The sequence below is a fragment of the Macrobrachium nipponense genome, chromosome 28 (genome assembly GCF_015104395.2).
Source record: "Macrobrachium nipponense isolate FS-2020 chromosome 28, ASM1510439v2, whole genome shotgun sequence".
In the NCBI taxonomy this organism is placed as follows: domain Eukaryota; kingdom Metazoa; phylum Arthropoda; class Malacostraca; order Decapoda; family Palaemonidae; genus Macrobrachium; species Macrobrachium nipponense.
The window spans coordinates 17,223,187-17,288,186 of record NC_087217.1 but is presented as its reverse complement, the minus strand read 5'-3'; the positions used below and the strand labels follow the sequence as shown (position 1 = coordinate 17,288,186).

General features: G+C 36.7%; 7 protein-coding genes across 9 annotated transcripts; all 7 read left to right on the top strand.

Moving 5' to 3' along the window:
* Positions 1-14,392: 14,392 nt before the first annotated feature.
* LOC135201509 (actin-like) lies at positions 14,393-17,419 on the top strand. Its single transcript, XM_064230496.1, has 2 exons — positions 14,393-14,527; positions 16,152-17,419. The coding sequence occupies exon 2, from the start codon at positions 16,183-16,185 to the stop codon at positions 17,314-17,316; it is 1,134 nt and encodes a 377-aa protein (XP_064086566.1). The 5' UTR covers positions 14,393-14,527; positions 16,152-16,182; the 3' UTR covers positions 17,317-17,419.
* Positions 17,420-19,266: 1,847 nt separating this feature from the next.
* LOC135201508 (actin-like) lies at positions 19,267-22,326 on the top strand. The gene is made up of 2 exons (XM_064230495.1): positions 19,267-19,378; positions 21,064-22,326. Exon 2 carries the CDS (start codon positions 21,096-21,098, stop codon positions 22,227-22,229), a length of 1,134 nt encoding a protein of 377 aa, XP_064086565.1. The 5' UTR covers positions 19,267-19,378; positions 21,064-21,095; the 3' UTR covers positions 22,230-22,326.
* A 6,109-nt stretch (positions 22,327-28,435) lies between these two features.
* LOC135201507 (actin-like) lies at positions 28,436-34,805 on the top strand. 3 transcript variants are annotated; one of them, XM_064230494.1, is made up of 2 exons: positions 28,436-28,458; positions 33,548-34,805. In XM_064230494.1, the coding sequence occupies exon 2, from the start codon at positions 33,581-33,583 to the stop codon at positions 34,712-34,714; it is 1,134 nt and encodes a 377-aa protein (XP_064086564.1). In that variant the 5' UTR covers positions 28,436-28,458; positions 33,548-33,580; the 3' UTR covers positions 34,715-34,805. The 3 variants fall into 3 exon arrangements, with proteins under 3 accessions (XP_064086564.1, XP_064086562.1, XP_064086563.1); XM_064230492.1 differs by lacking the exon at positions 28,436-28,458 and adding an exon at positions 32,094-32,233; XM_064230493.1 differs by lacking the exon at positions 28,436-28,458 and adding an exon at positions 32,455-32,477.
* A 4,354-nt stretch (positions 34,806-39,159) lies between these two features.
* On the top strand, positions 39,160-42,210 carry LOC135201506 (actin-like). The gene is made up of 2 exons (XM_064230491.1): positions 39,160-39,303; positions 40,928-42,210. Exon 2 carries the CDS (start codon positions 40,959-40,961, stop codon positions 42,090-42,092), a length of 1,134 nt encoding a protein of 377 aa, XP_064086561.1. The 5' UTR covers positions 39,160-39,303; positions 40,928-40,958; the 3' UTR covers positions 42,093-42,210.
* A 7,188-nt stretch (positions 42,211-49,398) lies between these two features.
* Positions 49,399-50,695, top strand: LOC135201505 (actin). The gene has a single exon (XM_064230490.1). It carries the CDS (start codon positions 49,455-49,457, stop codon positions 50,586-50,588), a length of 1,134 nt encoding a protein of 377 aa, XP_064086560.1. The 5' UTR covers positions 49,399-49,454; the 3' UTR covers positions 50,589-50,695.
* Positions 50,696-55,238: 4,543 nt separating this feature from the next.
* On the top strand, positions 55,239-58,179 carry LOC135201504 (actin-like). Its single transcript, XM_064230489.1, has 2 exons — positions 55,239-55,327; positions 56,806-58,179. The coding sequence occupies exon 2, from the start codon at positions 56,836-56,838 to the stop codon at positions 57,967-57,969; it is 1,134 nt and encodes a 377-aa protein (XP_064086559.1). The 5' UTR covers positions 55,239-55,327; positions 56,806-56,835; the 3' UTR covers positions 57,970-58,179.
* Positions 58,180-61,640: 3,461 nt separating this feature from the next.
* Positions 61,641-64,533, top strand: LOC135201503 (actin-like). Its single transcript, XM_064230487.1, has 2 exons — positions 61,641-61,767; positions 63,273-64,533. Exon 2 carries the CDS (start codon positions 63,304-63,306, stop codon positions 64,435-64,437), a length of 1,134 nt encoding a protein of 377 aa, XP_064086557.1. The 5' UTR covers positions 61,641-61,767; positions 63,273-63,303; the 3' UTR covers positions 64,438-64,533.
* The last annotated feature ends 467 nt before the right edge of the window (positions 64,534-65,000 follow it).

Here is a 65,000-nt window from a genome sequence, read left to right as displayed (position 1 = left end):
ATAAATTTTGCACCCCTCTACCGCCCCGGATTTGGCCGCCATCTTAGAAAAATGGCGGCGAAAAACAGTATTTTGCAAATATCTCGCTTGGGACTCACTTTACCAGAAAATATGTCTATACATAAGATAATCTACGCAAAATGTCCTATAATTACTCTTATATGCATATTTTTTATATGTCGCACCGTTTTCGTGCCAAGCCTACGAAAAAGTTTGCGACTTATTTTGCCTACCCCCATCTCCAAAATTTGTCTCAAGGGTGTCCTTCCTCTTTTTGTTTCATGCTTAGGACAGACAGTGAATGCTCACTGGCAGATTTACCAACCTTGCACCCAACCATCCACCCTAATTATGAAGTTATCAACTTCAACAATGCTTTACCAGTTTTTGCTGCACAATTAGAAGTATTGATTTCCAGGATAGCATTGGTTTTCTCGTTATGGGTAGTATAGCGAACTGCATTGCTCTTCATAGGAAAGTAATGACAAGCAGTTTGGTTCTTTTGTAGAATGGTTGTAAGATAAGATAACAGCTTGGCATGTATCTATCTACCTATCTATCTCTTGCCTGACACCTTCATCCCTTGCGGGGTGGCCATGAACCAACCTCCCCAGGGAGGTTTGTTCACTTTCTTTTTAACTGTATTTGCTTTTCATTAGGAGTGGGTTGCTGGCCCCCCTATTATATATTCTGATTATTCTATTCCATGAGTTTCTTCACCCTCTGACATCAAATAGTTTTCTAATGTGGCATCAAGGGGATCGTCACAGTCCTTTTCATCATCAATTACGTCAGAGTTTGAACATAACAACCCCTTGCAAGAAACATTGTCAAACACAAACTGTGTAAATGAGTCAGTCTGAGGTTCCCCGGCTGGATGATGTAAAGCTGATACTTGAAAGAGCGATGCCTCAGCATAGGAAGCACATAATCCCAAGGTAGAGAGTACATTCAGTAGGTGCTTAGAACCATACTTTTGACTGAGATGAACATAAAGCCTATTTGCTGAGGGGATAGGAAAGAATGTGGTGTAGCTGCGGTCAGAATAGCATGAAATTGCTGTGCACTTCTTATCCCATTTATTTTTATCACCTTTCTTGTTCTTCAGTACAACAGTTTTAACGAGACAGCTGAGGGTATCTGGTATAAGAGAATCCATGTCAGTTAAGAAATTTTCTGGACATGGATACAGATCAGTTTCATATATCTGGGACCTTACATCTTCAGCAATTATTTTGGCGGGTGCATTTACTACTCGAAGTCGCTCTTCTTTCTCGTCCTTACTTCTTTGTTTTTCTTACCAAGCATCAGTCAGAATTTTGTTCCCTGTGTCGCGGAAACACACCACAGGCTTTCTGTTTTTGTTCACTGAAACAATAATGTCTTCTCCATATCTTTCTTTCGGTTCAGACATTATTGATTTTTCAGTTGGTAGCTCACCCTCATATGCCTCAAAAATCTTACTGAAAGTAAATTGACATTCTTCTCTATTTTCTTCCAGGAAGTTAAAAGCATGTGTCATTGCCTCTATAACTGTATCACTTTTGGGACGACCACGTTTCATCCCAGGATATGCTTGGTAGAATTTTTTCATGCAGGTTCAATGGTACCTTGCCTCAGCAGCAACTAAATCAACTACATTAGATATGCGAGTACATATGTAAGTGTTTACATAATAAAAATATGGAATGTTAGTCCATATATATAAAAGATTGCTTGCAGGAATGTGATCAGACTAGAGACGCTAAAGATGACGTATACAATAAAAGTAGGCTAAGATAACATGCCGTCACCTGTAGTCATTCGATTGTTTATAAACATTAGTCAAAGCTCCCTGCTTGAGACAACTACCGCCTACGTGATCTGTAGCGTGTCTCATTTGATTGTGTGTTCGTATGAAACTATGTCATTTGGATTGTATGTTCATATGTTCGAACTACTGTCTGTTCCTTCATAACTTGTAACAGAGATGGTAGACAAGCAGAACAGAGTTAGCTATCGTCATTAGAAGACCTGTACCTCTTTACCTAAGCTTTATCATGTAGAGGAATAGGATTAGCCATCATCATTGGCAGAAGCGATCAAGCTATCGTTATTAGAAGACTTGTACAATCATATCTGATCTTCACCATGTAAAACTTCAGAAGAATATATAATACTTAGTGTTTTCTACAAGAACCTCACCGAACCATGAGTTTAAACACATCGTCGTAAAGATAATACCGACTTCGTAAGTGATCTACAAAACCCCAGACACTCCATTGAAGATGGAAGTGCAATACCAACCGACTTAGCGTATAGATTATCGCTAGTCTAACATTACCTCATAGGCCGCCTTATCATACAAGGCACAAGCCCTAATATTGGTGGCCAGCGTACCAGAAGAACTCTACAACGTCCTACGAAGAAAAAACCAGAATAATAAATCATGTATCATAAGAAGTCAACGACGACGGAAGCAGCAGATTCTTCAAGCAACCTAGTATCATCGTTAGTGAGCGACTTCAGAAAACAATAAGAACTCTTCAACGACGACGAAAGCAACAGATTCTTCAACCAACTTAGTATCATTGTTTAGTGAATAACTTCAAGAAACAAAAACCGACGTGTCTTTTTCCTACGACAACGCAAGCTTCGTCCTCTCATTAGAATCATTCAAGAAAACATCGTTAGTGAGCGTTTCCGGCACTCCAAGAAACAAAACCGAACGCGTCTGCAGCATCGGATCTTTCAAGGGCTCGAATCATCGAAACAACGCGCACGGGGGAAACTGAAGCCAAACCAGGTCATCCGCTAAATAGAGAAGGAGGACCAAGGCCGTGTGTCGTTATCGGAACACCGTGACTTCCCACAAAAGCAAGCTAAGTACAATTTTTTATTCATTTGGAGTAACTTTGAGTGTTTCCTTTGCAGGTCGAATTTCGTTATTCCTGTGGCTGAAGTTACGAGACATTCTTAATCTTACTTTTTTACAGAAATTATCAACATCATTGAGATTTCGCTACTGCGAGTTTTTATCTTTGAGTGTCTGTTTCCAGAAGTTCTACTGAAATATCATAATCATATACTATGTTAATTTTATCATTTGGGTGATTATTAATCCCTTACGTAACAAATCATATTAAACAGTGAATATGCGTTTACGCAGTGGACGTCTGTATTTATACAGATGCATGGATAGGGTCGTTAAGCACCGTAGTGATTAGAAAACACACAAAAAACAAGTGGAACACCCGTACAAAATCTATATAAATTAGAGGTAACACTATTTCGGGTCATGACAATAAATGCTCATTTGCAAGTCCCGATCGCAGTTTTAGCCTTGAGTTTTTTGAGTTATATAAAATATCGAACCTCAATGACTCAACTCAACTTTAAAATATGGCTGGATTGCAAGGAATAACATGTCTGTAAAAAACTTTCATCAGGCTAAATGCGCTGACCAGGATCCCTCACTATTTCAAATTTTAGCAAAGAATGAAGTACAAACAGTTAAAATTGTATGCAGTAGTGATAACTTGTCTTATTAGTAATCGCTCAGTTCCTAATAGTTCATCATTCATTGCTTATACGTAACCAGCAAACATAATGCTAAAAACACACAATACGTTGCCGATGGTAATAAAGAGAAGGATCCTAATTATTACAAAAAGAAATAGAAACAGTAGCCCGTTCAGAATCAAACAAGCAAACTCGGTGACTGTGTCACCTAGTCAAGCGGTCAAGGTTAGTTAAATCTGCCGAGTTTTCAAAGCGAAGCAAATTCCACACAATAAGCGACTCTAGCAGAGTGGGGAAAAGCGATGTTGGTTCATACATACCGATATCTTTTGAACTAAAAGGATTTTTTCCTATGCATCACACGACAGTATCAAGTAATCAGAGCAGGTTCTAGTAATTTTAATACATTAAGTTATAATAAATACGGTGGGGATTAAGCCCACTGTACGCGCCGTAAAAATTAGAATATCTTGTTTTATTTCATTAGTACACGTATTAATCCTGTATTTTACGGACTCACCGTCTGTTGTTCGAACTTCCCTAATGAGAAGTCCGGATAAGCGAGCGTTTACAGATACCTCTATAGTTATAAAAAACGTTGATCTGTATGTAGTGTAATTGTAAGATCCATCTAGGGGTATACAAAATATTATCTTACATCCTGCAAAATAAGGCGTGTTTATCAAAGGAAAATCCTATAAACCTTCAAACATATTAAAATCCGTTTGAACAAAAATGAGACAGTTAATCAAATAATAACTTATATAAAGGAACTATACATTTGTCTCATAAATCGTAACATTGTTCAAATGACCCAACAGAATTCTCCCACAACCACAGTCGCACTTTGCACGCAAAATCTCGAGAAGCATGCACCCTCGAATGTCTTAGTGCGTGTAAAAAGACTTTGCTGGGAAATGAAATTTTAATCCTTCCCGACACTCTGAAATATAACGATTTCCGCGAACAAAGCCCTAAAAGTATACATATCGTGGATACGGAAGTTATAAATATCGCATTTTTTATTGTTGCTAATTTTTTAATCACGCCCAACCAGTCGTGGATGAATCTCTCTGATAATCTATATAAAGTAATATCCGTAAAGTCATTCAAGCAGAGGTGATTCAGCAGAAATTTTTTTTATCTTTTATCTGAATACCAGGAAGTTTCTCCACTAGCGAGTGATTTCTCGGAGGAAAAAAACGGATGTAATTTAACACAAAATACGGTCTAAGGACAAACATTAAGCTATATACGTACCTTCGTGTAGACTTTCAATGAAATTTCAAAATAGAGATAAATGACGTAGTTGAAAAATGTTAGTAATAGGAGTCATTAGGAAATCAAATAAGCCCATATAATTTTTCCCTCAAACGTCATGCCATAAAAGATCGGACTTGGCGTATCTGCGTAGATTTCTGTCGCTTAAACAAGGAAACGACTCCCGATAGTTCCAGTGCCATGTAGCGACGACATCTTATCTCTGTTAGGTTAGAATAAATTTTTCACCAGCTTGGACTTACTTAAAAGCTTTACCAGATACCATTACCTAAGTGATTGTACCTCATACACCGTTTTCAGCACACTCAGGGGACATTATCAATTTGTACGTATGCCTCCGGCTTACGTTGCACCCCAATTACAATATAGTGTTTGGAGACTTTTAGGGGATAACCTACATGCCTATATGGATGATCTTGTAATCTTTTCTAATACCTTAGAAGTACATTCACATAAAGTAGAGCTAGTGCTACAGAGACAAAGACAAATAATCTCAGAGTAAAATATCTAAATGTGAGTTTTTAAAAACCGAACATGTTTATCTAGGTTTTATGTGTCTAGTCAAGGTCTTAAAGTGGTCCATGGTAAGGTGTCGGCTATTCATAACTTTCCGGTACCTATTAACGTAAAAGGGGGATACAGCACTTTGGCGCTGTAGTGGGTATTACAATCGTATGTAAATATGTAACTCTTCAATCATGACAGCTCCTTTAACAGATCTTACGAAGAAGAGCGTAGATTTATTATGGTCTAAAAAGCAACAACAGGCGTTCGATATCTTAAAAGCGGAATAATGCAGCTCACCTAACTTAAAAAATCCCTGATTTAAATAAGGAATTTTTTTTATTGCAACAGACGCCTCAGACCAAGGGGTAAGAGGGTATTACTTCAGTAATATGATAAACAGTTCTTCCCTATAGCTTTTTATTCACGTAAACTAAAGCCCTCTGAAAGTAAATATGCAGTAATAGGCAAGGAAGGGCTAGGTATCATTAACTCACTAGTACATCTTAAGTTCATAATCTATGGCTATCCTGATAAAGTCCTTACTGAACATGAGTCCTTTACCGAGTTTTTTCAAAGGCTTTAATCACAGTCCAAAAGGAACTCGGTGACAAATGATCATTCAGGTCTTTGGAGCCAAGATAAGATATCTACCTGGGAAAGCAATTATCATAGCTGACGCATTATCCCGCAATCCCGCACCATACAGCAAAGAACCATTAATTGGACTAAAAGATATAGAAACATCCGTGCCTATTGTTTAAAACCGTATCTAAACAAGAAAATTCCTTAACCCAAGAGATCGCGAGCATTGAATATCTGGGTCGGAGCGCAGAACTGTTACAAACTGAACAAAGCAAGTGTCAACAGCGATAAGCAAAACAATAAACACCAAACAATAAACACTTCGAAACGGAAACAGGGTCAGTGGCTAGGCAAAAAACAATAAACACTTCGAGCAGAAACCCTAAAGCAAAAGTATATTTAAAGTATGTGTATCAGAATAATGTAATCAAATGTAATATTATATGTAGGTCTGTGACGAGGAAAACCCGAAGAACACAGCAGATGACTAACGACCAGGTAGTAGTAATAATCTCTTTCATACCAATCGTCATAAAACTGGTTGCATTCCGTCATCCAGGTTCTCTACTATGTCACAGAAAGCCAAATCACTATTTTACTGGCCTACAATGCTTACAGATATAAAAAGCACATAACTAATTGTAACACGTGTCATGAAAACAAGGGATACACTAAGACACCTGTCAGTTTAGGAGCCTATCCTGTGCCAAATCAATCCTTGAAAGAATATACGTAGAATTATTAACAGAATTGCGAGTCTGACAGAGGGAATAAACACTTCTTAGTGTTAATAGTTCCTTGACACGTTATATAGAATTAATAGCACTAAAAACAAACACCGCAATTGAGTGCGTTACGAATATTTATGAGTGCTAAATCCATAAATATGGAATTCAACACATAATAATCTGTGACTCGGGTGGTGTAAATCAATAATAATCTCCTTAACACGTTGTGTGAATTCCTTTCCATTAAGAAAACCAATAATATATTTGATCACCAGAGTCAATCGGTTGGTAGAATAACGGATAATTAAATAGGAAGTGTCAATGTCTTACGAGTTACAACTCGTGATGTTGGATCCGAACTGGATTATAGCGGTTCTCGCGGTTTTAAATACGTTTATCATTTATATCTTGTATCTATAGAATTGATGCCGCAAGTAGCCTTATACGGTACGCCGCTAGAACACTTTTCCACATATTCAAGCCAACCATTAATTTATCAAATATATATATATATAAATAAATATAAAAAAATAAAATAAATATGGATACAAGTGGAGTCAATATAATACACTCCGTAAGAAGTCGGAAGGGTTACAAATTATAATAAAAAAGGAATCACGATAATATCAATAAGCAAAACGTAACCATTAAATATCCAAATATATATGCGTAAAGATTTGAACTCTAACTTAACGCTTTAGTAATGACAAATAAGCTAAAAGTTCAAACACATATCCAAAATCTACTGACATATTGTCTGTCCGGTGATTTATATTCGTAGTCAATGAAAAAAAAAAAAAAATAATAATAATAATAAATAAATAAATAAATAAATAAAATAAAATAAAAGAAATTTTAAAGTCAGGAAGTCTAGAAGTGAAAATGTTATCTATGAAATAATCCTTTATGAATCTTATACAGGGCTAATAATATATATAGAATTTGTATGGAAACCGTTTTCATTAGTTTCAATAAGGAATATTTGATTTAACATAATCATGCAGTTTTCCAACATGAAACTAATATATTGTTCAATTTTGGTACTGTTTTTTTTTCAGACATTCTTCTCATGCGGGTGGAGAATTAAAACACTAAAATATCATTTGAAAATACTAAAGTCGTATCTCTTACAGCAAGTAACGTAACTCTTAGCTGGCTGAGTGCAATCTCCTGCCAAGTGACGACGTCATCATTGCCGTATCAGCATTTGTTCCTTTTAACCTCAATAATCTGCTTACACAGGCTTCATCTGTGTGTCGTCTCTGCTTGCAAAAGCAGATTGACTGGAGAAAGGAATGCATAGTTCATGAACTTCACATGTGGTTCATAGGTCACATGACAGGCCACATAACATATTCTTATCCGTGTGTGTAATGCAATTAGTTAAGGACTTGTAATCATTTTAAAATTAATGAACAATATAAGCAAATAGAATTTCTATAACAACAAAATGAATTAATTTTTTTTTCTGAACCTCATAGACATTTAGAAGTATCAAGATATGTATATATGAAATATTTACTTGCAACATTAGCCTATTACAATTCAAGTAAATCACATTCATGGGAAAATGTTACATTTTCTTGAAAAACCCAAAGTTTATATAGAAATTAGTTACATAGTGGGTTTTTCGTTGCATCTCCTACCTATTAATAATGTTTTAAAGTTAACCTCAGAGGATGCGCACGAGAAAATTGAATATGAAACTTTTGTTAGGGCACATAGAATCATGATTAATATTCTCTTTGACTCTTATGCTGCCTGGCAATCTTACAAATAGCTCCATTTTCCACTTCTTTGTCTAGTAACTTACTACCAGTAATATCGAATTTTCTTTGAGATTCGTAATGATATCTATTTATTTTTTATAATTATGGATATTTTTACAAGTCATCATAGACTTGGATAGGTTCACTCATTGTTAATGCCATGGATAAAAAAGTTTGTACAGCGGACTCTTTTGAATTCCAAAATATCAGCGAATTCATGTGGGTTAAGTCTGGTCTAAATGGCTCTCTTCCCTCCCCTGTATTTGGATGTCGTCTGAATTTACTTTGCCCTTGTGACAAGTATAATTTCACTTGCAGGCTGATTAATGGAACCTGGTTACAGTATCCTGCAGTACGAAAGTTTCACATCGCAACTTCAAAAAAATCGTTCGTCGCAGCGGACGACTACAGTCAAGTAACAACCGCCTACAATGTGAAAGGAATTTCATGGACTTCTTCGACCGACACCGTATCTCGTCGTTAATCTCGACCGACACCGTATCTCGTCGTTAATCTCGTTTTAATGCGGAATGCTCCAGCGGCTGTCGGAATTCGACTACAAAAGGGACATACTTCCGACAATTACGACCCGAAGGATATTCAACTCTACTTTGCTGGCGAAGGACTCGTGCTGGGATGATCTATTCATCGCGAACGTAATCGTGTAGTTTAGGATGCAGAGAATAAGTATGAGCGCAAAAATAGAACGTTGGACCCGCCCAGGCAAATTTTCCCCTTGTTTTAACCATTGAAAAAGGCCGTTTCAGTGGCTATAGGTGGTTGTCTGGAACTGTGTAATGGACGAAAAGTGGTTCGAAAGCTAGTTAAATGTGAAGTAGTATAACCTCGGTCATGTATCCTATATATATAAATGATCATAAATAACAGAATCGAAATATATTTTTTGCGTGTACGCACTAGGAATCTATATATAAATGATCATAAATAACAGAATCGAAATATATTTTTTGCGTGTACGCACTAGGAATCTATATATAATTGATCATAAATAACAGAGTCGAAATATATCTTTGCGTGTACGCAATAGGAATCTCTTATATAAATGATCATAAATAACAGAATCTAAATATATCTTTGCGTGTACGCAATAGGAATCTATTTAAAGTGCACATATATTAATCATAATTATATGAATCCAATATACATATGTATAAACAAATCAGGTAGCCTATAATCAATCTGTTACCTTTTTTCTTACCAATATCTGCAGTTATTTATGAGTTAGTATATTGATTAATGAATCAGATATATAACATTTAGCATAAAAATCAACGAATCAATCAGCATAAACATTAATAATGTTATCAATTCATATATGAAAATTTTTATCAGTTAAATATGATTTTTATCATGTTAATCTTCATTCTATGCAATTATCAGAGTACATTAGTATTTTCTGCAGCATATGTATCTTAATGAAATGAAGTGAAAAACTGTATCATTATATATCACGTGATCACTATTACTTACCAATATCATTGTTTTATATTTTATTACTTGAATCAATTCATGTACACCATGAATTTTTATTTACTTATATATATATATATATATTCACATAGTGTCTGTATCACACTCCTATAAGTCAAATGCAAGTCCAGTTTGAGTAATATTCAGTAGTTGGTTTTGGTAGCTGACCGAGCTAATGTAAGTGTTTACATAATAAAAATATGGAATGTTAGTCCATATATATAAAAGATTGCTTGCAGGAATGTGATCAGACTAGAGACGCTAAAGATGACGTATACAATAAAAGTAGGCTAAGATAACATGCCGTCACCTGTAGTCATTCGATTGTTTATAAACATTAGTCAAAGCTCCCTGCTTGAGACAACTACCGCCTACGTGATCTGTAGCGTGTCTCATTTTGATTGTGTGTTCGTATGAAACTATGTCATTTGGATTGTATGTTCATATGTTCGAACTACTGTCTGTTCCTTCATAACTTGTAACAGAGATGGTAGACAAGCAGAACAGAGTTAGCTATCGTCATTAGAAGACCTGTACCTCTTTACCTAAGCTTTATCATGTAGAGGAATAGGATTAGCCATCATCATTGGCAGAAGCGATCAAGCTATCGTTATTAGAAGACTTGTACAATCATATCTGATCTTCACCATGTAAAACTTCAGAAGAATATATAATTTTTTATACTTAGTGTTTTCTACAAGAACCTCACCGAACCATGAGTTTAACACATCGTCGTAAAGATAATACCGACTTCGTAAGTGATCTACAAAACCCCAGACACTCCATTGAAGATGGAAGTGCAATACCAACCGACTTAGCGTATAGATTATCGCTAGTCTAACATTACCTCATAGGGCGCCTTATCATACAAGGCACAAGCCCTAATACATACTGTTTGGCCCCACTCATCATTTCTCATTTCAGCCGCTTTCAAAATAGCATCCCTAACATGAAGAGCCTTTACACGATAAACAGATTCACGCTCACTTGAAAGTTTTTTGCTTTGTTTTTGCAGAAAATCATATGAAGCTTCTTTTCCACAAAAAAACACAATCATTAAGAAAGTCAAAATCTGGGACTAGACTTCTCCGAGACGTTGTAGGCACGTGAGAGGGTTCCTGTCTTGGCCGGAAAGCTTCAGCACTCCTTGCTTTTGTGTACACCTTCCTACATTTTTCATGCACTTTCACACTTTTCAGGCCTTTTAATTGATAAGGTTTTCCATCTCCCCATTTAACGATGTAGTCTATCAATGTCCGCACACCTTTTTCTTCAACTTCTCGAGTCTCACCCTCGGAAAGTTCTCCTTCACAAATGATGCATTTCTTTAATGAAGACATTTTTCCATTAGACAGCAATCACTGATAGGCTATGGGTCTGTTTTCATAGTCCTGAAACAAAAGAAATTCAGTTAGCTTAGAAACCTGAAGCATTATTTAATATTGCATGCAAGAAAAATAGCCACATGCTATTCAGGCTCAAAGGGTAGGAAAAAATTAGGTTCAAATATTATCGTACTTCTGGCAGCAAAACGGTGCAGGAAAAAAAATAATAAATGAGATTTTATAGGGAGTTTTATGACGATTATTTTATGTATCAGTAAATTTTCAGCTAAATTGAGTCCTAAGAGAGATATTTGCAAAAAACTGTTTTTCGCCGCCATTTTTCCAAGATGGCGGGCAAATCCGGGGCGGTAGAGGGTTGCAAAATTAATAAGTTATTAAGTACCCTATTACAAAGATAATGAAGCTTGTTCCAGCTTTCCATGAATTTTTTCTTTATTCGGCCTTTTTTCCTCCTCTATTGACTGGCCTATTTGGGGAGATTTTAAATCTATGCCTTGTAGGAACTTGAGAGTATTAAAAGATGGTCATGCTACTATCAGATTCAGGGTCTCTGTAACACGGGTTTTGGACTTTGCTCCTTGTCAAAGCATCGAATGTAGCTGAAAGTTGACATATGTATATTTTACAACCACACGCTAATTTTGTCAGCATTAGCAATAACCTAAACCCGATAGTTTTAATTTTTATAGAGTAAAAATGATTTAGCCGACGCCATGGCCAATGATTACGAGCCAAGAGTCGAAAAACATTCGTTACGTAAGCAAGGTAAACAAACACCTTTTGACGAAATTTTGCCCCGCCCATCCACCAGTAGAAACTCCATCGGCTCTGAAACCCAAAGACTTTATGAATGGCGGAACGATACATAGATGTGGGTGGCTTATCAGTGCTAGCATAGTAATACTACTGTAGCAGTAGTGCCGCAACAGTATAGCAGTAATATACATGAATTAAACGTTTAGGCCAACTGCTGGGATCCTTGAGGATCATTTAGCACTTCTTACAACTACTCGAAAAATTAGTTTTTATAGTCAGAAGTTAAATTTTCTAATCCAACAATGCCCATGGTAGCCTTCAGTGTTATCCTGAATTATAACGAGGCGAAAGTGGGTGGAGCCTTGTGAAGTCATCATTCTGACGATAATTATTGGTGAAGGTTTAAAGCCAATATACGGTAGCGGCTATTTTTTTTCAGTAAATAGGTAGATAGCCAATAAATAAAAATTGCTTGACATTGGATATAGCAGTTATCAAATCAAGCTTGTCTACTATGTTTTTGATAATTACCAACTATTCCCTACATCTTGTCAATCTGATTGTGACCTATAAAGTAGACTGTAATTTCTTAGGAAACTTATTTTGGGAGTTAGACTAATAATCGAAGTGTTTTTGTATTTATTAACATATTTTGTTGGTTTGTTTATTATGACAATTATCAGTGGAGAGGTTCCAGAGTTCATAAAGGTGTACTGCTTTGCTTGTATTAAAATTTGTATGTCATTGTTGTCAGAGGTTTAGCCTTCGTTACGTATAGCCAATCATCCATCGAGAAAGAGGGAAGAAATGCTGTCATAAGTTACGTAACGAGTGCGTTCGAAACCTTTTCTCTGAGTAAATTGGCCCGTCTTCAAAAAAAGTCACTTTTACATTATAAGTACCCAATTTATTCAACCTACGTAATGCAGAATACAGTCAAAAATTATGTGTAGATATAATATGTATTCTGAATAAGCGTTATATTTATGAAATGCATAGATAAAAAGTTATTTCGAAAAAACCGTGTTACAGAGGCCCTGAATCTCATAGTAGGTGATTTAAATGCAAAGATAGGACAGAATGAGATCTCATCGTAGGTAGATGTGGAGTTCCTGTAACAAACAACAGTGCAGAGATTCGTGTTGAAAAAAGCTTGATTATTGGAAGTGCAAAGTTTTCAGAGAAAACTGTTCACAAAAACTATTCACAAATATAATTGGGAATAAGAAAATGATTAAGGGAGTCTGTTAGATCATTAATTAGTTTAGCTTAGATGGAAGGGCAAGTTGTTGACTATAATAGTGAGCAGCGGAGTTCCTGTATGTATAGGCTCTGATAATTTTTTGGTTACAACGAAAGTTCACATGGAAGTTCAGACTGGAGAGGAAGGAGTAATCAGGATCAGTGAATTTTATAAGATGGAAGTAGTGAAAGTATGTAAAGAGAAAACAGAAAAAAAATTTAAAGATTACCGGTACTGAAGTATATGATGACTGCTTAAAATTATAAGTCAGCATTTATGGTTTTTGTAAAATAACATTTACCGAATAAGATCAAGACTTACTCATTATGCTGCTTTATGTTTATGCTGGTATGTTTTTTTTATAATTTATTGGCATATTGATGTTCTGCATGTTTTTGAAGGTTTTGTGGTATTGAGAATTCTTGTTATAAGTAATTTTTTTCTCTTGTGTTAATATTATGTCCATGTTCATATTTTAAGGTTAGGTGGTGTGTAACGTACATTTCAGTTTTATTTATATATTTTTAATCGTTTAATTAATTTTCCTTATATTGCGCATATTTGCAACTTTAATTAAATTTTTCAAGCCTTTGCCGTTTGGTGTGTTTTGGTTTGTGATCACGTTTATAGTCTTTTTGATTAAACAAAGGAGTCCCTAAACCCTAGGTGTCCCATGGTAATATGCATATGAATGCATGTGCGTGCTTTGCTTGCATACAAAAGAAGATGCATATTTTCACCCAATTGTTATGCTTACATTTATGTCCGTTTTAGGGCTAGGAAATAAGAAAGTAACTAAGAATGTTACCCAGTAGAAGGGAATGAACTCCGGCAAATCAAATGAAGGTGACCGTAAGGTCACGAAGGCGGACTCACAAAGCTACTTCTTGGAGGGGTTTGTGTAAGTATCGGCTCTTTTGTTTGTGCCTGTTTGTTGCCTGAAGGAAATAAAATTCCATCTTAATTGAATATCTTCCTGCAACCCGAGACTTAGAATTCTTCCCTGAATGTTAATTGACAGTAACAGAGGTATGTTAGTCACTTAATTTACAGCTCCTGTATTGTCACACCAAACATAAATAGAGGAATTCCTGGCTTTTTTTTTTATACAAAAACATTATTTTTTGCAATCCCTCTCTACAACACTACTAAAGAAGGTGTCACATTGCTTGATGCTAAATTTGGCCACACATTTTTTGTGACACTCCTGGCAGAATGTCTGAGAAGCAATGAGCACTCAGAAAGGCTTAAGCCGTAGACAGCTCTGTATATAAAGGAATGGTCACCAGCTTATAGCCCTAGTCTCCTCAGGACTCCAACGCAGTAAGTTCATGTTCTATTGGGATTAGTGTCTCCCCGCCAAAGCCGTGTATTGTGAAGAAAATTATAGCAGTAAAGAACAGAATGGGGAAATTGAAATTGAAAGCATGTTTTTCGTTGGGGCAGGATTTATCAGTGTATAAAGTTTTTGACATCGGTGAAATCGTGTGTAAATGCAGATTGGTGCAGTAATTTTGAACTTTTTATTTTGAATCTATTCATGGGCAGTCAGTCATGTTTTAGAAGCGGGCGTTATTCTTGTCGTCATTCCCTGCTTCTCTGTCACCCTCTTACTAGCAAACGGAAATTAATTGTCCACCGTGCGGCTTCTTAATTCAGTAGCTTTTATTTCTTTTAAGTGAGCAAATGTGAGATTGCTTCATGTAATAAAGCTACACTTACCGCACATCAAGGGACAGACCCATATCTTTTCTGTCTTATTAGTCATTATAGCTCAACGGATATCTGATTTAACAATAAGTGCGCATAACTGAAATAGATTCAGTGCACTGACGATATTAGAGAACTTCGCTTTTGTGCACACAATTTTTGTGTGAATTACATTGATTACACATGTCATATAGAACATACAGAATAAATAATAGCGAGAAGCTAAGTGTTTCGAAGAACCGTACTTTAATTTGTGACTTTGTTCTCATGGAAAGGAAATAAATTGATTTTTAATGACATAGTATCATTGTCAATGTGAAGGAGCTCATAAACAAAATTCGAGATATAGGAAAACCCCAGAGAAAGTTTCACTGAAGTCTACGAACACTGATTCCACTGAGCCAAATGGACTATGTTTTCAATTTTACTTTGGATCCTTTTCTTTCTCAGTGGTTATTAGATTATCGTAATGCTTTCTATCATTTTGGGCGCCTTCACATCTACTCTTCCTTTATTGAAGCCTGAACGTCAGGCTTCAGATTTTTCTATCCTTGACATGCAGTGCTCAAAATGCTAGTCTAACTTACTCGGCAGTGTTACTATTATCATTTCTGATCATACTAGGTGATTCCCTAGTAGCTGTTTTTTTTTTTATTATTTCTTTTTATTTACGGTAAACTCCCTTCCGTTAATATTGGTCCAAGTATTCATGATTCAGAATGATGGATATATATCGTAGCACCATATGCATATGTGTGTGTGTGTATGTAAGTATATCTTTATCGCATTAAGAACTCCAGACTGACTTATATGAAGACTTTATCATTAGTAGAGCATAGGCAATTTACATAACTAAGCCTAAGTTGCGAGTTTAATTTGATTTTTTATGATTAGTTATCCGTAGAGTTGCGGTCAATATACTGTATCACCGTATGGGCTGGTGTATATCTGATTGATGAATACATAATTTGATCATCAAATATACAAGACGAGATGCTATGTGTATAAATAAAGGTAATGCCATGGAGGAAAATGAAAAATGAGAACATCCGAAATCTTTCAGTCTTAACGACCCTTATAAAGCGTCGTCAAGAACGAAAGATCTCAGGCAATTCTCGTTTTTCATTTTCCTCCGTGGCATTACCTTTGTCTGATTGATATTTATTCAGATCTGTTAATAGATTTCCCAAACAGCGGTTACTGCAGGTGAAATGAATCACTTTATTGCATCTTTCAGGTTTCCACGAGACCCACTGCCAACCACCACCATGTGTGACGACGAAGAGGCGTCGGCGCTCGTTTTCGACAATGGCTCCGGTCTTGTCAAGGCTGGCTTTGCCGGTGATGACGCTCCTCGATCTGTCTTCCCCTCCATCGTTGGCCGCGCCCGTCACCAGGGTGTGATGGTTGGTATGGGTCAGAAGGACGCCTACGTCGGCGATGAGGCCCAGAGCAAGAGAGGTATCCTTACTCTCAAGTACCCCATAGAGCATGGTATCATCACCAACTGGGATGACATGGAGAAGATTTGGAACCACACCTTCTACAATGAACTCCGTGTTGCCCCTGAGGAATCCCCAACAATGCTCACTGAGGCTCCCCTTAACCCCAAGGCCAACCGTGAGAAGATGACCCAGATCATGTTTGAAACTTTCCAAGTACCAGCCACTTATGTTTGCATCCAGGCTGTCCTGTCCCTCTATGCCTCTGGCCGTACCACTGGTCAGGTTTGTGACTCAGGTGACGGTGTTACACATATGGTGCCCGTCTATGAAGGTTTTGCCCTTCCTCATGCCATCCTCCGTCTGGACTTGGCTGGTCGTGACATCACTAACTATTTAATGAAGATTATGACTGAGCGTGGCTACTCTTTCACTACCACCGCTGAGCGAGAAATCGTCCGTGACGTCAAGGAGAAGCTTTGCTACATTGCCCTGGACTTCGAGAATGAAATGAATACTGCTGCTGCCTCCTCCTCCATCGACAAGTCATATGAACTTCCTGACGGTCAGGTCATCACTATTGGCAACGAGCGTTTCCGTGCTCCCGAATCTCTGTTCCAGCCTTCCTTCCTTGGTATGGAATCTTCTGGTGTTCATGAAGTTGTCCACAATTCCGTTATGAGGTGCGATATTGATATTAGAAAGGATCTCTTAGCCAACATTGTAATGTCTGGTGGTACCACCATGTACGCTGGTATTGCTGACAGGATGCAGAAGGAAATTACCAATCTTTCTCCCTCTTCTATCAAGATCAAAATTATTGCTCCTCCAGAAAGGAAGTACTCTGTCTGGATCGGTGGTTCCATCCTTGGTTCTCTGTCCACCTTCCAGGCCTTGTGGATCACCAAGGAGGAATATGATGAATCTGGTCCAGGAATTGTCCACCGCAAGTGCTTCTAAGTAAAATTAATGAATAATATTTGCCTAGAAAGCTTCAAGAAAGATGCCATTTTTTATTTCTTTAAGACTGTAATTACATTCATTAAAAAATTATCTTATTTCATTTTTCCTTTTATTTTTAACCCACCTTGTATTCTTATAGCACGGCGCTCAATTTTGATTTGTTCTTAATTATGAAATCGTTGATAATTATCCATAATATAGAAATAGCTGAGTGACTGATTTCTGATCCTTCACGCATCTTTCACTGGGTAATTTTTATAGACAACTAAAGTGTATATATATTTTTCCAAATATGAAAGTCCTGGTTGAATTTGTGGATTAACATTGGCCTCAGTTGACCTGCATGATTGGGCTGGGATTCAGTCCCAGGTGTGTGCCTGGGAGATTTTTATTTTCTGTTAAAGAAAACTATTGAAATAGCTGTTTGTCTGTCTGTGCGCACCTTTTCTGTCCACCCTCAGATCTTAAAACCTACTGATACTAGAGGGTTACAAATTAGAATGTTGATCATCCACCCTCTAATCATCAAACATATCAAATTGCAACTCTTAGCCTCCGTAGATTTTATTTAATTTAAGGTTAAAGTTAGCCATGATCGTGCAGCTACGCAGGCCACCACCAGGCCGTGGTGAACGTTTCATGGACAGCGGCTGAGGATTTCATAGGCTGCGGCTTAGTTTCATAGGCCGTGGGTGAGAGTTCCATACAGTAATATATATTGTACAGATTTTTTTTTTTTTTTTTTTTTTAGGATGCTTGCTGGTCACATCTGGGAACTGGTATTAGAGGCACAAAAGATTAAGAAGTTAAGCACAGAGAAAACGTATCTTGATTTTGATTAGATCTGACTCATTAAGGGTGTCAATTAGCTCCATGTAAATACTGTTAAATCTAAAGCTATGGTACAGTGCTGTTAAAATCTAGGGCTATGGTACAGCGTAGGGCGGAGGGGTGGTAGTGTAGTTTGGGTACGGTTATTTCTTGACTTAGTTTTCGACAAATACGGGAATTAATTTGAACTCTGAAGGATGGTGCAACGAAAGAAGCAACCGAAAACGTGGCTTTTAATGTCCATTTTCCCCAAGCCAAACAAAATGGCGACTCACGAATCAAAGTTGACGAAAATCCGCTGGTAATTTATTGCTGAAGCTAGGAAATCACTGGCCTTCGATTGAAGTCTTTGACCATTATATTGCTAATGTCCATTTTTTTTTATTGTTTTTATGTTTGTTCTTACTTACATTTTCATTTCTCATTTTTAAATTAAAGTCGAGCAGATTTCGAAATGTTCCACTATAGTTACTACCCTAGATACTGCTAACGTATTGAATGTATATCTACTTTACAGTATGTCTTTTCTGTCATGAAAATTTGCATTATATGGGTACTATTTGATATTTATCATAAAATAATATAAAATAATATAATACAATGTGGTATATTTCTTCTACTATGTACTCTCATTTTTAGAGTTCCTAAAGATCCACTCAACAAGCCGGTGGTTTTCTTTGCTGAAGCAGTAAGCATGATTTATAAATTCACACCAAAAACTTTTAGAATTTCGTTAACCACTTAATTATTTAGCAGGACTACTCCCACGCTTTGGATAAAGCATTAACTATGTATGCATGTACCCTGGTCTAGATACTCTGTTTAGTCTTACAAAATATAGTTAAATAAGCATTTAATTTTATTCCATACTTTTCGTCTTATGTAGATCTCGTGTTCTTCCTCCCATGCCAATCGATGCTAGAATAAAACCCCCAGAGTTCAAAATAGCCAATTTCTCATGGATCCAAGCGAAAACCAAACAGATGCAACAACAATCAGAAAGATTCCTAAGATACTGTGACTCATGACGAAAGCTTCTTTTCTAATTTCTTGTTTTTAAACTAAGACTGCCAACTTTGGTGTTTTAGTTTCTTCTTTTAAAATCCAATCTCTTGGCAAAATGTCCATTAAAAATGAAGCAATAAAATAGGATTAACAGGTTGGCGTTTCAGTATATAAGGAAGAACTCTGTTCTGAGTTTCTTTAGTCTCATTTGGACTCCGACAGGGTAGGTCTGTCTTGTCAATGGACACCCGCTATTAATATTGTCTCTAAAGTTTCGCCTTCAAGTGTTCTGTGATAATTAAGTGAAAATCTCTGTAGGAGATCTCTTCGTCACTGAATCGTGAACCTTGCTGTCTTTCATGGATCGTTTCTCTCTCCTTAATTCAAGTTAACGTGGATTTATTGGCTTAAAATTTCTAAATCTGTGGGAAGAACGTTATAATAGCTAGTGTTCTAGCTGTCATTGTTATGGTTATGTAATATACAAGCATACATACATACATACATACATATATATATATATATATATATATATATATATATATATATATATATATATATGTTTGTATATTTACGGTTGTGTGGGTGTGTGTACTGTACTCTTGAGAGTTAAAAGTGTAATTTATATATATAACGATAATTTTCAGTTTTTGCAGTTTTTGAAAGGCACCTCCGCAACCTAAGCTGAAGCCTAACTTGTGGATAGTGTGAAAGCTCATGAAGGCTACAAGAATTCATAACCTAAATTTAATTGTAGATTTCATAACTCAGAATTTTAGACACGTTCTGGTGCTTCCTTCGGATAGAATCTAACAGAGTGGACCTATTAATGACAGCAGTTCGTTTGACCTCGAAATGGATAACATTCGATTTTGAGAATTATTTTTTCATAAATATATTATTTGCTAAAATAGATAATAGTCGAGTTGATCAGCTTTTTTTTATTTGACCGAAGGGCCATGGTTTTTTTCGTCACCAGTATTTCTCCGTACGTTAGTCTACCCCGTAATCCTGACTTGCCTTTGACCATTGTATTTTTGGCAATGATACGCTTTCTTTGGCTATAAATCTTTGTCTTTCTTTGCTAATTTGACGACTTATATGCAAAATAACTATTTCATGGTGAAGGGATTTAGATTGGCCCAGCCACAGAAATCGAAATCGGACATACATGTTGGTTTAATATTTAAGAGAACGCTGAGGAAGACACAGGTTCCATATTCCCCAACAACCTTTCATAAACCATTTTGGTAATTTTCCTTCTGTTGGAGATCAATCGTATGAATGTATTTTGAAGTACTTGGAAGATTAATTATTTTTCAAATAAGTGAGGTTAGCTTTTTAAGTGCAAATAGTAGCTTTGAGATGTTATTATCGCAGTCTTTTTTTTTTTTAAGAATTTTATCACCACAAACTGAGACAGTTCTTCGTTTCAAAATGTTTGAGGCATTGTTCATGTCAGTTGATCATTCAGAAGTATCGTTGTGCTTTGAACGACAACCAACGGTAATGTTTTGGAGACGGTTTAGAGAAATTCGATAATAACTTGCAGAACACAAGTATTGACATTTTTGTATATATAATTACCACCATCCTATCCTTTGCATTTAATTGTTCTGTTTCTTAAATTATTAAATTGTAGTGTAAATATTTTAGAAATTTTGCTAACTCTTTTCCTTGTTTGATGTCTCAGATAATCTAATATGAGATGAGTAGGAGAGAAAAAAAGGGACATGGTAAATCAGATAGCTCACAAGGAAGAAATACAATTTTGTATGGTGGTAAAAAGAATCAATCTAATGTAATTTCCGTTTTCGATAAAATCATGACAGATAATTTTGAAATTATGTTAACATAAAATCAACTTAACGACTTTCATTTATTTTTTCCTATTTATTTATGTTTTAGGATAACAGTTGAACCCATAACTAACCACCACCATGTGTGACGACGAAGAGGCGGCGGCGCTCGTTTGCGACAATGGTTCTGGTCTTGTCAAGGCTGGCTTTGCCGGTGATGACGCTCCTCGATCGGTCTTCCCCTCCATCGTTGGCCGCGCCCGTCACCAGGGTGTGATGGTCGGTATGGGTCAGAAGGACGCCTACGTCGGTGATGAGGCCCAGAGCAAGAGAGGTATCCTCACCCTCAAGTACCCCATCGAGCATGGTATCATCACCAACTGGGACGATATGGAGAAGGTCTGGTACCACACCTTCTACAATGAGCTCCGTGTTGCCCCTGAGGAATCCCCAACCATGCTCACTGAGGCTCCCCTTAACCCCAAGGCCAACCGCGAGAAGATGACTCAGATCATGTTCGAGTCCTTCAACATGCCCGCCACTTATGTCTGCATCCAGGCTGTTCTGTCCCTCTACGCCTCTGGCCGTACTACTGGTGAGGTTTGTGACTCTGGTGATGGTGTAACCCATATGGTGCCCGTCTATGAAGGTTTCGCCCTTCCCCATGCCATCCTCCGTCTGGACTTGGCTGGTCGTGACATCACCTGCTACTTGATGAAGATCATGACTGAGCGTGGCTACTCCTTCACCACCACAGCTGAACGTGAGATCGTCCGTGACATCAAGGAGAAGCTTTGCTACATTGCCCTGGACTTCGAGAGTGAGATGAACGTTGCAGCTGCCTCCTCCTCCATCGATAAGTCCTATGAGCTTCCTGATGGTCAGGTTATTACCATCGGCAACGAGCGTTTCCGTGCTCCCGAGTCTCTGTTCCAGCCTTCCTTCCTTGGTATGGAATCTGCTGGTGTTCATGAGGTCGTCCACAACTCTGTCATGAGGTGCGACATCGACATCAGGAAGGATCTGTTGGCCAACATTGTCATGTCTGGTGGTACCACCATGTACGCTGGTATTGCTGACAGGATGCAGAAGGAAATCACTGCTCTCTCTCCATCCACCATCAAGATCAAGATCATCGCTCCCCCTGAGAGGAAGTACTCCGTCTGGATCGGTGGTTCCATCCTTGGTTCTCTGTCCACCTTCCAGGCCTTGTGGATCACCAAAGAGGAATACGATGAGTCTGGCCCCGGCATTGTCCACCGCAAGTGCTTCTAAGCAAAACGTCAAAACTTAAAGATTACACTTTGTTTAAATGTAACTCCATTCCATCCTTTATGGGTACTTTATGACATGAAATAAATTATGAATGCGGTACTTTGTTTAAAATTAACCCTGTGTCGATGTAGACATAGCATTTTGAACTTGAGGTTTAACTTTGATATATTTTTTTGAATTTCAATTTCGTTTGTCTGAATCTTTCGATTTTCCTATTTAGCCATGCTAGAACCAGCTGTAATATCAGGAATACGTATTTCGTCATAGATTATCAGTGTAGTTCATTTAGTTTTCACGAATAAGATCTGACCTTTTCCTTTTTGGTAATGATATTTTTCCTTTTTCGACAGTTTTGATAATGAACAACGATCACATATTGCTTGGCTGCTTAATTTCCTTGTTCTTTTTTGGTAATGATATTTTTATATTTTTCGGCAGTTTTAATAATGAACTACACTTACATATTATATGGCTGCTTACTGCCCTTTTTTCTTTTTTAGTAGTTATATTTTATTTTTATTTTTCGTCAGTTTCACTAATGAACAACACTTATCTTACATGGCTGCTAATGTCTTTTTTCTTTTTTGGTAATATTTTTTTTTTTTATTTTCGACAGTTTTAACAATGAACAATACTCATTTTACATGTCTGCTTAATGATCCTTCTTAATAATTCTTCCCACCTGCCGTAACTGATCATTTACCTTTTTGTCAGTGGTAAACAAATTCTGTGTTGTAATAGTGCATTGACTGAGGCTTCTCCAGCATTGTAAAATACAATGTAGAAGAATTCGTTCATCATTGTCGTTCAGTGAATAATACATACAGATGATAAACCCATTATATTATAACGCAACAAAAGCTAGAGCACTATACTTACTTTAATATTTACTTTGTTTGGTTTTAGGTGCAGCCCTCTACAGGGAGGATTTCTTCTCTGGCGGGCCCTTATGCGTTTTCTAAATAGGTCGCTTTTTATATTTTATAACTGTCTTTTAGTGTTTTCTCATCAGTATCATAGATCCTGCAGAATAGGAGAATTTTTAGTTCTTTTTTTAGATTTGCTTTCTTCTTGTATGATCTTCACTTCAGGCGGTATTAGGTAATAAATTAAGTATAGAGAAATGGCAAAATAAATCGTGAAAAATATGAAGAAAGTTGCTTAAATCCTGCCACTACGATTTAAATACTTTCAGATGGACTATATCCTTTGCATATTATGAAAAGCAGTTGGAAATATACTTACCACAAGAAACATATATTTCAGTCATGGAAATTGAGAACTCGGGATCAAATAACTGAAAAGTTCGGGATGTTAGTCAAATTTAGAAGTATGCATCTGTCAGAGCTTACTACAAAATAACCATAACCAGTTTTTTTTCTGTGACTGAGGTTGAGAAACTACCTATGAGTATCACGACGGGAAATCAGTTTGTCCAGGAAATTGTCTGTTTGTTTCCTGACCCTTATATATATACGCACACACACACACACACACACACACACACACACACACATATATATATATATATATATATATATATATATATATATATATATATATATATATATATATATATATATATATATATATATATATACACGTATGTGTGTATGTGTGCGTATATGATTATTCAACACCGAAGGGAAATTTGTAAGTGATAAGCGGTCACTTTAATACAAATCATTGTTAGATAACTTTGCTCTCTCTCTCTCTCTCGTCTCCTCTATCCTCTTTCTCTCTCTCGGGTCACTCTCTCTCTCTCTCTCTCTCTCTGAGCTTCATTTTTCATTGTGCTGGATTTCCGTGTGCTTTGATAGTACGTACCGTGAGTGAGTATCGAAAGTTAGTATCAGGCCCATTCAGTAGGTAAACTATTTTACAATAGGATGGTAGTTTATGCTTATGATTTCCCTCATCATAAACACTTACACATCCACCAATTTATTCAGAAACACGTAAGAATAAAAGATCCCTTTCAGAATTTAGATTGCACTCGTTTTAGCCGAGAAATATACGACAAGAGGCAGGGTAATTCATGTATTGTTCCTCTGTTTGAATGGGCATTTTGGTAGTTTTTGAGTCTAGTAAGTTCTCTATTGTTACAACCAGGCCTCTACATTTTTTATTTGGGGGTGGAGTGTATCTCTAAGGACGTCCTTAATGAATGTTGATATTTGTCACTTTGTGGTATTATTTTTCTTTCACTGTAACATCCTAAAAGCCTTTTAGCCTGCCACAAGATGTTCGTGACATCTCGCTTGCGGTTAGTAATAGATTACTCTATAATCAAGCGGACTTGAAAAATAAAAAAAACTCTACATCTGGTCCACATTTGCCAAAACCTTTTCGTATTTATTTTTCCTTTCGGTTGTTAGACCTTTGCTTGTATGCCTTTGGACTGAGATGCTTCTTATATTTAATCCGAGGACTGAATTTGTTAAAAAAAAAATTTACAATGGTGTTATCGAGTGTTGCTTGGGTATGGTGAGGCTTTAAGAAATTAATCTGGGAATATTTTACGTTAATCGTCATAGAATGAGATTTTTTACTTCACCCCACAACTGTTCATGATTTTTTTCCCTTTCTGTAGCTCCGATCAATTCTTCTCTAGGTATTTAAGGGTGATATCTATCGTAAGATGCTTACCACATAGGTTTACATTAAAAAAGTATAGTCAATGGAGACGTTATTAGTTTGAAATACGAATTAATTGTAGAATCTATCTCTCTGAAGATAGAGATTCCACAATTGATTTGCCGAAGATACGATCAGAGGATTTTTACTGACACCACATGTTGCAGTGTCTCGCTTTCCCAGGACTTGCATTGTATTTTACGTGGTATATATTATCACTACTGTTCTTTTCTCCCCTTGCTTTATTAATATAACAGGCGTCGTATATGAACCTCGTAAAATTTTCCTGTGAATGGAGATTAAACTAATTAGTTTATTACAGTTCGTGACAATTAAGCATACAGTAACAATCAAGACATGGAGAGATATCATTTGCGATTGGGTAAGGACTTTTGATGTTACTCTGAACGACATGATAGAGATGACGTCATATCTCAGTCACTTGGTTTTGATGGTACCTCTTATCTCTCTGTGAAAGCATTGTATGACTTGTTATTAACAAAAGGATAACTTTACATGTCATTTAATAGTTATGCAGCTAAGGTACGGATAACTGAGGATTTTTCATGCATACAGGCATTAACTCGTATGAGCCAGAATTAATTTCTTTTTGACCATCATCCTTCTCTATCTCTCAGTTCTTGAACTCTCTCTACCCCAAAATCTTATAACTGACTTCAAGAAGAAAATGTGCGTATGTCACAGGATGTACTCCTGCTAACATTATCGAAATTTTCAGGGAAGAGAACAGGAGTTTAACTTTTTTTGCACATCTTTCATTTACTCATTGACCTTTATTATGAACGTAAATCACAACTTGACAACATTCTGCACAGTAACCGAAAGGAGAGAGAAGATCTTCATGGTAAATAAAGCTGACCGCTCAAGGGTACATCTTGGTTATAAGAGAGAGCTAAACACGAACCTTTCAATTTTATCTTTAGTTATAGCAGCAATTCCGACCACGCAGTATTTATATAAGTGAGATAAGCGCCTAATAAAAGAGACCTATTATTTTTAGGCAGCATTGCTGGTAGGAACATTGGTTGTTCTTGAAAAGAAGGGGATGTTTTTAAGTGTTCACCGAATACCAACAGTTGTATCTCTTTTCTAACACACACACAAACACACACACACACACATATATATTATATATATATATCTATATATATATATATATATATATATTATTAGATATCTTATATATATATATATATATCTATAATATATAATCCTTATGTATATATATAATAATATAATTAAGATATAGATATATATTATCTATATATATATAGAATATATATAGATATATATATTATAGATATATATATATATATAATATATATTATATATATAATATATTAATATATATCTATAGATATATGTATATAGTATATATATATATATATAATATATATATACTATATATATATATAATTGGATATATGTTATATATATATATATATATATTATATCTATATATATATATATATATATATATATATATATATATATATATAGATAGATAGATAGATAGATAGATATAGTGTTTCCAGAAGGAGTCCATGATACGAAATTTAAAAGGCCAAGTTTATTCCATACGATACGTTTCGCACATAACATCTCTGCATCATCAGTCTGTGAAGAAAAATACAAAGACATATTATTCACAGTCATTTAGAATTACAAGGAATTCACAATTTTAAGAATATAGTCTAATAAAGACTAAAAAACAGTAAAAAGAGCAGTAAATAAAAAGAGAGACTACTGCTCTTTTTACTGTTTTTTTTTAGCCTTTTTTTTTAGACTTTATTTTTAAATTGTGAATTCCTTGTAATTCTAATTGATTGTGTATAGAATGTCTTTGTATTTTTCTTCACAGACTGATGATGCACAGAGATGTTATGTGCGAAACGTATCGTATGCAATAAACTTGGCCTTTTAGATTTCGTATCATGGACTCCTACTGGAAACTTTATAACTGAATATATATATATATATATATATATATATATATATATATATATATATATATATATATATATATATATATATACATATATACATACATGTGTATGTGCCTACTTTTGTTCTACTAACATAATAAAGGAAGACACAGAAACCTAGAACTTAAAAGCTAAATGTGGTTCTCTAAGTATGAGTTTACATATGATTGTAAATTTATGCAAATTTTATACTGGTATGAAAACATTTCTCTTGTAAAAGACTGAATGAAAAATTTTCATGAACAGAGAATAAAAGTTTGAACATTTGAGTAACACATTCAGTACTTTGGGAGAAGAATGAACTAAGTGGTTTTATGCCTTGATACATGAGTTGCAAGTCTTACCCGAGTCTTACCCCACTTGTTTAGGATGCTTGAGTTGTCAGCATTGGGAAGTGTTGCTGTTGAATATTTGATTTTCCAGTTTTGGGAAGTCTATGTGCAACGCGTCACTGTTCCCCTATCCACCTTTTCATATGCTCCACTCTCTTGAGTTGTCAATCTTAGGAACTGTTGGTACTTCTTGCCGTTAGAAGCCACTAATTGCCTTCCTTTTTAGTACCTGAGTTGTCCATCTTTGGTAGCACAGGTATTTGTTGTTGCCCTTTTTCATTTTTTGATGGACTCTTTGAATACTGCTTGCATCGCCTACCATAGAAAGTGCTTGTGTTGTGCATCAATAAGGTCCATTAACTGCTTTGGAGTACTTAAGTTGCCAGTCATGGAAATTTTGATGAAAACATCACACAAGAGAGAGAGAGAGAGAGAGAGAGAGAGAGAGAGAGAGAGAGAGAGAGAGAGAGAGAGAGAGAGTGCAACTTGATATAATGTTTACGTATTCATGCCTTAGTTTGTTTGTAGTATGTTCTGTTGCTTTATGTTTGCAGAGATGGATCGCATTACGTTAACCATAATAATTTGTATATTGATATTTCTGCAACAGTGAAAGAGATTGGGGGACTTACTTATTTCAATAAAATCAATCCCCTTACCCCGACACCCCCTCCCCCAAAATCAGTAGTCTCTATCGAATGTCTTTGAATTAACGTGGTGTAGAATGGCGAGCTTGCGCGTCAAATTGTGTTTTTGCCTAAACCAAACACATGGCCTGGCTGTTGATAAAGTCGCCTGCAGCCAGGGGCGACTTTTGCCTTGATTCTTAGAGAATTTTTAGCAATGACGACTTCAGTAATCTTAGAGGTACTCTTGCTGCAAGAGATGCTCTGAACTTAATCCTTAGAGCCAAATAAACAACCATTGTCGTCGTCTATAATTGTCCCCTCCCTCCAATGACGGCGCTCTTTCCTACCCCATGGCAGCCATTATCCTTGGTGGCTTCTCATTAACGATTTTCTCTACCACCAGGAATTCAGTGTCCGTTTTACCTCTCCCTGAATTCTTTCCGTGGTTCCCAGTGCATTATTGCTTTGTGAGATGTGATGACAAGCTCATTACGGTAAACATCTGCGGAAAGACAACAGATCCTTCTGGTGGAATGTTATCCGAAGACGATTTTTCAAGCGTTGACGTTGAATTGATTTTAGTTGCAGTTCTTCAAAGGAAATTTTTAGTTTATTTCGCAGATGAGTGAGTGGTTTAGCATAAAATTTGTTTGTTATAGTGTTCCGTGGTTTTATTTTTATTCGGTAAATTTGTGCATGTTCCAAATCACTGATTGCTAATGGGAGAGGCCCATACTCGTACATTAGGCAATGATGGAGAAATCCGCTGTATAAGAAAAATAGTTATATACATACTATCACTCATCACCACTGAGATATCTAGTAGCTTCCTATTTCAAAAACTGTTTTAACAATCTTTACCTTATATTCATCATTATGCCAAATTACAGGGATCGGTGCATATTTTCTCAATATTATTACGTTCCAATTCTCAGCATCTTTTCGTGCAAAACTTTCATGAAGAATTTAATGAATTGAAAGAATTTCATACGAAAGTGTATTGGCTACCTTCACAGAGCATAGCTGGATCCCTCAATGTACACGAATATGCCAAACCCCAAGGGGAAGGAAAGTCTTTGCATTTTAAGTATACTGTCTCTGTTATTTGTAAAAGTATTTTCTTTCAGTAATTGCTTTCTAAGTCACCTGACCGGTTAATTGACAGGATACGTTAATGCTAGTGTTGTGATGATTGTCACTTTGGAATAATAAAGAGGATTGCGTCTTTGATGTTGTCTTGGAAGTAATAATAATGATAATATCAATACTTCTAGTTCATTGTTCAAGTCTAACCTTGCCTCTTAAATAGAAGGAACCAAAACGAATGCACTATTTTATACTAAATGTAAGAGGGAAAAGGGCGAGTCCTACAAATATGTAAAGTGTCCTGAATAACGAAATTCATGACACGAGTCACATCTCTCTCTCTCTCTCTCTCTCTCTCTCTCTCTCTCTCTCTCTCTCTCTCTTCCCCTGGGTACAACAAGGTTATACATACTCCGTGTACATGGGGATACCCAGGCACGCGTGTACATGGATGTAACGCATGCACTGTATATGCACAGTCCCTTGTCTAAAGAATTGTAATAATCAACAAAATATGTATTGCGCTTTAATTTCAATGGCCAGTTGGGTGACTGTAATATATTTGTGATAATTAGAATTTAGTGATTAACAATGCCATGGCGTTTTAACAGGGATACCTGGTGTCTTTCTATGTCTTTTGTACTTACAAATATGCAAAAGGAAATGTTGAATATCGCTGAGGTTTCATTCATCTCTGGAAAGTTGAAAATACATTTTAATGAGGCGCTTTGATATCAACAGTTCGGACGGTGGTTATATACTCACTATTTTTTTTCGTCTTTCGTTCAAGGTATCGAGGTATCGAGAGAGAAGTTACGGGTGGATTTCAGAGAAATTTTGCGGAAAATCGGGCTATTGACAAAAGAAGAGGTAATGAGGTTTTAAGATGGATCCATAGCCGAATGGCTAAAGGTGAATTCATTTTATTTTGGCTAATGGAGCTTTGTACTCTGCGAGTTCCTAGTCGGAAAGTCGGTAGCGCTCTAACATGTTACTATCGTGTTGAATAATTCATCACTTTATTTCAGAATATCGGTGACGGTGTAGGAGGTAAAAAAGGAGAACTTAGTTGCCTAAATGGTCATATTATTCACCACTGACAAGTCCTCGATCAATAAGTATTCGAGATTTCAGACAGGCTTAATTCCAAAGACGTAAATTTGCTTAATGAATAATAAGCCTGTTAAGTGTCCGAAATGCCGAAGGTCGTGTAAGAAACATAAAATTAGATACGAATTGCGGCTTTTGGTCACATACCACTTAAATCTCTGCAAGAGAAATGAAACCAGTGTTTCCTTAACAGTAACATTCCTACGTTCAGTAATTGCCTTTCGGGGGAAAATGATTATACAACAAACATGCGGAAGAATACAGAGGCCCTGCTCTGTCTTCTTAGGTGTGTAGGCTTGGAGATTTCACATTTTAACAAGGCAAGGAGATAAAATTGACAGGAGGATACATAAACGCGTTCTTGTCATTTGATCAGAAACTGAATTTCAGCATTGTGAAACTGAAAAGTACAGATCACCAGTAGTCTACAAAAATTGGATTGTTTCGTTAACTCGATGGACTAGCAGCTCTTGGTAGTTTGTTAAAAAGAGTTCATAGCATCAAAATCACCTTTAAAATAGTGCCGGCCATTTCTTGGCTCCTTCTCACTGGAGCTGCTATTAATTTTACCAGACTTCTTTCGCCATCTGTTGCTCAATATATCTAGTGCTGTTCTGGCATCAGTATCGAGTGAGCAACACGTAGAAATTCAATAAGCTACACGGAGCGTAACCGCTAAATCGACATCATTTTGTCCTTCTTTTATTTGAATCCTTAGTAAGTGTACTGTTATTTTAATAAAATTAGAATAACAGTACATTGATTTGGGTGTACTGTAGGCATTACTAAAAGGTGTTCAAAGCATCCCTCCAGCCCCTACTTCACCCACTTTTCAGCCAGGAACTTTACCTCCAGTCTTGCTTCCATCCTTCCATCTTCTTGCTCAGCCTGTGGCTATTCTTAGTGCAACTATGGGATTTGCTTCATATTTACCATTAAATCCTTGTGCTTCATCTCATTTTTTATAGATATCTTTATCTTGCTGTTCAACCACTCCAACTCCTTTTTTACTGCATTGTGCGCTGAAAGGCTTAAATTTCATTATCTAATGACATCCCTTATAATACTCAAACTGTGGGATTTGATATCTTTGTAAATGGAAAAGTCACTAGAAGAAAATTCAGCGAATATTTGCTTGTAATAGAAGTTCCTTTTGCTATACAAGTCATGAGTAAATAAATAAATACAGCTGAAGTAAGTTCTAAATGCGGTGAATCAGTACTGAAATGTCTTTTCGGACCACTGACCCATTTTTAACTTACTAATTCTCTCTCTCTCTCTCTCTCTCTCTCTCTCTCTCTCTCTCTCTCTCTCTCTCTCTCTCTCTCTCTCTCTGCCATATATATATATATATATATATATATATATATATATATATATTATATATATATATATATATATATATATATGTATATATAAAATATGTGTGTGTGTGTGTGAGAGAGAGAGAGAGAGAGAGAGAGAGAGAGAGAGAGAGAGAGAGAGAGAGAGAGAGAGAGAGATTGATATTCTTTTGTTATATACCTAAAAATCTAATAATGAGATTTAACGAGCAGTCATTCTGAAATTGAAATGTTTTCAACTGAAAGTGATCGAAAAGTGTTTTCCCCATCAAGTGTAGGGAAGTGCTTACAGTGCCTGCTAAATATATATATATATCTTGTTAGCTACAACTAGGTCGATGCTTTCGGGGTACGTGGCTGGTGTTTTCATCGCCTACTTGTGTGTATTGGCTTATTTGTTGATTTATTCTAATTTATGTAAGTCAAATCGAATTATTCACATAAATCCTTGCATGGTTCTAAATAGTGTTTAGCTTTATACAAACAGTAAATCGCTTTGGGATGGTTAGTACTCAATAAGTTTTATTCCATGTTGACTAGAAACTCAACTTACTGGCTCAATATATCCCATAAAGACAACCGGTTCTCCTTTTCTTTCTTCCTTTTTTTTCTACTGACAGACACTTAGAAATGGTCAAATAAGTTGTCTACATTCCTCGAACAAACAAAACGTTCGCCACGACGGTAACATGCTTTAGCGGTCAAGTCCCGTGGTATGGTATTAATGCCTTGGCGCGAGCTTATAGTTTAAAAAGAGATAAAAAAGCGAAAAAAAAGTGTGGGTGGCAACCCTTTTCCGACATTGTATAAAAGGGAAGGAGCATCCCTTGCGGGCTTAGTCTTCGCAGGACTCGAACCGGGGTAGGTTGGAATTTGGCGGAATACTCTTTTGATTTGTTTTGGTGATGAAAGGATACTGTGAGCGTCGCAAATGCGCGCCGCATTGCCGTACCGGTTGCACTAAGTGTCTCCCCCACGAAGTTATATTTGAGATTGGCCATCAGGGAGCCTGCTCAGTTCACACGGATACCCTCGATTACGTTGACTTGATTTTTCTGCTTGCCCATTTGTTGCATAGTTAAATTAACTCTGCGTCACGCCTATGGTATGATATTTAATGTGCCGTTGCTTTCTTTTTAGTCAGTGTAGATTCTCAGAAGGTTCTTTTTATTACAGACGTAAATTTTCTCTTTTTGTAAGGCAGTATCATTTTCAGTTGCATTCTAAAAGTAACTGCGTACTAGAGTCGTTTTTGTAATGTGAAACCACTGTATATTTTGTTTAAATTTTTTTTCCCGAAAAATAACCTCGTCGAGTTACGAAGAAAATCTTTTATTAGCGTTCATAAGCATAAATTTATTTCTTCATATGGTAAACTTCTTCCTTGTGCTGCTTTTAGTTTGAGTGCTTCGCTTTCAACCATTTGCTTCTAACAAAAATACTTCAAGTATAAAGGTTTAGGAAATATTGTTAACGCTACTGTCGTCATTCCTTCAGTCACATCAGAAGCTACCACTGCCACTACTACAGAGATGTAATATTAATGTTTTAACTCGAAAACCTTACTCAACAGTAAATGTTTAATATTACAAATACTTAGAAATATTTACCATAATTGAAAAAAGAATGTTCTGTATTAACTCATACATTAGTATTACATTACAATTTTTTTTTTCAAAAAAACTGTCCCGCCTTGTATATCAGTGTGGCAGATACTAGAGATATGCAAATATCAACCTCAGAAAAAAACAAGTTTAAACTATAGCTCCTTTGATGGCCACCATGTATCATATATACCTGTAGAAATAAAAATAAAGATTCTCTAAAATATGTTCATGATTGGATTCTGTTCTCCGTTTTCTATTTGTGCAAACTGAGAATTGAAAATCCTGTGATGAGCCATTCTTACCATTTGATTACCTTTTATTAATTTTTCATATAACATGCATCTATATTTGCTTGTAATATAAAGATTATTATTTTCAACTTGAAACTTAACTTTCTAAATATAAGGAAAGAACTGTTTTGGCAAACTTTATAGATTTTATAGAAAATTAAGGCAATTTAGTTTTAAAAATTAGTGGCTGTTGTATTATGTTTGCATCGTTCTTCTCCATCCTTGAGTTTTGGATTTAAGAAAATTTGCCAGACTTTACAGTTTTTCTTTTTTTCCAGGCTATTACTTCGACCCTATAACCAACCACCACCATGTGTGACGACGAAGAGGCGGCGGCGCTCGTTTGCGACAATGGCTCCGGTCTTGTCAAGGCTGGCTTTGCCGGTGATGACGCTCCACGAGCTGTCTTCCCCTCCATCGTTGGCCGCGCCCGTCACCAGGGTGTGATGGTCGGTATGGGTCAGAAGGACGCCTACGTAGGTGATGAGGCCCAGAGCAAGAGAGGTATCCTCACCCTCAAGTACCCCATTGAGCATGGTATCATCACCAACTGGGACGATATGGAGAAGGTCTGGTACCACACCTTCTACAATGAGCTCCGTGTTGCCCCTGAGGAGTCCCCAACAATGCTCACTGAGGCTCCTCTCAATCCCAAGGCCAACCGTGAGAAGATGACTCAGATCATGTTCGAGTCCTTCAACATGCCCGCCACTTATGTCTGCATCCAGGCTGTCCTGTCCCTCTACGCCTCTGGCCGTACCACCGGTGAGGTTTGCGACTCCGGTGATGGTGTCTCTCACATGGTCCCCGTCTATGAAGGTTTCGCCCTTCCCCATGCCATCCTCCGTCTGGACTTGGCTGGTCGTGACATCACCAACTACTTGATGAAAATCATGACTGAGCGTGGCTACTCCTTCACCACCACCGCTGAGCGTGAGATCGTCCGTGACATCAAGGAGAAGCTTTGCTACATTGCCCTGGACTTCGAGAATGAGATGAACACTGCTGCCGCCTCCTCCTCCATCGACAAGTCATATGAACTTCCTGATGGTCAGGTCATCACCATCGGCAACGAGCGTTTCCGTGCTCCCGAATCTCTGTTCCAGCCTTCCTTCCTTGGTATGGAATCTGCTGGTGTTCATGAGGTCGTCCACAACTCCGTCATGAGGTGCGACATCGACATCAGGAAGGATCTGTTGGCCAACATTGTCATGTCTGGTGGTACCACCATGTATGCTGGTATTGCTGACAGGATGCAGAAGGAAATCACTTCCCTTTCTCCATCCACCATCAAGATCAAGATCATCGCTCCCCCTGAGAGGAAGTACTCCGTCTGGATCGGTGGTTCCATCCTTGGTTCTCTGTCCACCTTCCAGGCCTTGTGGATCACCAAGGAAGAGTACGATGAGTCTGGCCCCGGCATTGTCCACCGCAAGTGCTTCTAAGCAGCTAATATCTAAATAGAATTCTATATCATCTCTTTATGTCTTTGTGTTGTTCACGTCTGGTATTGTATTAAACAATCTTAAAAGACAATTTTCTTATTACTATACCAATACAAAGGATCTCTACATATGATTTAGCTTAATCTTTTACATCTTATAATCCTCGACGCTCAACATTATGAGTTTTGCTTTAAGTATCAATAGAATATTTTTCTAATTTGAAGAGAACTCTCTCTCTCTCTCTCTCTCTCTCTCTCTCTCTCTCTCTTCTCTCTCTCTCTCTCTCCTTTTGAATACAGTAACTTACTATGAGATTCAGGGCCTCTGTAACACGGTTTTTTCGCAATAACTTTTTATCTATGCATTTCATAAATATAACGCTTATTCAGAATACATATTATATCAACACATAAATTTTGAGTGTATTCTGCACTACGTAGGTTGAATAAATTTGGTACTTATAATGTAAAAGTGACCTTTTTTGAAGACGCGCCAACTTACTCAGAGGAAAAGTTTCGAACGCACTCGTTACGTAACTTATGACATCATTTCTTCCCTCTTTCTCGATGGATGATTGGCTATACGTAACGAAGGCTAAACCTCTGGCAACAATGACATACCAATTTAAATAGAAGCAAAGCAGTACACCTTTATGAACTCTGGAACCTCCCCACTGATAATTGTCATAATGAACAAACCAACAAAATATGTTAATAAATACAAAAACACTTCGATTATTAGTCTAACTCCCAAAAAAAGTTTCCAAAGAAATTACAGTCTACTTTATAGGTCACAATCAGATTGACAAGATGTAGGGAATAGTTGGTAATTACCAAAAACATAGTAGACAAGCTTGATTTGATAACTGCTATATCCAATGTCAAGTAATTTTTATTTATTGGCTATCTAAACCTTCACCAATAATTATCGTCAGAATGAAGACTTCATGAGGCTCCACCCACTTTCGCCTCGTTATAATTCAGGATAACACTGAAGGCTACCATGGGCATTGTTGGATTAGAAAATTTAACTTCTGGCTATAAAAACTAATTTCTCGAGTAGTTGTAAGAAGTGCTAAATGATCCTCAAGGATCCCAGCAGTTGGTCTAAACGTTTAATTCATGTATATTACTGCTATACTGTTGCGGCACTACTGCTACAGTAGTATTACTACGCTAGCACTGATACCCCACCCTCATCTATGTATCGTTCCGTCATTCATAAAGTCTTTGGGTTTCAGAGCCGATGGCATTTCTGTCTGGTGGATGGGCGGGGCAACATTTAGTCAAAAGGTGTTTATTTACCTTGCTTACGTAATGAATGTTTTTCGACTCTTGGCTCGTAATCATTGGCAATGGCGTCGGCTAGATCATTTTTACTCTATAAAAATTAAAACTATCGGGTTTAGGTTATTGATAATGCTGACAAAATTTGTGTGTGGTTGTAAAATATACATATGTCAACTTTCAGCTACATCCGATGCTTTGACAAGGAGCAAAGTCCAAAAAACCGTGTTACAGAGACCCTGAATCTCATAGTAAGTGAGCTTATTAGTATCCCACATGCAATGCAATACATTAAGAGAAAAACCAAGATGATGCACTGATGTATTCACTATTAATCAGCTGAATCGTGGATGAACCTTTGTGCAGAATGATTGCACAGCCTTAGCTACTCTCTACACCTATACACAATATCATAATAACCGTAACTCGAACTCCCCTCTTTTAAGCGTATTTTACGTATTTTACAACGGGCAGTTGTTGATTACGTTTAACTTGGCATCAATGGACGGTTATTGGGTTCGTGAGCTTAGCCCACGGCCCTAAATTTCAGAATGCACAATTAACTAACTTTTGTTTAGTTACGAATTGTCTCAAAAATGTTATAAAAAAAATTCTTTTTCCATACTTTGATCATACATCGCTATTATCCATTCCGAATGTTACACATGTCCTCTGTTTTTTCTGGAACGGAGTCTTCAACTCATCAAAATGATGCTGTATATTAAGCTGAGATTTACCTTTTTCTTCGTATGAACAAGTGCAGAAAGCTTTGTATCGAGTATGAAACATTAAATATAAATACAACAATTAAAAATATTGGCTATAAATAGAATTGCTAATTAATTACTGATGAATAAAAGGTCACTGGAAACACCTGGTACTTTTTGGTTAGGTGTTGGCACACGTACTACGGGGGAAATTTACTTTATTTGGTTGCTGCAGATGTGTAACATTTTGTATGAATGGACTTATAATTTTTTTCTTTAATTCAATTTGCAAAGTATCTTTTTAAAATGTTTGCGGGATGTAACTAGATTGGGCAATTATATATAAAAATATAATTGTTAATAAGTTTTAAGACTTCATGTTATATTTTAACAATAAGATAAGGGCTGAAAAGTATACTGTATGTAAAAAAATAACAAATAAATAAAAACAGTTTTAGAGACATTCTTTAATCTATAAAAATGCAACAGTTTAGAGTCATTCTTGTTTTTACGTTCTTCTGAAGAGGCTCTAAACTGTTGCGTACTTCAAGATTAAAGGATCTCTTCTGAACAAGCTTTTTATTAGTAATTGCTTACACGTACAGAGTGTAATACAGCCATATACAGTATGCGACTCTGCCCTCTATTATATGCCGCATTCATTGCCTCCGTCTATCGTCTACCGAATATACCTTTAAATCCTTTTGAATAATAATTAATGATTAAATGAATTTCAGTCTGCAGAATCTCGAGCAAGGTGTGTAAAGCAAGGCCAATTTTATCAAAAACCTCTGCAAACATTGAACGCTAGCATGCCAATAATTTATAATGTTCGTTAATTAGTGAAATGCTATTTCTATAAAGAATGTGGCTCAGGCTGGTTAAATGGAAAATGAAAAAAAAGAGAGAGCTCCTTTCTCTTCTTTCTCTTACTCTATCTTTCTCTCTCCAACCATCACTATCTCTTTCCCTCTTCTCACTAATACCAACTCTCTCTCTCTCTCTCTCTCTCTCTCTCAAACACCCGCTCTTCTCTGTCTCTGTCTGTCTGTCTGTCTCTCTCTCTCTAACCCTCCGTCTTTTCTCCTATTTCTTCGCCCTGACACCCCGTCTACTTTCACTCACTTCCCCTCCCTCATTCTTTCTCTGTCAGCCCCCTTCTCAATTGTGTATGATAAATTCGTAAAGAAACAACGCCTACGGGTATAAACAGCCCCGTTTCACGGGCAGAACCAGCTCCGTTTCAGGGAATCCCTTCTCACCCCAACCCCCCTCGTAGGGCAGGAGGTAGGATGAAACTCCATTATAAAAACACAGGCGTATTCGAATATAATATTGTGTCAAAATTTCAAAGCAATCGGTGAGGAACTTTTGGAGATTTAACATTTTGAACAAACGAACATTTACATATATATATATATATATATATATATATATATATATATATATATATATATATATATATATATATATATATATATAATGTGTCTTGTTAGTTTTTGTTTGCGTCAGTTCTAAAAGTGTATACATTTTTATAGATAGTAAGTCACTAATTAGCGAACAATATCAAATACTGGCATGCTGGCAGTCAATGTTTGCAGTAGTTTCCGATGAAACTGGCCGTACCTTCGGTTAGATCTGAACGATAAGATTTTTTATTGTCCAGTCACCGTGAGAAATCCGTAAACACGAACTAAAACATCATATTTACCCGCCAAATGTTCCCAGGTAATCTGTTTTACCTTCTTTTATGGTCAAATGAAAATGATTTCATAAGTATGTGGAGACGGTCTATTTTTCATAATTATCATTCAATTTAGTGACACTTCAGTTGTATTGCTGTAGCAATGAACCAAATGGAGATTTTGTCATAGAAATCCATGATTGAACTAATGAGCGGATAATTTCAAAAAGTTTATTGTGTTCTAGTTAGCAATGGGATTACTAAGTTTTCAACCATGTTTTTGCTAATGGAAGTATCCAGATATCGTAATGATGAAGTATTTCGTAAGATGACACCTTGTAGTGAATATTGTAGACCTGGTGAAACTGCAAATTACAAGTCGCGTCAGAGTTCTACTGACAATGAAAATAATTATGGTAATGCATCTCTCTTGACACGCCTCCGCTTGCTTCTTGTGAATGAAAAGATTTTCATCGCACGGCAATAGTGAGAAAGTGACAATAAGACCAAATTACTCTTTTAAACTACATCATTCAGTATTTATCACTTACTCGAAATATAACCGGTACATTGTCGCTCATTATAAGGCTGCGGCATGTTCGAAAATGTCGTATTTCCCAGAGCCAAGTTCAATGGCTACTGCGCAAAAAAGATGGCAGAAGAGACGAATAAAAAGGCATAGAAGAAATAGAGTACAAGTTCCAAGGATTCTATTACGAAAGTGGACATACCTTCTAAGAATGCATGCTTTGGTGATCTAGCCTCGCGCTCGTTATTGACTTGGCGCGGGTGTATAAGATGAAAAAAAAAAAAAATCTGAAGTACTAGTAAGCGTGATTAAGCCTCAGTCGTCTCGGTATATAAGAGGATCCCGGTGCTTGACTGTCTTAGTCTTCGCAGGACTCAAGCAGGGTAGGTCGAAGCTCTTACCAATTTGTGAAAGAAGGAAGGAAGAGTGGTTGTCAAGAAGATTTGAACGTGTGATTGTAGGGCGCGAGTTCGGCTCGCATATTTGTGTGTAGGTGCCAGATGCTGTGGCCGGGACGTTGTATTTTGAGACTGTGTCAGTACATCAACGTGTAAATGTGCAGTTTGCCCAGTTTTTGGTACAGTTTTTCTTGTTTTTTTATTTTTTTAAGAATTCAATAGATGGGTAAGAGGCTATGTTGAATGTGATTAGCGTACTCTAAGCTTAACAACAGTATTCTTTTTATTTGATCTTATTATTTCGTTTTCATTTTCGTTAGGGTAAATATTAATTGCATTCATAACATCAATGAGATTCGTAATGATACTATTGGAGATCCATTCTTGCTTATGAACTTTACGTTTTCAGAAAGTCTCTCTTCACCAAACTGTATGACTTTCGTTTAGATTTTATGATTTACGGATTTATTTTATGGGTACTATTTGCGCTCTGTTTTTTGTTAGTTTTTTATTACTTTCTTTTACAGATTACATTAGGTGTGTATAAAAAATCTAGTATCGAGAGATTGTTGTCATAAAGATGGTAATTGTCAAATGATGTTTGTGTCTTTTGATAAAAGTTAATATAAATAATGACAACTATATCAATTTACAAGAAGATAATAACGAACTAACAGTAGAATCGTGATGTACGTATTTCAGATCGTTCACCACCATTGAACTTTTAACATTCAGTTATCTTCTATAAAGACAGTCCGAATAACGTGAATACATGAAGTTTCATTGTTTATAGCACGAGGCTCTCGTATATATTGTAAGACGTGAAAATTTTGGTTTATTGCTCACAGGCTTTCTTTCCCCGAGATTCTTGTAACGCTCCCAAAATACATTTTATCTAACCTCAAATGATGATCACGCCGTTAGTCTAGTGTACCCTTGTTAAATCGGAAAAGATGCATTACGTCAGTTTTCAGCCTGGCGATCTTTAGTTTTATCCATCTCTCCCCCCTCACACAAACACAATTTTTTTTTTCTCTCTCTCTCTCTCACTCTCTCTCTCTCTCTCTCTCTCTCTCTCTCTCTCTCTCTCTCTCACACACAAACACTTATGGTATTAGCATGTTCTGTGGTTATGGGTTCACTTGGTCATGTGTGCGTGTATATGGAAATTAAGTTCTGAATGTGATTACCAATTCTTGGTGATAATAATCTATCATATGATTAGATGTTTCGTTAGAGAATAAAAACTTTTGTCTTCTATTCTTTTGTACAAAAGCTAATTTTCTCATTAGCATTCTTAGACATCTTGATTGTTTTTAAGATGTATTTAAGCTTTTTTAAAGATTCTTTTGGTTCCCCTTTCATGAAATAGATGAAACTTTAGTGATTTATTTACATTTGATACATTGCATTATCTAAAAATCCTAAATATTCCTAATTTAATTTCAAATTCGTGTACAAACTTTTGATTATAGTGAAATTAGCAAAATGAAGTAACCAACCCTTTTTCATGATTCGGAAGTTGAAAGTATGATTTATAGAATTCTGGATTGAGTAAGAAATGATAAAATACTTTTTATCCATTTTACTCTGTTTATATGTATTTCAGGGTTAATACTTGATTCTTACCAACCACCACCATGTGTGACGACGAAGAGGCGGCGGTGCTCGTTTGCGACAATGGCTCCGGTCTTGTCAAGGCTGGCTTTGCCGGTGATGACGCTCCCCGAGCTGTCTTCCCCTCCATCGTTGGCCGCGCCCGTCACCAGGGTGTGATGGTTGGTATGGGTCAGAAGGACGCCTACGTCGGCGATGAGGCCCAGAGCAAGAGAGGTATCCTCACCCTTAAATACCCCATCGAGCATGGTATCATCACCAACTGGGACGATATGGAGAAGGTCTGGTACCACACCTTCTACAATGAGCTTCGTGTTGCCCCTGAGGAGTCCCCAACCATGCTTACTGAGGCTCCCCTTAACCCCAAGGCCAACCGTGAGAAGATGACTCAGATCATGTTTGAGTCCTTCAACATGCCTGCCACTTATGTGTGCATCCAGGCTGTCCTGTCCCTCTACGCCTCTGGCCGTACCACCGGTGAGGTTTGCGACTCCGGTGATGGTGTCTCTCACATGGTCCCCGTCTATGAAGGTTTCGCCCTTCCCCATGCCATCCTCCGTCTGGACTTGGCTGGTCGTGACATCACCAACTACTTGATGAAGATCATGACTGAGCGTGGCTACTCCTTCACCACCACCGCTGAGCGTGAGATCGTCCGTGACATCAAGGAGAAGCTTTGCTACATTGCCCTGGACTTCGAGAATGAGATGAACACTGCTGCCGCCTCCTCCTCCATCGACAAGTCCTATGAACTTCCTGATGGTCAGGTCATCACCATCGGCAACGAGCGTTTCCGTGCTCCCGAGTCTCTGTTCCAGCCTTCCTTCCTTGGTATGGAATCTGCTGGTGTTCATGAGGTCGTCCACAACTCCGTCATGAGGTGCGACATCGACATTAGGAAGGATCTGTTGGCCAACATTGTCATGTCTGGTGGTACCACCATGTACGCTGGTATTGCTGACAGGATGCAGAAGGAAATCACTTCCCTTTCTCCATCCACTATCAAGATCAAGATCATCGCTCCCCCTGAGAGGAAGTACTCCGTCTGGATCGGTGGTTCCATCCTTGGTTCTCTGTCCACCTTCCAGGCCTTGTGGATCACCAAGGAAGAGTACGATGAGTCTGGCCCCGGCATTGTTCACCGCAAGTGCTTCTAAATATATATTAACCATATATCTAATATATTATATCTTTTTTACAACATCTTTTAAAAATATGCTCATTCCATAATTTCATTTCATCATATTTTTATGCAAAATAAAGGGTTATGGAAGATTCATGTTTTTATTCCATTAGCAAAGGTTAATCTTATCTTTTTTTTATTTTCTTTTGAGGGAAATAATACAGATAGACTATGTAAATCTCCCTACGAACACTCTTCAAATTCTTTTATGGTTTTTGAGAATCATAATCTTCATCAGTGAAATCCGTTATGCCTTTCTATCTTCTTAGACGGAGCAAATTTCTTTATTTTTCCTTTCGTTATTGAAAAACATTTTTTACTTTACTAAAATTTGCTATTTCCTTCCCTTCTATAGAGGAGAGCTTATCGTTTCATGTTACATTTATAATTCTTTATTGTGATAAGCCATATAACAGTCTGTAAATCACTGCAATCAATTCTTAAAATATGTAGATTTTCTTAATGGTTTGAATGTTCTCCAAAGGAGAGATGAAATGTATTTGGTAGATAAGAATATGAGAATTGCTATAGGTTATCTGTCATTGTATTATTTGTCAGTTGAGAGAAAGGTTGATTACCTGAATGATCTTGTTATTGAAATCCAAGGAAACAATTTTAGGACAATAGCTTTATTCGACTTCTCGTTTCCGGACTTGCATTTTATACGACAGATTATTATCATTAATGCCTGACTGATGATATCAGTCATCCAATTTTTCTGATAGAAAGATTGGCTGAAATGAGTAAAGAATATTTCCATCTATGGCTTTATACCTGCTTGGAATGCATTTACGTAACTTATGATTTTTAATGACTGAAAATTTCAAAGAGTGCTTATCAAAAGGCGAGAGGATATGATCTGCTCAGTGCGTGGTATTGATGAAGATCCATACATAATTCATAGGAAAACTGAGGAACAGCTATTGATATTCTGGGATAATATTGTCATTTCCGTGGTACTTCCTTTGTTATTTCTTACGAATATCCCTTTTCAAACCTTGAATGACTAAAAGAACTGTATTATCCAATGTGACATTGCTTGATTTGCAGGTAAGGAATGCATGTTGTTATGAAAAGAGATAACTGTCTTATTTGGTAACTTAAAATTTTGTTTGTTTTCCTCCTAAATAGAATACGTCTACCCTCTCATAAGAGGCCTACATCTTAGTCACTTATTTTCTTGTTAATCAAGGAATGTTTTATATGAATTTGGCCACCTCAGTTTTCTGTGAAAGAAAAGTACTGAGGTGGCCATTTGTCTGTTCATCCGCACTTTTCAGTTCGCCCTGAGATCTTAAAATCTACCGAAACTAGAGGGCTGCAAATTGGGAAGTTGTTCATCCATCCTCCAATCATCAAACATACCAAACTGCAGCCCTGTAGCCCTGTAGCCCTAGTAGTCTTTATTTCATTTAAGGTTAAAGTTACCTATGATCGTGCATCTGGCACCTCTATGGGGCTCAACAACACAGGTCACCACGGGCAGAAGGTTAAATGGGCCGCAGCTGAGAGTTTGACAGAACATGTGAAAGGCAATTTTAGTTGCCATGGAACATTTTATGTGACGCTTATTAGATTACACTGAAAACCATCAGCTAATTTAGTTAGTATGATACAGTTGAATATCCTGTAGTTGCTGCATTGTGAAATGCACTGGCTGTATATTACTTTAGCTGTGTTAACTTTTAGTTTCTTACCAAAGCAAAAAATTATATTATTTTATTCTCCTTTCACTTGTATGTCAGTTCTTTCTCTTGGATTTAGGCAGATATTACGCTGTTTTCCAGACCTAGTATTGGATGAGTGGTTTTTTCTTAAAACATTTTCTGCTATAAACAAGCCAAATCTTTGTTTAAACACATATTCATAAGTGTTGTATTGTTGACCCGCTTTGTTTAGTGTTTTCTTCAGCTGCTCTGGGTAAGGATTAATAGTAATGACCCCGTCCCCCAAATACAACCAAGGTTCTCATCAACTGTTCACTCAATGTTTCCCACTATTTCGTAAGGAAATGTAAACATCACCTTGTTATATTAACAAATCTATTGAATTATGGAATCCCAGTAACGAGGCTATAATATTGAGCGATTGTAGTGTTGAAAATATTTGTCATTTTTAACCCTGTGCATAAATATTTTCAACACTATTGTGACTTTTCATTCTCAATTAATCTATTATAGCAACCATCTTTAAGATATGATTTTCTCGTAAAGCATATTATTGGCATACTAGCATAAATATGCATTTAGGAATTCATGCCAGATGCCAGTCTTTCACATTAAAATGATGTGCTCCTTTGCTCAATTTTAACATACTTGTCAGATATCAGGGATTCCCTTTCTGTCCTCCTCGAACAATGGCTGACATCTTAAACAAGCAGAGAAGTCAAACTATTAACTAGCATTTTTTGCGGCTAACTAACATGTTGTAGTTAATAAAGAAAGCCAAAGTTCAAATTTATAATTTGCATTGTTTCTATGTTATCTTTAAATCTCGCTTTGTGTATCTGCATTTTAAAAGAGAGATTTATTGCTTAATTTAAAGCTATTGCTTCACATTTATTTCTCATGTGAACATTTTCTTGCTTCCCTGGCCTCTTAAATACAAATTCTTTTTTGCAAATTAATAACATTACTATCATTACTTAGTAATTAACCTACTCTATTGCATTTGCTTTCTGTGTTAAGAGAATTGTATATTTCTAACACCCAAATTCTATTAATCATGTATAACGATGGTAGAAATACTAGGTTTCTTCCTACCATACACCTCCCTTGTTATGCTATGTAACATTATACCCCCTGTAGTACTTACAGTCTCTTTTATCACCTTTTTATCTATACAACTGAACAATTAATCCTCTCAATGATTCCTTGAGAACCTTATCTACTTCCAAAAATAACTTACAATTTCTGGTCAACCACACGATCACGCTTTCTACACTGTATTAGAGCATGTCAGTTGTAATCCTGTCGATGACGGATATCCTTTTATACTTTAACTTCAGAATTACCCTCCTATATCCTCAAGTGTCTATGTAACAAGTATTCTCACGCATTTCACCAACTCCTTCCACTCTACAGTTGACAAATCTCAAAGTACCCACTTCATTGGCTCATTATCCATCTTCCTGTGTACCCGTACAAGTTCTACTCTTCTGTTATGCAAATGTACCTTAAATAATCTCTTTTTCTAGCAATAGCCCTCTCATTCCACCACACAAGAAGTTCACTCCCCCCTCCTACCCTTCTATACTCACAGACACTCCCTACTGACATTATGACATTTTACATGCTCCTCATATGCCCTGCCACCTTTGTGAGTCTCACTCTTTTTCTTTTACGTACATACGTACATACATATATGTGGGTGTGTGTTGAACAACCTGGCGCTGCCAGAGAAAACTCTTAAGGACTCGGAAATATTTTCCTGCATCTCCTTTGAATTGTCTTGACTTTTAAAGTATGTGTACTATCATTAAAAATGCCTTTCTCTCTTGTGATTAATAATTCTGTCTTGAATTCATTGCTTTAACTATATATATATATATATTATATATATATATATATATATATATATATATATATATATATATATATATATATATATATATATATATATATATATATATATATATATATATATATATATATATATATATAGCCTGGCACCTATTAAGATAGTGAAAGAAAGCGAGAGGGAGAGAGTGATAGATAGAGAGTGGCTGACTTGCAGTGGCAAATATTCTTGGGTCTTTTTGTAGTATGAGTTAATGTTGAACCCCATTCATAAAGGGACTTCATAAATGAGAGAGAGAGAGAGAGAGAGAGAGAGAGACGAGAAGAGAGAAGAGGAGAGGGGGGAGAGAGAGAATGCAAGCATGAATTTACTTGCAATAATTGAAAACTTCATAAATAGATTTTTCTCCAAATTGTGTGAGTGATGACTTGGGAAAGAGAGAGAAAGATGCTTGCGCGGGGTTGAAAGTGTTGGTGTGCTTGGTGGTGGTGATGTTGAAGTTGATTGCGGTGGTGGAAGTGTTGTTGCCAAACTGCCCGATAATTAATTCCAGACCTCATTTAAACCAGCTTTATAACGAAATAGTAGCCATAGCGAATTCCGAAGGTAAAAATGAAGATGAAACGAATGAGTTAATGGCAAAATTCACATTTGAATCAATATAAAAAAGGAAACACCTATATCTTGCACGTCAGCGTTAGCCAGAAGCTGCTACGCATACACGGAAGGGAAAGACGCTCTCGTCTCCAGTTACTGCAGAAAGCAGATCTCTACTTATAGTAATTATCAATATAGGTTTTGTTATAGATTTATCGTTGAATGTTAATCATACGTCTGGCAACGCCTGAAAGAAAACCTGAAGCGCTCGGGTGAAAAATGGCCATTAACTCATAAAGCACCTGAAGGAAAACCTGACAGAGTTAGTGAAAACGAAATTTTTATTCAGTATGTCTGTGTTTGATGTCCGTCATGGTAGAAGGGATTGGATTTTGAGTTATAAGCTACCTGTGGTCACATAAGGGGCTGTGTTCCAAATTGTGTATGGGTCAGCCAAGCGGTTCGGATTTCTGTAGCGCACAAACATACAAACATTCACTTTATATATATATATATATATATATATATATATATATATATATATATATAGATATAGATATATAATGATGTATGTGTTTTTCCTATGCACAAGTGGACTGTATACTACTTGTATGCAGGTACAGTATATCTACATGGTTTGTGATGTCTCCCAAACTCTGTTAAACACAGGTTTGAGCACTAGACATATACTAGACAGATGTGCTTGCCCTATTTATTTTTAGTGATATCCTTCACTATAATACTGTCTTCTATCCCCTTTCCTTCATTTGTTTGGCAAAATAATCCTAACACCCCCCCCCCCCCCCCCCCCTCCCACTTTTTGTTTGTGTTCTAGACGGTTGATCGTTCCTTTGTTCCCGTTCCATTATATCGTCAGTGACTGAGAATAATTCTTTTTCATCCACTAATGAGAAGACAATTCTACCGAAATAATACAAGTATTGCTTTCTGAACGAAACGCACAAGTGTCACTTTAACTTCGTTGGGTTTGTTAATGGGAAGCAGTGTCGTCTTTTACCTCTGCGTTTATAAATCCTCCAAGCTTTCTAATAATGATCGAAAGTAATGAAAATATACGTCAAGTGCTATTCAATAGAATCAAGTCTTATTCAATTGGATGTCAATTAAATTGTGAGCACCCATACTATTCGTTTAAAATGTTTCTTTTCAGTATTCAATCTTTTGAATTCTCAGCTTTTTATTTTCATTTTCTCAAAAGGTAAAAGTCAAATTAAAATTCGTAAATTAATAATTTATTTGAATAATAAGAACCAGCAATAGGGATTACCACAAGTGTTTTCAGCTAAAGAAAGCAGAGCCATGTCCCAGGTAGATTGCACTGTCATGGGTATAAATATTTGTATCTTTTAATAAGTAACGCAAGCACGCAACACAAACAAGCGCACATTGACTCCCTTCAGTGATTAGAGCTTGCCAGGAATTGTGATGTTTGGCTTGAGTTTAACCGACTGTAGCAGATCAATGATACACATTCTTGGCATTCCAAATCCAAAGGCAAAACTTATTTATCCTACGGGGGTCCATTTCTGGTTTTGGTTGTTGGTTTGGCGCGGGCGTGTAAGAAGAAAAAAATGCAACAAGTGGGATTAAGTCTCCCACAACTCGGTATAAAAAGAGAAGGTGTTTAACTGATACTCTTAGTCTACAGGACTCGAGCAGGGTAGGTGGAGCGTTGTGGGAGAATTTTTATAGTGTTTTCACGTCAGGGAGAATAGATCGAGAGCCGTATTTTTCTAGCTGAAAGTACTTAGTGTCCAGCGGAAAGTGACATATATCAGCCGAGGAGCTGTGTTTTTCTGTGGCAAGATGTGAGGGCGAGGTTACAATTTCCTGATTTGCCTTAACATTTTTGAAGTATTTGTGCTCTGAAAAGTAATTCTTCAATAATAAGTAGCTCGAACTGGATATTAGATTCAAAGCAAATTCTGAATAATTATTATAAAGTTAAAGTGTATTCTCGAAGGATACGCAGGAGACATTCCTCTTTTGTTGGATGTTTATTATACATAGCTCCCCTGCTTAAAGCCTTTTCTTTTTCGTAACTAATTCTGTCTCTGGAGTAATTATATCTCCTTCGGTTAAGTATTTTTAATGGTAAAATAATTTATCATCATTTGATCGTATGTGTGAATGAAAAATTGTGAAATAGAAGATTTTCATTAAGTTTGACTCTCAACCTTTATTACTCAAATTTTTTTGGCTGATCCATTTTAGAAAATTGTTTTTTAATTACAGATAAAATAAGTCAAGTGGCAGTTATAGAAAAGTTGAATGCTTACCAATGCAGATCGGAGTACTTGGAATTGCATCAGCTTTCACATAAGTAGCTCTTTGGACGATATCTACTGTATTCTTTTGAATGCGTATTCATTTGCATTGTTACGGTAACCTTTAAACCTCGTGATTTTTTAGTGCTTTTCCAGTTATTTAATTCGTAGTCTTTGACTGAAGGAAGAGTGTAAAGATCTTGAAACTTTCTTTCGTGAGCTGAGCAGTTTCACCCACATTTGATTGTATCAGTAAATCAGTAGTTCGTACTAGCTCATTTTATTGTTAAAGATACTTTTGTTGCTCTCTCTCTCTCTCTCTCTCTCTCTCTCTCTCTCTCTCTCTCTCTCTCTCTTCGTTTACATTTGACTGTGAATGGATGACAAGTGAAGTGACTCATTTGGGTAGATATTCTCTTGCTTTTTTTTTTTTTTTTTTTTTTTTTTTTTTTAAGTTCTGAAACTGAACTTTTCATCTTTAAAGATTTGCAATGACAATGAAATAAAAAAATTGGAAACAATATCACCCAGATTCTTTATTGCTAACTATTTAACTTGTATATTTCATTCATATTCTCTTTTTCTTCATTAATTAATCATGCTTTCAGCAACTTAATTCAATACATACAAACGTCTAGCAAAAAAATTTACGTGGGCACTAATTTTTCAGATAGAAATGTTCTTCCAGAAACTCTTGTACTAGATTTCAGAGAATTGTATGAGATTTGTACGTTGTTGCTGAAGTTACCTCTCTCTCTCTCTCTCTCTCTCTCTCTCTCTCTCTCTCTCTCTGAGCTAGCAGGTGTATGTGCGTACGAGCGCCCAGTTCTGTGCACTGTAAATGTAATACAACAACCTGTTATCCACGAACTGTATATATTTGATTAAATTTTCTTTTCAGTAGTTGTTTGACTCTATAACCAACCACCACCATGTGTGACGACGAAGAGGCGGCGGCGCTCGTTTGCGACAATGGCTCCGGTCTTGTCAAGGCTGGCTTTGCCGGTGATGACGCTCCTCGTGCTGTCTTCCCCTCCATCGTTGGCCGCGCCCGTCACCAGGGTGTGATGGTCGGTATGGGTCAGAAGGACGCCTACGTCGGCGATGAGGCTCAGAGCAAGAGAGGTATCCTCACACTCAAGTACCCCATCGAGCATGGTATCATCACCAACTGGGACGACATGGAGAAGGTCTGGTACCACACCTTCTACAACGAACTCCGTGTTGCCCCTGAGGAATCCCCAACCATGCTCACTGAGGCTCCCCTCAACCCCAAGGCCAACCGCGAAAAGATGACTCAGATCATGTTTGAGGCCTTCAACATGCCTGCCACTTACGTTTGTATCCAGGCTGTCCTGTCCCTCTATGCCTCTGGCCGTACCACTGGTGAGGTTTGCGACTCTGGTGATGGTGTATCCCACATGGTACCCGTCTATGAAGGTTTCGCCCTTCCCCACGCCATCCTCCGTCTGGACTTGGCTGGTCGTGACATCACCAACTACTTAATGAAGATCATGACTGAGCGTGGCTACTCCTTCACCACCACCGCTGAGCGTGAGATCGTCCGTGACATCAAGGAGAAGCTTTGCTACATTGCCCTGGACTTCGAGAATGAGATGAACACTTCTGCCGCTTCCTCTTCCATCGATAAATCTTATGAACTTCCCGACGGTCAGGTTATCACCATCGGCAACGAGCGTTTCCGTGCTCCCGAGTCTCTGTTCCAACCTTCCTTCCTTGGTATGGAATCTGCTGGTGTTCATGAGGTCGTCCACAACTCCGTCATGAGGTGCGACATCGACATTAGGAAGGATCTGTTGGCTAACATTGTCATGTCTGGTGGTACCACCATGTACGCTGGTATTGCTGACAGGATGCAAAAGGAAATCACCTCCCTTTCTCCATCCACCATCAAGATCAAGATCATCGCTCCTCCTGAGAGGAAGTACTCCGTCTGGATCGGTGGTTCTATCCTTGGTTCTCTGTCCACTTTTCAGGCCTTGTGGATCACCAAGGAAGAGTACGATGAGTCTGGCCCTGGCATTGTCCACCGCAAGTGCTTCTAAGCATAAAGCATTAATATATTTTATATTTCTAATGACATCTTTACAAATGTCTTCATTCCATGATACATGGATAACATTTTGTTATCGGCAATAAAAGATTATGGAGATTTTAAATTTTCCCTTTTAACCTGGTTTGTTGTTATCATTTTTATGATTTTACAGGTGAATATGATACCTTCACTTATTTCCTATTTGTCATAGTGTGTCACGTGGCGCTTCAACAAATCAGTTGTATCACAGACATTAATTTTTAGGTAAATAAGGATCATGTATATTTTCCATATCCATTTCGTTCTGCTGTGATTACTGTTCGATTTATAAGTTTTTTTTTTCACGTATGAATATGCCAAATGTACTTTTCATGTCTTATCAGAGCTACTATATCTTGAGAATGAATTACTGATATATCGATCGAGACAGTAAACTCTGAGATGACTGCGAGAATGTGGCCATATTCATTAACAGTCAAGATGAAATACTTAGTTTGGGAATAATTTTTAATTGTATGAAAGGTTACAAGGATGACTGCGTTGCAAGAACATGAAATAATCTGAGATAATTGTATATGATTAAGACCTTTTGCTCCTTTTTCCCCTTCAGTTTTACTTCGGAGCTTTCACCTGTAAAACAATTTACTTACAGTTTTGACATATACGTATACATACCTAGCGTACACTGGATCAAATTTCTACCCAAATCTATATCTGAGCTAAAATGAAGCTGTCTGAGCGTTCTTTGCATCTTCGTCCTATTTTGTATTCGCTATCGTGGGTTATGATAGCAATAATGATACTTAGGCAGTTTAGGGATTTTACAAAGAAATATTCGGGAAAAGAACGCCAGTGATTATGACTGGAGAGTCAAAACTGGCTTCTATATACCTTTGGAACTTTTTTCGCCTGTCCAACAATGGAATGATTTTGCCTTGTTCATGAAGTTTATTTTTATCAGGTGTTGTTTAACTAATGGTTTTCGAGTACATTTATTTATTATGGTGCTCTTAGCTTTTTCTGTCTTTCTAAACTATTAAATACTTTTATTTTCAGTGTAATGTTCGTCTTGTGCTTCATTAATTATAAAAAATATATGAAAGGTGATTCATTTTCTTCATTCATTTACTTGTTAGAATATAAGAAATAGGTAGTGTAGTGCATTGTTGATATCTTTTACTATTTTAGAAAAATTAGTCGTATACTTACTTTTTTCATATAATGAGGAATAATTTATATTGAACTTTTACCAAAGTTATGGATAAAATTTTCCCTCATTGTTTTACTGAAAGTAGCACTAACTAACGCATATTCATTCTAGTCACTTGCTGATCTTAGATCTATTATAAGATCAGTAGCAGGTTTCAGTTGCAAGTTTCAGTAATACTTTAAGGAGTATGACGGATATACTGTATATAATAAAGATGAAACTCGCATCCAGTAAGGTATTAGTAAGCATTATCAGATAACTATTTAAGGCAATGTTCACAGCTGGGCTCAGAGGAAATCTTTTTCTGATAAAGGCTCTGTGAAACATCGTCAATAAATTCTATTATTTTTATTTTTATTATTTTTATTTTATTTTATTTTTTTTTTATTTTTTTTTGATACTTTATTTATTTTTATTATTATTATCTTATTATTATTATATTATCATTATTATTTTAATTTTAATTATTGTTGTTATAAATGATCCAGCACAGCCACCTTCTTTTCCTTGCACTTTATTGTAAAGTGTTTAACAAATAAATGATAACTGATTAAAAATAACTTAAAATAATGGTTTTAAAGCAAATGTGAACTGGACAGAAACAAAGCTATACTCGCAATCTTTTATTTGCAAGGATTGTTTTCTCCAACAAAAATCAAGCTTTCAAATAGGATATTAGCTTTGGTTTTACACTCCTTTCTTACTTTACAAGAATTTAACAATATGTATCAAGATATTGTATTCGGCTTCATATGATAAAAAGATTGTCGTAATCACACTAGAAGGTAACGAACTATAGCAATATCTTTACTTGAATGCGATAACCTCCGTAAAAAGTAATTATTCGCTTTGAAACTTCGGTAGTCCCGAGTTCGTTTCCCCGCTCTGCCAATGTGGAATCAGAGGAATTTGCCTCTGGTGATTAGAAATTAATTTCGCGATATAATATGGTGCGGATCCCACAGTAAGCAGTAGGTCTCGTTATTAGGTAACTAATTGGTTTCTAGAAACGTCAAAATATCTAATCCTTCGGGCCATCCCTAGGAGGGCTGTTAATCAGGTCAGTGATCTGGTTAAACTAAGTTATACTTAACTTTTCCATCTTGACACACAATGCCGTCGATATGTACTGTTTCCCTCTAATTTTACAATTTTTGATGTTTCTCTTGGCGATATTGTATTCGGGATTAATGTATATATAATATTCTATCATTCTATATAAAACCTCTTTATCCCGTGCTTTTGATCATCAAGTGCTTGAAATTTCCATTCTCATTTTACATATATTTAGATTTCACTCTCTCACTGCAATGTTGGCGACTTAATTGACAGTAATATAGTTTATAAGATTCCCATCTAACAATTCGGTGAGCACTTCATTTCATGTGATCAGTACTTCCTATACTACTTATGTAAGACTGAAATAGTTATACAAATCTTGTCATTGCTCTCTCCTTGGGTCTTGGCACTGCTCTAGTTTGCCAGATAGTACTGCCCTGCATTCGCCCTTAAACTTGTCTAAAGAAAAATACAGCAGATTAGATAGCTTTTCGGATTCGTAAAAATGTTAAGTATCAGAAGATCTTTGTGGTGTAACAAAATTTAATGATGAGGATATGAGAACATGAAGTTAATACACTTGATAATGATAATTGAGTAAACTTGAGTTTTGCCTTCGGTTATACCCATCCAGCATTCATCTTGTATAGCAATAAAATCTTGTTGGTCTGCCCCGGATGGAGGCGGGGATAGATAGGGGATAGGGAGGGTAGGGGAGACATGACACATCCCCCTCCTCCTGCCAGACTGTTTGTCCGCCCCAGGTTAGGGTGATGTAGGTAGGGGATAGGGAGGGTAGGGGAGACATGACACATCCACCCTCCTCCTGCAAACCTGTTTGTCTGCCTCAGTGGGGGGGGGGGGCGGAGTAGCTATGGGGTCAGGAGGGTAGGGTAGACATGACGGGCAGTGCCAGGTTCCAGCGCATCGTAGTGCTCGCCATCAAGCTCGTTATAAACAGTTTGCCGTACAGGTAATTACTGTCAAATCAGGAGACTTATCAGAACTGTGAATAATATATATGATGGACTTTGAGTGTATTTCATTACTTAATCCCATGGATCACTTGCGACACATTGATAGCCCAGAGTCACTTGTGACTTCTGAGGCTTACCACACTGACAAGATAACAGACATTCAGTGCTGGAAACTTATGAGTATTTAAAACTTAAAGTGATCTGTTTGCTAAGTGATGTCACCTCTTTTGAAGCTTATCCATTCCCGCTCCCGTCTTCATTTGTGACTGCATCTAGGTGATCGTAGTGGGGGTAAAATGCGTTGAGTCTGAGAATGAAACTTAATACGCCTTCCGAGAATGTGTGGACCCAACTCATCCTGAGATCGACAATGAAAAAGTATTAGCAGTAAGGGATATGTTTATGGTAAAAGAGACTACTATTACAATCCGGTACAGCTGTTGGTTTTTTGCCTAATTTAACCTTAGGTCTGTCGTCTGTGCATTTTCTGTCTTGCTAAATAACAGTGTTGGTAAGAATTAGATTTAAAAAAATGAGATGATTGAACACTGGAAAAAATATGCATATGTCTGAACGTTAAGGAAAAATGGTAAGAAATAATTCCCGTCATTTTGGAATTATATATATGTGCATATATGTATCTTTGTGTATATGTGTATTTATATATATATAATATATATATATATATTATATATAATGTATTTATACATATAAGTTAGTTGACTTAACAGTATATGGGTATATGTATATATATATATATATATATATATATATATATATATATATATATATATATATATATATATATATATATATATATATATATATATATATATATATATATATATATATATATATATATATATATATATATATATATATATATAAATATGTATATATATATATATGTGTGTGTGTGTGTGTGTGTGTGTGTGTAGTACTAGCTGACTTATCAGTATATATATGTATATGTATATATATGTATATACATACATTTGTTTGCGTATATATATGTATGTATTATAAATACATACATACACAATTGTATGTTACGTGAATATATGAAATCAGCAAACTAATATTATTACGTTGCGTCAATCTCTCTCCTTCTTTTGTGATTGAGATCATCATAGCTAAGATATATATATAAGTATATATTAACATCACCAGCAACGATATACGTGCCTGGAAATTATTACGGAGCATTTGGTCATACCTTAGTAACTGTACAACCAAAGCCAGTGAACAAAGTCATCCCTCTTCTTGATATGAATTTGCCGAGCCACCTGACATTCCTGACAACCGCTTTTAAGAGAGGACGAGCGTCCGCAGCATTCCCCATACAGCGAAATGAAGGTCAAGGTGATCCAGGTCTGCCTTTGGGTATTGATTTGGCACGGGTGTAGTACGTAAAAATGGAGCCAAGGGATTAAGACTGCCCCGACCATGTATAAAAAGAGAAGGGGTTTACCGTATACCTTTAGTCTGGAGGACTCGAGCACGGTAAGTGTGTAACGTCGTTCTCCTATCGCATTGGATTGCTTACCTTGAGAGATACAGGAGTGAGGAAGTTTGTGCGCGGTTTCTATTTCTTGAAAGTGATAGTGCTACAGCTCAACTTCCAGACTGTAATTCCACTTACCTTCTAGATTGTAATTCAAATTCACTTCTAAATTGCCTCTCTTAGACCTTTGTCCTATACTGTGCTGTGTCAGGAGTACCTTGAAAATTATCTTGATTCATTCTTGCTCGCTGTAGCTACCGGTGAGATAGGCTATTCATGCTAGTGAATACATTGGCAAAGAGCTATATTTTATGTGTGAATAAATTTCCAATATCTTAATAGATTACCTAGATTTATTTTTTCTTCTAATTAAGAGCTTTCATTCATTACGTGCTCAATCAGTTTTCGCTAAGTTTCGTACACTTTTTTCATGATACCGAAGTACTGTACTAAATACTTACTTAGGATTCAGCGACATGAAGAAGTCTGAGGACTTTGTTGAAAATTCATTGTTTAGCATCCCCATCATTAACAATAGCTCTCAAAAGATGAAGGGAGGATGAAGTCCTGATCAGGATTAGAATGTGAATCAAAAGGTTAACTTATTTTGCCCAATAATATTCTGCAAAATTTATTGAGTAGTATTTTATGCTGCATTTAAATGTACAGAGTGAGAACAAAAGAAGTATCAAACGATCATCCTCAGAAATTAAGGCAATGGATGAAAGCACATGCAAAAGAGCAAGGCTTCAGATATATATATATATATATATATATATATATATATATATATATATATATATATATATAATATATATAATGTTATTTAGCCGGCACACGTACTTTTATTAGAAAGTGTACCTAAAATTAGTTTAAAGAACAAAAAAAAATCCTTCATTCAATGTTCTCGAAAAAAATAAAACTTCAAGTTGAAGTCTCGGAACATTAACACAGTGCTGTATTTTGGATAAATGTAAGCAGGAAAGCAAGAGAACGCGTTCTGGCGTTATCAAATATTTGAAATGGAATAGCATATGCAATTTTAAATATTTCCGCCAAAGTGAAAAATATAGAGCTCCGTTTTGTTGGTTTTAAATTATTAATCTCCGTTTAATACCGTCTAAAGATACTCATTGAAAGATTATCTTCCGACTACTTTGAAAGATGTGATTTTAGGTGATTAGTCGTAGATATAAATAAGATATATGTATAAATCTTGTTGTGCTAAGTGAACCATAATACTCAATCCCCATATGATAGAGTAACATTTTCTACTAATGGTATTAGTTTCTCTCTCTCTCTCTCTCTCTCTCTCTCTTTTCTTAAAGATGTTTGCTTGTATATCGTGAGATAAATAAGTGTTTTACCAGTTTTGAGTATTTATCCCTTTGTGGGTGTGTGTATGATTTGTGTCCGTTTTTAGTTTCAGATACTGAATGTTCAGCAAGACATAATTTTTCTTGTATTTTCTTTTCAGGTTAATCCTTGACTCTAACCAACCACCACCATGTGTGACGACGAAGAGGCGGCGACCCTCATCTGCGACAATGGCTCCGGTCTTGTCAAGGCTGGCTTTGCCGGTGATGACGCTCCCCGAGCTGTCTTCCCCTCCATTGTTGGTCGCTCCCGTCATCAGGGTGTGATGGTCGGTATGGGTCAGAAGGACGCCTACGTCGGCGATGAGGCTCAGAGCAAGAGAGGTATCCTTACCCTTAAGTACCCCATTGAGCATGGTATCATCACCAACTGGGACGACATGGAGAAGGTCTGGTACCACACCTTCTACAATGAGCTCCGTGTTGCCCCTGAGGAATCCCCAACAATGCTCACTGAGGCTCCTCTTAACCCTAAGGCCAACCGTGAGAAGATGACTCAGATCATGTTTGAGTCCTTCAACATGCCCGCCACTTACATTTGCATCCAGGCTGTCCTCTCCCTCTACGCTTCTGGCCGAACCACTGGTCAAGTCTGTGACTCCGGTGATGGTGTCTCTCACATGGTTCCTGTCTATGAAGGTTTCGCCCTTCCCCATGCCATCCTCCGTCTGGACTTGGCTGGTCGTGATATCACCAACTACTTGATGAAGATCATGACTGAGCGTGGCTACTCCTTCACCACCACCGCTGAGCGTGAGATCGTCCGTGACATCAAGGAGAAGCTTTGCTACATTGCCCTGGACTTCGAGAGTGAGATGAACACTGCTGCTGCTTCCTCCTCCATCGACAAGTCCTATGAACTTCCTGACGGTCAGGTTATCACCATCGGCAACGAGCGTTTCCGTGCTCCCGAGTCCCTGTTCCAGCCTTCCTTCCTTGGTATGGAATCTGCTGGTGTTCATGAGGTCGTCCACAACTCCGTCATGAGGTGCGACATCGACATTAGGAAGGACTTGTTGGCTAACATTGTCATGTCTGGTGGTACCACCATGTATGCTGGTATTGCTGACAGGATGCAGAAGGAAATTACTTCCCTTTCCCCATCCACCATCAAGATCAAGATCATTGCTCCCCCTGAGAGGAAGTACTCCGTCTGGATCGGTGGCTCCATCCTTGGTTCTCTGTCCACCTTCCAGGCCTTGTGGATCACCAAGGAAGAGTACGATGAGTCTGGCCCTGGCATTGTCCACCGCAAGTGCTTCTAAACACAAGACATTAATATATTTTATAGTTCTAATTACATCTTTAATAAATGTCTTCATTCCATGGTCCAAGGATAACATTTTGTTATCTGGAATAAAATGTCATGGAGAATATTTTTTCTTCTACTCTTATATTTTCTAGCTGTTTAAGAAGTTGATCTCTTCATATTTGTTCATCAGCATACACTTATACAATAAAAAATTCCACCAGTCTTTTTGAAAAGTAATTTCTTCCCATATGAAGCTCTGTGCTTTAATGAATGAGGTCTGCTTGACGCCTTTTTAAATTATTTTTCTTTTCTCACTTTAATATGTCAACTGCTTTTAATTGTATTATTTTTTTTGGCACATTGATTTTTGACTGACCATTTTCTGCATAAAAAAAATCTTAAAGGCATGGTTGCAAGTTTGGCATCTTTTGATTAAGTATTGCAAGCTACCTCTGGCAGAATGAATTATTTATGTATCATCTCACCTCTCTGAAAAAGTCAAGATACAATATTCAGTGTGAGGACAATTCTTGTACTGTATGAAACGAGGCAGTGACTCTGTCTTTATAAGAAGGTTGTTATTACTTAGATAGCGACAATCATTATGCGATTATTCCAATTTTTGGATATGTCGTTCCTTGGAAGATTTTAAATAAAATCAATCCCTGTTTATACAAAGGCACATGTTTTTTACTTACAGTGGATCTGTTTAAGTATATCAATAAATTTTTGACGTTAAATTGTGATTTTATGGGCGTCTCTCCATTTTCCTCTTACATATTTCCTTATTGGACGAGTTCAAAATGCCAACAGTAAGAATGCTACATAATCTGTCCTCTCTTATTATTCTTTGGAGATTTTAGCTTCATTTCTCTTACCGATATGAACATGGCATATCTGCCTTTCCATATCTATATGTGCATATGGCTAGTTTTCCATGAGATATGCATGACCAGCTGTCCTAGGGTTAAATTATTTTTGCCTACAGTGTGAGGCTTCTTAAATGGTTATAAGAAAATGATGATTGTCTTATTCTTTTAATTCGTTGATATTGTAATTTTTGTTGATGGTGATTAAGAATGTTATCCTTTTCTTGTTTACAGACTATTGAGAAAAAGGCAGCGTAAGGACTTGGCTATACACATCTTTCAAAGTAGAGAGTGATCCGGAGAAAACACTAAATACTTTATCTGTCGAGGTCGATCAGACAAAAACGAGACATTCAGAAGTTTCGATCACAAAATGAATGTGGCAGCGTAGGATGTTAATATCATTTAGAAAAAAATAACCGGACAGAAAACATGATACACTTTGTGGTGACCCACCTTACGCTTTTGCAGTTCTGAGCCAATTCCTTCAGTCAGTGTCGTGCTGGGCGGAAGTGATACCGTTAACCTTGCCCTCAGTATCTCTGTCATGATTTGGCATTCACACTACCGAATTCATTAGCTTATAATTTGAATACAGTTTTGAATTAAGACATTCATACATCGTTTTCTTAAAATTTGGCTCATTTTTCTAAATCTTGAATAAAAGTTTTTCACATTGACTTCTTTGGATAAACGGTAGTGTTTTTGCTTATAATAAACTAGGATTACAACACCAACAGCGACGATATTTCTCAAATTAATCCTAATATTATATTACAAATAACTAACAGTTAATTAGTAGGACTTATTGTTCCATTATTTTATAAGAAGAAAGTTGGCTTGATGCAAAAAATAAAAAAAATAAATAAGTGCAATAGTAAATAAAACACTAATTTCAAATATACTTAAAATTTAGATGTAGAAGGCTAATAATGTTTTAACAATGCTTTCCATGATAATGATAATTCATCGGTTACTTCTGCAAAGATGAATTTTAAACATTTGTATAAATTGGTCGACTTCGTTCTTATAAATGGTATCTATATATTGTATACATTAGCAAGACAAATAATCACAATAATCGTGGATAAATCGTAGACCGTGGATACCTTCGTACCTATGTGTTATATTCTTTCATAATTGGTTAGTAACTGTTATGTTTGAGATCCTTGGCTGGGTGATTCTCAAAGGAGCGTTATCGTTGTCGTTCCATGGTGCTTTTGTACAGAAGTTTTGGAAATCAAGCCTTAACCGAACGAAACTGGGAAATAAGATATTCCAGAATTCATGTTTTTATGGTCAGCTAACGATTGTTGAAGGATTATTTTTTGCACTAGAATTCAAAACTTGAATGAATAAGTAGCTAATATTATGGAGTTTTGAGTCTTCTTAGTGGCCAGTTACCAGTCAATCTCATCTAAGTAAGTTCTCCAACAGAACTGAAATTATGTAGAAACTATCAGTCTAAAATAAGTTTTTTTTAAGGTATTTCTGCACGGGTACACAAGACCACACTCATATACCAATGACTTTTAGAGTTTTGTAAACTATTAAAGTCATTAGAGATAGTCTTGTGAGCTTGCACAGCACTATTTCAACCATAGATTTTATCAGCTTTTTCAAAATAAACATTAGTGAAAGGAAATCACTAAGTGAGAGTGTAACGTTTTTAGTAACTCGGTGATTGGCCCTAAAGATAAAGAATATGTATTGAAAGTCAAGCTAATTATTACTCTCCAAAAAAGGAGAGTAATAGTGCAATTACTTTTGCTGTCAAAGGTACTCATTGTTATAATTCATATGTTCGATGCATCTCCTTTTCTTCCGGATCTTGTGTATCAGCCCTTATTTATATATATATATATATATATATATATAATATATATAATATATATATATTATAATATTAATTATTTATAATTATATAATATATATATTATATTACAATAAATATATATGATATATATATATATAAAATAATATTGATATATATATCATATATATATATATATATATACATACAATATATATATATATATAAATATATATGTGTCAATGTATATATATACATATCTACGTATAGTAGAAAATAAATAAATATATATATATATATATATATATATATATATATATATATATATATATATATATATTTGTGTGTTTGTGTCTGTGTGTGTATGTATGTACGTATATGTACGCCATTCATCCATCTTCCTGGTTTCAATTTTCCCCTCAACCTGTCTCTCACTCACATTCAATTTCAACAAACTCTTTCACTAGTCTTAGTAGTCTTTCTTTCACCATCCATAATCAGCACTGAAGGATTTGGAATGTTAAACCTTAGCATTACCAAGTTTCCAGTTTTAAATGAATGAAAAGTGGCTTGCGTATCCTATGCCAATTACACCTTGGAATACGTTCATTCTTATATATTCTACACATTCTATCCTATTACCGTTCTTGTACCGTTCCTTTGCTTTTCTTCACTCGCATTCTGTGGAACAAACTGTCTATCATATAGTATATTCATGAAATAATAATGTATCCAAAGCTGGTCAAAACTTTCATACTACCTGCCTTCCTAACGCACGCAAAGAAATACAAAGGAATAAGTAGGCGAACCAAGAAAAAGATGCGACACCACTATCAGAATGCCTGTAACTGTTTTTAGCAGATGTCTGAAGAACACGACACCACCGGATGCCTTACCTCCCTACAGACGATACAAGTAGCCAAGACACGTTATATTGGGACTGGGCTTAAAGGACTACTCCAAAGCAGTAATAAACATCCGAAAAATTTCTTCTGCTACCCTCTGTTTATATTATTGATTTGGCGAGGGTGCAGAACAAGTTCCTGCAAGAGGGGATTAAGGCTCCCACGACCAGATATATAAGAGGTACTCTGACCCACAAAGCCTTAGTCTTCAAGGCTCGAGCAGGGTATGTGGATCGTACTGGTTGAGTTGAAGCCTTGAATTACAAAAGAAATAATTTTGTCAGGCAGTTTTTACTTGTTGTTTAGTGTGTGGGGCACTGCTTTTTTTCCGAAACAGATACACATTTGCAAAACTAAAGAGTATTTTAGTGTCGAGATTGTGGAGAAAGTTAATGGAAATACTCTTTCCCTTCAGGAAGTATGTGATAATTTGCTTGTGTGGAATATTTTAGACAATTTTCAAATATTTGTGTATGTGAGAGGGTATCGGAAATCTTACCGGTGATTTTAAGTTTTTTTTTTTAACTGACAAAAATTAGTATCTACTCATCAGTTATATCGTGCTTAAATTTGATTTCCTACGTAGCTCGTGATTTTGTCCTTTTAATTTTTAATGATAGAATAAGTCTTGTTTAAAATTTCATTTGAATCGCTATCGCATCTGTTACGAATGTGAAAAAACCCTGTATGTCGATTGACAAGTATTTCTTAAACTATTGAAATTGAACATTTTGTGATTTAATCACTGTAAAATTCCTAAGGGCTTCTATATTTTCCATATAGTTGATATGGAAACTTTTAACAATTTCGAATTTATCGTCGTATTCCGAAAAATTCACACTCTGAGACTGAAATTTCAAACTTAGTATATATAGGTTCTTGTACTATCAGTTAATTTACCCGGGAATGATCTGTCCGTGACATGTAAGTTATTAAACAGCTAAATCACTGGTCACCTTTCGGTAATTATCAATATAAAGTAGCTTTGAATTAAAAAGGCTTGAAAATTCGTAATACTACATGAATGAACAAAAACTTGAAAGCTTAAAACATATACATGATAAATTAAAGAACTCATTTTCAAATCTAGATGGTAGATTATTACTTGTATATCTTTGTAAAGAACAGATTCAGTAGTATGAATAGAATTTAAGTATAAGATCAGGGAAACATAGAAAATCGCGAGAGATATAGCTCAGAATGAAAATATCCATATTAAGGCTGTTACTTTTCATAACTGCTGACTTAAGGTGACATGTATATTGATTTAAGCGAACCATTAACGATTGAAAAAGTTCCTTGTCGGAAATGTGTCACAAAATCTGAAGAAGCTAATATTCTCCACTTATAAATTCCTTTTAACTCGAAGAGTCAAATTATCACATAGTTTACTCCATATGTCAAATTTACATTTAAGCATTAGCAAATGTATGGAAGACTTTAATTTCTTTGTGATATTTTCATCTTAAGTTACATTTTGACTCCTTTAGAGCCTCAAGACTGAACTAGGTCAGGTTTAACTATTTGTTTTATAAGTAAATTAAAGTAAAGAAATCAATTTTATCAGCTGGAATGTATGTTTGGAGCTGTGGAAGGCTTGTCATTCTCATTTTTGTCTACCTGTAAAATCAGAGCACTTGTCATATATTTAATATTATCTGTGTGTTTTTCCTGGTGCTTTACTTTATACCATCAATGCATTGACCAAAATTTTGCTCCTCGATTTCAGGGAATCACTAACTCCATAACCAACCACCACCATGTGTGACGACGAGGATGCGACGGCGCTCATCTGCGACAATGGCTCCGGTCTTGTCAAGGCTGGCTTTGCCGGTGATGACGCTCCCCGAGCTGTCTTCCCCTCCATCGTTGGCCGCGCCCGTCACCAGGGTGTGATGGTCGGTATGGGTCAGAAGGACGCCTACGTCGGCGATGAGGCCCAGAGCAAGCGTGGTATTCTCACCCTTAAGTACCCCATTGAGCATGGTATCATCACCAACTGGGACGATATGGAGAAGGTCTGGTACCACACCTTCTACAATGAGCTCCGTGTCGCCCCTGAGGAATCCCCAACCATGCTTACTGAAGCTCCCCTCAACCCCAAGGCCAACCGCGAAAAGATGACTCAGATCATGTTCGAGGCCTTCAACATGCCCGCCACTTACATTTGCATCCAGGCTGTCCTTTCCCTTTACGCCTCTGGCCGTACCACTGGTGAGGTTTGCGACTCTGGTGATGGTGTCTCCCACATGGTTCCCGTCTATGAAGGTTTCGCCCTTCCCCACGCCATCCTCCGTCTGGACTTGGCTGGTCGTGACATCACCAACTACTTGATGAAGATCATGACTGAGCGTGGCTACTCCTTCACCACCACCGCTGAGCGTGAGATCGTTCGTGACATCAAGGAGAAGCTCTGCTACATTGCCTTGGACTTCGAGAGTGAGATGAACACTGCTGCCGCCTCCTCCTCCATCGATAAGTCCTATGAACTTCCTGACGGTCAGGTCATTACCATCGGCAACGAGCGTTTCCGTGCTCCCGAGTCTCTGTTCCAGCCTTCCTTCCTTGGTATGGAATCTGCTGGTGTTCATGAGGTCGTCCACAACTCTGTCATGAGGTGTGACATCGACATCAGGAAGGATCTTCTCGGTAACATTGTCATGTCTGGTGGTACCACCATGTATGCTGGTATTGCTGACAGGATGCAGAAGGAAATTACTTCCCTTTCTCCATCCACCATCAAAATTAAGATCATCGCTCCCCCTGAGAGGAAGTACTCCGTCTGGATCGGTGGTTCCATCCTTGGTTCTCTGTCCACCTTCCAGGCCTTGTGGATCACCAAGGAAGAGTACGATGAGTCTGGCCCCGGCATTGTCCACCGCAAGTGCTTCTAAATGTCTGATGTCATTATGTATGAATTGCGAAAGAATTTTCATTCCTTTATTATACTACACTCTTGGTAATAATGTTAGATGAGTGGACACTATGAATCTGTCTTTTTATTTCCTTGTTCCTTTACAATTTATCCTAGGTATTTAATTTCTAAACGAAGATACTGATATTGGCTATCTTCTTTCCACCTATTTTATCAGTCATTATCTGTTTACCTTTATATGTAATATATAAATTTGATTGGCCAATAAGTTACCTTATAAGTGTTTCTCGTCTTCATTTAACGAAGTATACAATATTTCGCTTATGAAGATTTGAAGTACTACTCATCATGTCTGATTCCCCTGAGATATAATCAATACTTTTTTAATAGAGAATTAGTCAGATTTCTTGCGCCCTTATGAAAACTACAGTTTGTCTTACAACTTGATGTCGAAAAAAGAAAAGTTGTTTGGAAGGTTCTTGCCTACCAATATGCATCGTAGGTGGATTAGTTGTCCCTTTTTTAGTTGTCACCAGTTACGAAGTCCGAACGAGAGGTCTGATTATTCCTGGTTATGACGGA

Coding starts and splice junctions, on each gene's coding strand:
- LOC135201508 (XM_064230495.1), top strand. CDS start 21,096: ATGTGTGACGACGAAGAGGCGGCGGCGCTCGTTTGCGACAATGGTTCT.
- LOC135201504 (XM_064230489.1), top strand. CDS start 56,836: ATGTGTGACGACGAAGAGGCGGCGACCCTCATCTGCGACAATGGCTCC.
- LOC135201506 (XM_064230491.1), top strand. CDS start 40,959: ATGTGTGACGACGAAGAGGCGGCGGTGCTCGTTTGCGACAATGGCTCC.
- LOC135201507 (XM_064230494.1), top strand. CDS start 33,581: ATGTGTGACGACGAAGAGGCGGCGGCGCTCGTTTGCGACAATGGCTCC.
- LOC135201509 (XM_064230496.1), top strand. CDS start 16,183: ATGTGTGACGACGAAGAGGCGTCGGCGCTCGTTTTCGACAATGGCTCC.
- LOC135201505 (XM_064230490.1), top strand. CDS start 49,455: ATGTGTGACGACGAAGAGGCGGCGGCGCTCGTTTGCGACAATGGCTCC.
- LOC135201503 (XM_064230487.1), top strand. CDS start 63,304: ATGTGTGACGACGAGGATGCGACGGCGCTCATCTGCGACAATGGCTCC.